The sequence below is a fragment of the Ambystoma mexicanum genome, chromosome 10 (genome assembly GCF_040938575.1).
Source record: "Ambystoma mexicanum isolate Mex_15411 chromosome 10, UKY_AmexF1_1, whole genome shotgun sequence".
Classification (NCBI taxonomy): domain Eukaryota; kingdom Metazoa; phylum Chordata; class Amphibia; order Caudata; family Ambystomatidae; genus Ambystoma; species Ambystoma mexicanum.
Window position 1 is genome coordinate 327638475 of NC_090932.1, and position 72089 is coordinate 327710563.

Sequence of the window (72089 nt, forward strand, 5' to 3'; positions counted from 1 at the left end):
TGCTGGACCCGGAGGGGGTACACAGGTAATTCCAAGATAACCCACACTGTGGCTCCACCCAAAGGGAGGGATACTCCCAGAATAACAGACATAGGCCTAATAATGCAGCAGAGTAGACTGGGGGTGTCAGAATCAACCCCTAACCAGACTCCTAGCAGGAAAATAGGCACATGCCCCAATAAATTGGAGGGGGGTCGTGGCCAAACTGGCCAAACTGAAAACAGACCAAGGAACACCTAGGCGGGAGACCATTGACATGTGTTGCTTGTTGTTCACAAACCTTTTGGGGATAATGAAAGACTGTGTAGGCCCAGGGAAGGGATCGAGCTTGTTCACATGACACAGGGGAACCCCATAGAGGGTGGTCACGGAAAGCCCACAACCAGATTCCTTGAAGATCTAACAGAACATTCCCTTTTCTTTACATTTTTGGTCCAAGTCTTTTCTCTGTATTGTTGCATGAAACACCCCCAATAACCCAAAATAAAGCTGCGTGTGTTTATTAATACACCTTGGTCTTTGTCCTGCTGTCATTTCTAATCAATGTGGCCTCTGCCACAGTGCCCACATCTAAATCATTGGCCAGGGGGCTTTGTCCCATGCCTCCAGGTTTTCCTTCTATGAGTGCATCTACAAATACATTCCTCACGTTCTGGATGTAGTTGCTATTGGTGTGTACTGGTCTCAGGAGGATAGTTCAGGGGCAACACGCTTGCCTTGAAAGCAAGATGATGCAGAGCAACACAGGTTCAATCCCTGGGTCGCTCTTAGAAACCTCTGGGTGTTATAAATAACCAATTACAATTCTGCTCTAGAGGACACAAACAATTTAACACATTGTAATGTATAGTGCCAGGAATGTTCACTGCTCTGATCATCTGCCCACCTAGCCAAAAAGGAACTCAGAGCTCCCATGTGCCCCTTTTCTGGGATCGCCTCCTGTTTTCTACCCCTTGGCACAGTTGTGAACAAAGCTGCTGAAGTGTCCCTATGCAGTCTCTCCTCCCACGCCCCTCCCCTCTTCCCCTCAGTCCCTACCATCTCTTGAAAACGAACAGATCTGCAAGTATTCACAACATCAAACTGAGTCTGCAGCCATGTAACCTTGCGAGCTAGCACCTCGGAGAAGGGGTCTCCATTTTGTTTACTAATGTAGTAGTTACCACATCTATTGATATTAAGAAGTATAATTAATTTCATCAGGTTTGTCAGTTACTGAAAGAGTTATTCACAATATGTTCCTATACTTGACATGGTACTATCCATTCTGTCAATTTTTGCACTCGATAATCCGAGTTCTGCCCGTACAGCTCACCTGCCTGGTCCGTACCAACGACAAGCAATATAGAGATGTTCATATCGGCACAACGGGTACTTGCGACTTGCATCCTTCGACGCCACAAGTTTCTGCATCTGCCTTCTCGCTATCCGACTAACACACCCTTCCCTCCTTTCTTACAGAGTAATGCGCAGCAAGGCCAACATTAGTGGCAGACAGGCACTATATAAGACTACTTAACATTAACGCTCAATGGCCTTTTGGAAGAGAACCATATGTTGTTAACGTTAGCGCACAGAAACTGAGATAGCTTAAACAATACATCACCGCTGCAAGATCTTTTGGTGGTTTTCCAAACAACAAACTGTACTTTTGCATATTTGTCATGTTATGCATTTTTCATAAGAGTAAACACTGTAGACTAAAAGCGACCCTTGACCAGAGAGTGACCTACTGTGCCGCAGACGGCGGCCAACTGTGGGGGTACTAGGCATTGCTAGGGGGGGTAAGCAACTATAGCCCCAGGTCTTTGGGTTGTAGCCCCAGACAGAAGCTCAGGAGCTTCAACCAAAAGGATATAACTAGCCTCAAATCCTGCCAGTCCCAACATTAGCTTAGCCCCTGATCTTTTCCAGACCTAGCAACACCCCTGGCGCCACCGAGGTAGAAAAGGCCAACAGAGAAGAGGAAAGTTCAAAGGGAGAAAAAGTTAAAGAAACTGATTTGTAAAGATCGGAGGCAGTCACGGGCAAGGGGTGGATGTTGTGATCGTTTTCATGCCTGGGAAGTCAGTGTAGACAGATGAAAGCATGACGCTGATTGCAAGTTTCCGATACTTCCTGCTTGTTAGACTGAGTCTGTACCCATGTAGGCAGTTGCTTGAGCTTGTAGTAAAGGACAGCAGTGGCCAGTGAGTAGTAGTGTGGTGGCCTTGAGATGTGCTCAATCGTAGGCTTTAAGCATGGAGGCTTGATTTTCAGGTACGGTATTAATGGGACCGGGCAAACCCCAGTGAAGTACATCTGGGATTGCCCAGATGACTGTCAGATGCCTACAGTGGACTGTGTGCAAAGGTGAGTGAGTAGGCTGCATGGGGGAAGAGAAACAGAGTAGGAGGGCCAGCACTCAGTGTGTGATACCTGCTTTGCCAATACCCTGACACAAGTGCTGCAGGAGAAATTAGCACTATGGTGTGTAATACTATGTCATGACACATGCCGCAGGTTCCATCACTGTCAGCCAGTCAAGAGCCATAGAGTGTCTTGAAAATTGTCCAAGGCCATCACCAAGAGCAATAAGATATGGTAATTCAATATACCATGCACTCAGAGTGTCACACGTGCTTGGCCACTACTAAGACACCCGTGTTGCCAGATAAACTAGTGCTATTGATTGTAATATTATGCCAATACATATGCCACATGTGCCATCACTGTCAGCCGGTCAAGAGCCATTGCGTTTCCTGAATAGTGTAAAGGGCCATCCCCAAGAGCCATATGTTATGTTACGTCAATATGCCATGCCAATCAGCACTGCAGTGGTCCCGCAGAACCAATGGTCATCCAGAAAAGCAGGGCAATTGTGACCTTGCGTGGGGCAGCCAGACCGCTATCTCAATATTCGTCAAAAGAGGACTTGGGTATTGACTACAATAGAATTGAAAGCACTAAATGCCAGATAGAACCTTAGGCTTATGCCATGAATTTCCGATCACCTAGTGGATATATCCCTATTACGAGGCCAGGAAGAAATCACTTGGACAGCAGTAATAGCGCAGGATATGGTCAGCATAAGAACCTTTGTACTAAATAGTGTGGTGTATAGGGCAGTAGATCTTGCATTGTCAACGTTGCGCCCTATGAAGGTAACACCTTTCGATTACAATATGATTTTTGGATAATCAAAGTCTTGAATGCTTCGACACAATATACTGAGGTTGCTTCATTGAGGGCCACTAATACACATCATTATACAATATTGATGCAGCCAAAAAAGATTCTAAATAAGGCACTCAAATTGAGGTGCATTTTTGGGAACAAGGATGATGACTACATTAATAGAGGGAGATTCATGGAATTGATCCATGGGGTGTTTCCCTTGAGGTGCATCCGCAATCAGGATATAAAGATAGTGGACATTAGGGAAGAGGAACGCATAGCTACCTCTTATATACATTTCCATACGGCAGACATCACTACCTATATCCTGCAGTATGACGTTGCCTTATTGAAAATGGGTTATGAGTACACGGCTACTGAAGTAGAATACATAACTACAAATGGGTCTTATAACATAAGCAAAAGAACATGTTGCTTGGGAGGAGGAAAAGCAGCAAGGTGAGGGGCACAACCATTCTGCACCCATAATACCCAAGAGAACAGATTCCACGAATGCATCCAATGAACAAGCATTGTCTGCAAATAGTGATGAGGAGGGTTTGGAGGGCTAATTAAACTATTCAGGCAAAAATTGACTATTCGGCCCTAACCACTTACCATTGTTCCTATCTTGGAACACCAGGCGGCACAAGCACCGTTTGAGCAAGGAGGGCTATAGGAATTTATTGACCTGTTTCATGTCATTGCACTTCAAGAAACATGGTTGGTCGAATCTTTCGTTATAGATGGCCGGACCTTTTTTTCAAAAAAGGCAATGCAAGGTCCTAGAGGAAGACCAAAAGGAGGATTGGTATTGGGGGTTAAGCATCCCCTCCAATACGTATTGGTGGTTACTACTTCTAATTAACTTCTTGTGGGTAGAATTCTAATAAATAAAAGCAATGTGAGCCCACATAGGCAAGAGATAGTGGTCATTACTATATATGATCCTCCGGCTCAAAAAGACCATTGTGAGGCCATGAGAGAGTAAGGCCATGAGAGAGTTGGAGGCCTTTCCCGACCTCCTAACTCATTCATATACCAAAGCTATCCTCATATCTGGTGCTTTTAATGCTAGTATTCCCAGAGACGGAGTGGAAGAAGAAAATGTTATGATCTCTGGTCCTTTAGCAGTCGTTCGGCCAAAATGACCGAATCCTATTTAACTACCCCAGTAAAAGACCTAATATACATAGGACAAAAAGTTCGAACTACCAAAAGTTCGACCATTTTGTGGTATGTATATTAGGTCTTTTGGTGGGGTAGTAAAAAAAAAAAGGCTACGGGGGATGCAGGGGTGTCCCCCGCAAACCACGCTCACTATACTGTACACTATAGTGAGCAGGGGTTTTGGGGGACAACCCTGCAGATGACCCGGAAAAAAAAGAACTGAAAAGGAAAAGACCCTGCGGAGCCGGTTCCCGATCACGGAAGTGAAAGGGAACTGGCGTTGCAGGGACCAGTGAGAATGAGGGAACGGTAAGTAGGGAGTGGGGGCGTGGCCGGGGATGGGGGTGTGGGCAGAGCTGGGGGGGATAGGCTTTCTTTAGATTTGGGGTTGTTTTACCTTGAATGACCGAATGGGAAATGTATGAACAATTTTGCATTACGTACATTTCTTATTCGGTCATTTCCATCGCGGTTATTTCGGCTGCGGTAAAACAACCCCAATTCTTTAACAGTAGCAATAAGCATGGCAACAAGTGTGGTAAACACTGGGCAAACATCTTGTGCTCTACTGGCCTCACGATGGCAAATGGAAAATGTGCCGCAGATTCCCCTCCAAATGGTGTTCTTCTTTTAAACCTAGCTGCATTGACTATGGGCCTCATTACGTCCCCGGCGCTAAACCATGGTGCTATTAGCACCATGGCCCATGCCGGGCTCCGCCATGGTGAATGGCGGAATTACCGCCCCTTTCCAAGGTTGGCAGGGCGCTAATTCCCCATTCACCATGGGCCCTTCCCCATTCCCATTTTTGCCCCATAGGGCTCAATGGGAATGGGGAAGGCGCTAAGTACGGTGCCTCAAATTGCGGCACCGTACTTAGCACCAAGGTCCCTTTGCGGCACCCTACTTTAACGACTGGTAAAACCAGCCGTTAAGGTCGGGTCCCGCAAAGGGACCTCGTAAGCAGGCGTTAAGGGTTTAACGGCGCTGACACCTTTTACGGAGCTTTTGAACCCTTAACGCCAGGGTCGTAATGAGGCCCTATGTATTTTATTCCCAGTTGCCCTCGTTAGTAGCAGACATGGTTGTACTAGTCAGGGAAGAGAGTGATCATATATCTCTACTAAGTGCATCAAACTGGGATATTCCTCAACTTGAATATAAAGAGACTGGTGTGTTGGCTATAAACACGCAAAATAATCACATCATATGGACCCCCAACAATCTAATTGTTGGGGGGGCAAGATAGATACTTAATTGTTTTGCTGCAGCATATCACAACGAATGCACGTTGAAACATCATCTGGATACATTTTTGCAGATTTCTTTTGTGTAAAAATGCAGGGGGAGACCCTCTCACTCGCTCTCCACTCCACTTTAACTATTTCCCTTACCCCACCCAACCCTGTATTTATTTTTAAATGTCCCCAAAATTGGAGAAATGATCGCAAAAAAGCTGCAATAATTTCTTCATTCAATGTTTTCCTTTCGACTTTTTCTGCGGATATCTATGACAACTGCCCGCCGCAGCATCTAACTAAGGAGATGGCCGAGTTAGGTATTGCCACACATCAAAGATGTGTGAAAAGCATTATTACCTGCATACCAGCTAATAGCAAACGATCCACTAAGTTTGGATGGAAGCAGGCCCAGTCTACACATAGAAATGTCTCTGATATTGTTCTTAGAGATAGAAAAAGACTCCTAAGAGATGACTGGAGAAGAATTGGTTGTGACACACTTGATCCTTGGAACCATGTTGTACGAGTTGGCATAAGTCGTGCACACTACAAACGCTGATAAAAACAGCATAAATATATAGTGGAGTGCAACGAGTGGAAGAAACAAGTTCATTGCAGCACTATTAATGATTCCAAATTTTTTTTTTGGAATATCAATTCACACACCTGGTCCTGTCCTGAGATATGCGAGGTGCTGGAAGGAGATTGGGTTAAGCATATTGAAGGCATGTTGGGCATTCCTTCCACTTGCCAGGTAATAGATAATATTGGTATGGATGATTTGAATATGCATGATGTTATGAATATGATTGGCACATGTAAATGCTCTAGAGCGTCTGACCCAGATGGCAGGTGATAAAAAATAACTTGAGGGATTGGGCGGGAGCATTACATCAGTTGTTCCAACTAATCAGCTACTCCCAGCTCATTCCGACTACGTGGTGTGAAGGCATTTTAGTTTGTGTATATAAAAAAGAACAAGGCGTGAACCTGGTAACTATAGGTTCCTTGCCATGCTTGATGCCCCTTCTAAAATGTTTTCCAAAGTCCTTATTAGAGAGCTAAATGATTGAATCTTGGAAAACAGTGTCATCCCTATGAATTAGACTGGCTTCATGAAGGGCGCTGGGACCTTTGATAATGGGTTGTCTCTGGTTGCCATTGTTGAACAGTTGTGGCTGATTAGAAAACTGTCTGTATACGTAGTTTACATTGATTTCAGTGCTGCATTTGACACTGTAGATTGGGGCATATTATGGGAAAAGCTGACTCAATGGAACATACCGCAGGGCTTGCTTAATATAATCATTTCTCTACACAGTAACATCAAAGTAAGAGCAAGGATAAACCAATTGGGAGGAGAGAGCAAATGGATTAGCACCTGCTCCCGACTCCAACAAGGTTGCATCCTGGCGCCAACTCTGTTTAATCTTTATCTAGCAGATTTGGGTGAGGCCATCACAAATAGTATCTCAATTACTCTGGAATTGGGTGACACTAGCATTCAGTGATTGGGTTATAAAGATGGCTTGGTGTTGGTTCATCTTACTCCTAAATGTCTGCAGTCACTACTGGATCACCTGCAAGTATTTGCCCAGCTCAACTCACTTAAGATCAACATTTGTAAAAGTAAAATCCTGGTGTTTTCACCTAAGTGCTGTATTGGGAGGAAACACAATCCACATAACTGATCACTGAGAGCAAATTTGATTGAAATTGTCAACTCTTAGAAATATCCTCGCGTGATTATTGACAACAACTTAGATGGCAAGTGCAGCTACAGAATGTTCAACTCAGTAATGTCCAGTGCTATCAAATCTATGACTCATAAGGTGGGAGGCTATTCAGTTGGTACCATCCTTAAACTACACAACAGTAACATTGTGCCCATTGTTACTTTGGGGTAGAGTTCTGGGGTATGAAGATGGTTTCTGAGTTGGCAAAACAAGAGAGATGCATGTTGTGCAAGCTCACGCATCTAAGAAAAAGCTCGCTGGTTCAGTATATATACCTTGAATATGATATCACTAGCCTTCCTGCCAAGATCAAATTATGTTGCATTAGGTTCTACTGGAAAGCAACAAATGGAAGTGCGTGCACGCTAACATGGATTCTTAAAGATGCTCTGGTCAGTAAATGTGACTACCTGAAGTGTAGATTTATAGGCAGACTGGTTTTGCATGCTCGCTTGTGGACCAGTAGACCCATTTGTGCCAGTCTATCGCTCCCAATTGTGAGATTCAAGAAAGAGATGCGAAAATTAATTGAGGAACTGGATCATGAACAAAAATAAGTTGATCTTGCAGGAAAATCTAGTGTAGACCTATTTGTTGCATATTATCAAAGGCGAGTGGGCATATCCACTTATGCTGCAAACCCTTTGGGGAATATATCAGAATTAAGTTAAATGGTGCTAACACCCTTGAAATCTTGGGAGCACGCTACCGTACTCCAAGGGAATATAGCTACTGTCACATATGTGAAGATAAATGTATAGAAACGGTTAAACATCTAATACTAAGCTGCAATATGTTAGAAGACCTCAGACAGGGGTTCCTGCAAGCTTTGGGTGCATGTGAACCATATGATGAAAATGACACCTGGGACACATTCATGTCTGACAGTAATGAGGGCTGTACCTTTTTATGACAAAATTGTGGATCAAGATTTAATCAATTTTAATGACTTTTGGAACCTTTTCTTTTGTTAGGAATGTGTTTTTAACTAATCTGCCTGAGCTATTACATTGTGGATGTTAAGTGAAGGACAGTATTAAAAGTTGACTGTTTTATTGTCATGCTGCATAATACTCAATACATGTTTTTTTAAAGCATTATAGTTATGTGTTAGTTCAATTTTCTAGTTGGTCTCTAGTAGCTGCCTTTGAGAACAGTGTTACACAAATTCATAATTTTAAAGTTTGTGGTATGTTACCCTTACTACCACTCTTCATCCTCTCCTTTCTTTCCCCTGTCTTCTATTTTCTTCACAACCTTATTAATTACTGGGAAAACTGTATTCATGTTGGCTGCTAATATCAGAATCTAACCAATACATCAGCCTGCCCTTGTCTCAAAACTAGTTAATCATTATTGTGTACATACTTATAAAGGCTAAATGAAAAATCTGAAATAAATAAACATTCTAAGTTGATGCTGAAAGCTGTGCACAGTAGACATGTGATGTCCAGCCTATGTAATGTTGCCTTCTGCTTCATTTTGCTGTACTGATAAATCAAAGGCCCGCCATCTATAGGCAACTGCATACTATCCCCAAGTTACTGCGCAAACGTTTCTGACGATGCTCTGCATGATATGGACATTTGTTCTGTTTGTTCTGTTTACTTGGGTTCTTTGTTTTTGACTGAACATGGGAAGCTCCTCTAGAATAAGACTGACTTCAGGCTGTGCTTCTGCGCTCACTGTTGATGGAGAGATTGGAATTGGAGAGGCACGTGAGTTTCACTGTCCTGGGAGAATGGTGGCAGTGGCAGTGCAGAGGTGGTGGGACTGTTCTTATGGAAGTGGAAGACTAGTGCATTTCTCTCTCCAGTTCATTTTCTGAAAGATTGCAGGTGAATCTTCTCACTCTCATGTGCCACAGTTTCGTCCCAGATCCATGTCTTGTATATTCTCATATCACACTCTAAAAGATACTAAAAGGCACACAATCTAAAATGGGCTCAAATGTGTGGCACAGGTGAACTCCTCACAGCCAGTCATGTCTGCCGATCCTGGCATTTGTTTCCAATCACATTTTCAAAATTCTCTTCTTCCCTAATGTTATCACTGAGGGTAGTGTTATCATCGCTGACAGGCAGTGTAACACATTCAGAAGATGCTATTAGCTGGATGAGCTTTTTCACAAGACCTTGGAGTCAAAGTCATAGATTAACCTGCTTCACCTTTGCTCTGCATCTCATAATCGTTAATAGCTTTGTGTTATTCAAAGAGACGTTGAAGCATATATTACGTAGACGTATGAGTCTGAGCTGAGGAAGGCCCTTTGTGGTTTGAAAGCCTCTCAGGGTCTTCTGAGCTTTGACAGAATGGCTGAAACAGCTTAACATCTTGTGACATATTGCCATTTTCTTTTGCGACCTCTTTATCTTTTTTCAGTGTGTCCTGTTGTACTATTCAATTTAAGAAATGTAATAGACAGCAATAATTGGTAATCCTTCATTGCATGCACAATGTTGCTACAATTGTGCAAAAAAAACGACAGTCGATAATTTTGGCATTACACACAGCAACACCTCGGGGGGATTGAATACTGCCAGGTTGTTTGCTGCTGCATGTGCCTTTTCCATGGCAAACATGGAGAGAGATGCATGCTGGCAAATTCTTTTCAGTATGGCTGACAAGGTAGTGGTGGTTGCCTGGCCAGTCCAGAGTTCCTTAAAATAAGTCCAATTTGCAGTGATGCTGAACGCGTGGGCCCTTTAAAACGAGATGGATGGGGATGCAGACATTACTCAAACATCAATAATCAGACAGACTCAGGAAGTTGGCAAAAACATAACTGTTTTATTTGCAATTGTCTAAAACAGGGAGTACAACGGACATCAACGGACGCTGCACAAGTATTCTCTCTCTCCAGAGTATTTAGGGACTCAGACCTTTTAACACAGCACGTATGTCCAGTCTGTATACAGGCATTCACTTCAGTGCTGAGACTGTATTTGTATTGTGGTAATCTTGTCACTCGTAATATGTACGCACACCACACTGTTTTCTAAGGAGTTACAAGCGTGGATGCAGTTTTGGAATGCAGTGAAAGACAAAAACAAAAGAGAGGTACTTAACAGCTCCAAGCCTACATTCCCGACATTGCTGATCTGCACTCTGTGCTTGGTATATGTACTTGCACACTGCTTTCTAAGGAATTACTTGCGCGGATACAGTTTCAGAACGCGGTCAAAGACAAAAACAAACGAGATATATTTAACAGCGCCAAGCCTACATTCCTGAGACAGCTGATCTGCACTCTGTGTTTGGTATATGTACTGGCACTATTTTATGGAAAGTTACTAGTGTAGGAACAGGCCCCGAGTGCTGGCAACACCAAAAAACAGTTGCATTTAATATGGCCTGCTGTTCTGTGTTGTTATGATTTGGTCCTGGCGTTTGCTACTTTTTTAGGGAAGGAGAGTTTTACTGTTATTATTATTATTCATTATTAGTTAAGATAAGTCGTCTTTTGACAGGGATTGGGCCAGGTTGATTGACTCTCCAGGGTCAAATGGACAGCTCCAGGGGAGTCATAGTAAGCAAGCGCTTCCATACAGCTGGGGAGAAAGAGCACTGATTCCAGACATGCCCTCTGCTCCCTGATGTACGTGTCATTTTATGAAGCCTCACAGGTTATGTGCTATGGACAAATTATGGTGGGAGTGGGGTCAACGGGTTGTTTACTTTAATGCATAGTTATGTTTATTTACTAGAGAAATTCTCATAGTATAAGACGCTTGAAGTTCAAACCAATGGTTGAAGCCTGACATATTGTGCTTACAAGGCATGCAATTCTGATATTTTGTTTAATACTTTGGGCGGCCACGTAAATTTGTTATGTTTTCATTACTGCAGCATGAGCTATGGGTATTATTTGTGGCTGAACCTACACTGGGAAACGTGGGAGAGCAAATGTGGCGGGAGTGGGTGGCTGAAACATTTATGGGATGCATCTCAAATTGAGGGTTGAAATGCCCTGGTACCAAGTAATTTTGAAAGTGGATTTACATATTTTGATTTGATGTGGCTGAGAGTTTCAATTGCAAATGACCAAAGGTTACATGTGCTCTGAAATGTTTTGGGGTGGAAGTGGTTTCAAACTGATAAATTTCATTTCATTTTAACATTTCCCTGGTTATACAAGTGATATGTTATATTGAATGGTTAGGTGTATTATTGGACGGCAAATGCATATTGAAGGGAATATTATTGAGATTTACCCTGGGAGTAATTGCTATTGGAGTGTGATGTTAATTGTGGGAGAAGGTTCTTATATACTATTAATTATTTTTTAGGAAAGGAATAATTAAGAGATCTGAAACGAGTTGCTATATGGGCAAATTTAAAAAATCAAATAAAACATTCAAATATTTAAATTGAGGATGGTCCCTTTAGGTGTGAGTGGAAGTTACGGATAATCAAGGATGCTCCCTTGCCTTTTGTGGAACATAGAGGTCTTGGGAAGTTAAGAATATAATGGAATACGTATCTTCATGATCTTTGTGAATCCACATAAAATTAGAGATGGAATTGATAATAGATGGGGAAAGGTTAATAGATGCAGCAAAATGGATAAGGGAGACTCAAGGTGGGAATATTAACTATACATTATGTTGTGCTGATTGGATGGTAGGAGGTTATAATTAACTGGGTTTGTGAAGGAATTTTGTAACATAGTTTATGAATTATAGGGATGCAGTAGGAGAAGAAATATGGATGAATTCTCTGATAATGGACACCATTAATCGGGAGTCTAAAGTTTAGAACACAGTTTGAAAATTCAGGAGATTACTCTTGGATGGTTCTATCTCATTGGGACGGACATAGGTCAAATTCTTTGTATATTTATTTTCTTTTATTTCATCGTTGTAATGTATTGTCTTTCTTTGTTCTTTGTGTTGGTTGTATGTTGTAAGCATGCATAGTAGAAAATAGTGGATTTTGCATATTACAGAGAAACTATCTCATGAATGAGATGGGTAGACAGAGTTGTTACCTCAATTCATGTTGGTTTGCAAATATATAGGATGTGTGGGATGTAATGGGGGATTTAACATGTGTGTCTTGGAATGTAAGGGTCTAAATTGCTCCAAGAAAAGGAAGAAAGTAATTGCCAGATTACAGAGAACAAAGGCGGATGTAGTGTTCTTACAAGAAGCCCACTTGTTGGATGAAACTAGAAAGTATCTGACCAATAATACATTTCCTCATGAAATATCAAATTGTTATGTTTCAAAGTCAAGGGGAGTTAGTGTCCTCTTTAAGAAGGGACTTATTTTTAAGAGTGAGAAAGTAATTATTGATGGGGAAGGTAACATACTTTTAGCTGACGTATTGCATGGTGGTAAAGTTATTACAGTTGGATGTGTATATGGTCCATGTTCACCAAATAGATTGTTCCTTGAGACCATTACTCAGTTGATACATGATATGCAGGGTGACATGATTATAATTGGTGGAGACTTTAATTGTGTTCTTGATCAGGCTGTTGATCAATCAGCAGTGTGCAGATTCGCGAATTATGGGATCAGTAGAGAGTTTGGTTGTTTCTTGAAATATTTAATTTAGCAGATGCATGGAGGATTACACACCCCTCTAGTAGAGAATACTCCTTCTATTCGCCAATGCACGATTCCTTTTCCCGAATTGACTATATATTGATTTCAGAGTGACTGGTTGATAAATTGTTGAGTGAAAACATTAGGGAACGTGAGATCTCTGATCACGCCTTGGTGGATTTAAGGCTAACAGTAGATGGAGGAAAATAAGACTTCTTAAGATGGCGCATGAAAGCAGGTATTTTAAGAAATGACAATGAAATAAAACACCTCAAAGCATACTTTGAGATGTTTTTCAAGGAAAGCATAGGTTCTACGGATATTCAAATAGTGTGGGACAGTTTTAAGGCTACAATAAGGGGTGAATTAACAGGACCTCATACTCTAGGAAAACCGGGTTACAGGAGATACGTAAGTTGAAGAGGGAGTTAGCTGCCCTTCAGAGGAAATATGCTGAAACAAAAAATGCAGAGGATCATCTAAAGATGTCTCGTAAACAGGAAGAATTGAAACACAAAACAAATTTGATGGCTGAAAAGGGTATCTTTTTTATGAGGCAAAATTACTGGGAGAGTGGGGGTAAGAGTGGCAGATTGCTGGCTAATAGACTGAAAGGGATGATGGAGTCATCATTTGTGCAAATATTGAGAATGCACAGGGTGAAATTGTTATTAATAATTATGATATTGGTCAGTGTTTCCGTTATTAATATAAAACTATTTATACAGAATATACCTTCCATTTTTTTGTGACTTAGACCTTAACAAATTAAGAACTGAAGATGCAGAAGCATTGGATGCAAAATTTGAATTGGGAGACATCTTAAAAGCCATTTGACAACTTAATGTTGGCAAGTCCCCAGGATTGTGTGGTTTCCCCTCAGAGTTTTATAGATCATTTGGGGATATATGTCACAACCTGCAGAACCTCTCCGTTCCCTCACCTAAGTCTTCAATGGTGTATTTGTGGGTCTCAGAATCTTTCTTTTTCCTAATCTTCTTGGTCTATTTGGACTTCTTTTCCTTTTTCAGATGCAAATAATGGTGAGCTCCCTCAGAGGCCACCGTGACCCACAGGGATACAAGATCAGGGGGAACCCCAGGGAGCAAGCTCCCAAAACATCCAGGGAAAAAGCCTTATTTGGCAAAAAAAAACGTTGAGTTTGGCAGAACTGAGCTGTGAAAGCAGTGGCTGTGCTGCTATGCTGCTTGATGAAAAGAGCTATTGAATTGTGTGGTTTATGGCACAGAACCACATGGGTAAGTAATCCTTTCCCCTTGAGTTTAGATGCCTCAATCCTCGAGGGGAAGTCGGGCTGAATTGCAGAAAAGTTCCAGTATACAGCCATAGCCAGGAGTACACAGCCTTAGAAAGTAGCAGAGAAAGGATCTAACAAGGACAGAATGAGAACCGTTGTAAGAGTAGAGTGGTAGGGCAGTCTCAAATGGAATCAGATGGAACAGGAGAAAAGATGAGCAACAGAAGGAAACGTACATACAAAGAGAGAACAGCACCTCAAAGAGAGAGAGGTAAAAAAGAGCCACCAGAAGGAGGAGGTGGAGAAAGAGCAAACGAAAGTAGGAAGCGCCTTAACAAGGTGGCAAAAGAACTGACAAAATAGAACAGAAACCAAAGAAATACAGACTGTGGTGGTGGACGGTGACCGCAATCCGGAGACAAGGGAACACACCGGCAACAGTACCGTGGAAAGCCAAAGAGATAGGGAAGTAAGAAGTAAACAAGGAGAATGCGCTCTAGAAGGAGCACGGAAAAGAGCAGCCAGGAAATGAGAAACCAAAAGTAAAAAGTACTGCAAGAGCGAACCGCACCAACGGACAGAGGAAAAGAAAGAATACTTGCAGAAGCTAGTAGTGAAAGAGCTACAACCAAGAGTGAGAATGAGAAACAACAGAAAAGAAACAGAATGAACTATGGCAAGAAAGCCTAGTACAACGGAGCGGAGTACAAGCAAGCGCAGGTTCAGGAACGGATACAATGCACAGTGTTTCCGGAAATGGCAGCCTAAATAACAGCAGCGGCCATGTTGGGGGTAGACTAGACCGCAGAGAACGGTTCTAGTGAACATAGCCACACAGCCTCCACCGATTCCAGCACTTCCAAGGTCGGAGCATGACAGATACCGCCTTCTGCCTGCATCGCAACCCCCCAACCCCTGGTTTGGTTGGATACAGCCTGTGGAACTGCTGAACCAATCAGGGGGCATGGATATGCCTGGCAGGCTCCCAAGTTCTTTCAGAAGTCGAATAACCCTCCAGATGCACGAGGTATTGCAGGACCCCGCGCCTATAGCATGAGTCAAACAGCCTGGCGACCTCATACTCTTCAGGATCTTGGTTAACCGCTGCACTGGGTAAAGGGAGCCTCCGTTTGTATGGGTCATCCACATAAGGTTTGAGCAAAGAGGTGCAAAACACCTGGTGAACTCTCTTCAAGGAGTGAGGCAGTTTCAATCTGAAGGCAACAGGATTGACCTTGGAGGAGATGGGGAAAGGTCCGAAGTAGCATGGTGAAAACTTTCCACGGTAAACCCATCGAGGCAGGTATTTTATGGAGAGCCACACAAATGTGCCGTCCTTCCAATCCGGGTTGGGTCTTCTGTTGCGATCTGCCAGCCTCTTATAGGACTTCCGACTCTCCTCCAGGGAATCCAAGGCTATTTTGTGTATATGTCTGAGGTTGGTAAGAAGACCATCCACTGTTGGGGAATTAGTGGATGAGAAACCAGATGTTGGGGATCATACTCATAAGTGCAAAAGAAAACACTCATGTTGATGGTCGAGTGTCTGGTATTATTATACGAGAATTCTGCCATGGGGAGTTAATCCGCCCAATCGTCCTGTTCAAAATTACAAAAACAATGGAGATACTGCTCCAGATTAGCATTTAAGCGCTCCGTCTGCCCATTGGTCTGGGGATGGTAACCTGATGAGAGCACCCGGTGTATACCCATCTGTTCACAAATAGAGGTCCAGAATTTGGAAGTGAACCGGGATCCCCGATCGGAGATGATTGTTCGGGGGATACCATGTAATCTCACCACGTCTCTGAGAAAGACCTTGGCGGTATCGGGAGCAGAAGGTACACCAAAGAGTGCAGAGAAATGTGCCAGTTTGATATTATCAAAGGCGAGTGGGCATATCCACTTATGCTGCAAACCCTTTGGGGAATATATCAGAATTAAGTTAAATGGTGCTAACACCCTTGAAATCTTGGGAGCACGCTACCGTATTCCAAGGGAATATAGCTACTGTCACATATGTGAGGATAAATGTATAGAAACGGTTAAACATCTAATACTAAGCTGCAATATGTTAGAAGACCTCAGACAGGGGTTCCTGCAAGCTTTAGGTGCATGTGAACCATATGATGAAAATGACACCTGGGACACATTCATGTCTGACAGTAATGAGGGCTGTATCTTTTTATGGCAAAATTGTGGATCAAGATTTAATCAATTTTAATGACTTTTGGAACCTTTTCTTTTGTTAGGAATGTGTTTTTAACTAATCTGCCTGAGCTATTACATTGTGGATGTTAAGTGAAGGACAGTATTAAAAGTTGACTGTTTTATTGTCATGCTGCATAATACTCAATACATGTTTTTTAAAGCATTATAGTTATGTGTTAGTTCAATTTTCTAGTTGGTCTCTAGTAGCTGCCTTTGAGAACAGTGTTACACAAATTCATAATTTTAAAGTTTGTGGTATGTTACCCTTACTACCACTCTTCATCCTCTCCTTTCTTTCCCCTGTCTTCTATTCTCTTCACAACCTTATTAATTGCTGGGGAAACTGTATTCATGTTGGCTGCTAATATCAGAATCTAACCAATACATCAGCCTGCCCTTGTCTCAAAACTAGTTAATCATTATTGTGTACATACTTATAAAGGCTAAATGAAAAATCTGAAATAAATAAACATTCTAAGTTGATGCTGAAAGCTGTGCACAGTAGACATGTGATGTCCAGCCTATGTAATGTTGCCTTCTGCTTCATTTTGCTGTACTGATAAATCAAAGGCCCGCCATCTATAGGCAACTGCATACTATCCCCAAGTTACTGCGCAAACGTTTCTGACGATGCTCTGCATGATATGGACATTTGTTCTGTTTGTTGTGTTTGCTTGGGTTCTTTGTTTTTGACTGAACATGGGAAGCTCCTCTAGAATAAGACTGACTTCAGGCTGTGCTTCTGCGCTCACTGTTAATTGATGGAGAGATTGGAATTGGAGAGGCACGTGAGTTTCACTGTCCTGGGAGAATGGTGGCAGTGCAGAGGTGGTGGGACTGTTCTTATGGAAGTGGAAGACTAGTGCATTTCTCTCTCCAGTTCATTTTCTGAAAGATTGCAAGGGAATCATCTCACTTCATGTGCCACAGTTTCGTCCCAGATCCATGTCTTGTATATTCTCATATCACACTCTAAAAGATACTAAAAGGCACACAATCTAAAATGGGCTCAAATGTGTGGCACAGGTGAACTCCTCACAGCCAGTCATGTCTGCCGATCCTGGCATTTGTTTCCAATCACATTTTCAAAATTCTCTTCTTCCCTAATGTTATCACTGAGGGTAGTGTTATCATCGCTGACAGGCAGTGTAACACATTCAGAAGATGCTATTAGCTGGATGAGGTTTTCACAAGACTCCATCACCTTGGAGTCAAAGTCATAGATTAACCTGCTTCACCTTTGCTCTGCATCTCATAATCGTTAATAGCTTTGTGTTATTCAAAGAGACGTTGAAGCATATATTACGTAGACGTATGAGTCTGAGCTGAGGAGGCCCTTTGTGGTTTGAAAGCCTCTCAGAGTCTTCTGAGCTTTGACAGGATGGCTGAAACAGCTTAACATCTTGTGACATATTGCCATTTTCTTTTGCAACCTCTTTATCTTTTTTCAGTGTGTCCTGTTGTACTATTCAATTTAAGAAATGTAATAGACAGCAATAATTGGTAATCCTTCATTGCATGCACAATGTTGCTACAATTGTCGATAATTTTGGCATTACACACAGCAACACCTCGGGGGGGGTTGAATACTGCCAGGTTGTTTGCTGCTGCATGTGCCTTTTCCATGGCAAACATTGAGAGAGATGCATGCTGGCAAATTCTTTTCAGTATGGCTGACAAGGTAGTGGTGGTTGCCTGGCCAGTCCAGAGTTCCTTAAAATAAGTCCAATTTGCAGTGATGCTGAACGCGTAGGCCCTTTAAGACGAGGTAACAGTATCCGAGATGGATGGGGATGCAGACATTACTCATACATCAATAATCAGACAGACTCAGGAAGTTGGCAAAAACATAACTGTTTTATTTGCAATTGTCTAAAACAGGGAGTACAACGGACATCAACGGACGCTGCACAAGTATTCTCTCTCCAGAGTATTTAGGGACTCAGACCTTTTAACACAGCACGTATGTCCAGTCTGTATACAGGCATTCACTTCAGTGCTTAGACTGTATTTGTATTGTGGTAATCTTGTCACTCGTAATATGTACGCACACCACACTGTTTTCTAAGGAGTTACAAGCGTGGATGCAGTTTTGAAATGCGGTGAAAGAAAAAAACAAAAGAGAGGTATTTAACAGCTCTAAGCCTACATTCCCGACATTGCTGATCTGCACTCTGTGCTTGGTATATGTACTTGCACACTGCTTTCTAAGGAATTACTTGCGCGGATACAGTTTCGGAACGCGGTCAAAGACAAAAACAAACGAGATATATTTAACAGCGCCAAGCCTACATTCCTGAGACAGCTGATCTGCACTCTCCTGTTTGGTATATGTACTGGCACTATTTTATGGAAAGTTACTAGTGTAGGAACAGGCCCCGAGTGCTGGCAACACCAAAAAACAGTTGTATTTAATATGGACTGCTGTTTTGTTATGATTTGGTCCTGGCGTTTGCTACTTTTTTAGGGAAGGAGAGTTTTACTATTATTTATTATTATTATTCATTATTAGTTAAGATAGGTTGTCTTTTGACAGGGATTGGGCCAGGTTGATTGACTCTCCAGGGTCAAATGGACAGCTCCAGGGGAGTCATAGTAAGCAAGCGCTTCCATACAGCTGGGGAGATAGAGCGCTGATTTCAGACATGCCCTCTGCTCCCTGATGTACATGTCATTTTATGAAGCCTCACAGGTTATGTGCTATGGACAAATTATGGTGGGAGTGGGGTCAACGGGTTGTTTACTTTAATGCATAGTTATGTTTATTTACTAGAGAAATTCTCATAGTATAAGACGCTTGAAGTTCAAACCAATGGTTGAAGCCTGACATATTGTGCTTACAAGGCATGCAATTCTGATATTTTGTTTAATACTTTGGGCGGCCACGTAAATTTGTTATGTTTTCATTACTGCAGCATGAGCTATGGGTATTATTTGTGGCTGAACCTACACTGGGAAACGTGGGAGAGCAAATGTGGCGGGAGTGGGTGGCTGAAACATTTATGGGATACATCACAAATTGAGGGTTGAGATGCCCTGGTACCAAGTAATTTTGAAAGTGGATTTACATATTTTGATTTGATGTGGCTGAGAGTTTCAATTGCAAATGACCAAAGGTTACATGTGCTCTGAAATGTTTTGGGGTGGAAGTGGTTTCAAACTAATACATTTCATTTCATTTTAACATTTCCCTGGTTATACAAGTGATATGTTATATTGAATGGTTAGGTGTATTATTGGATGGCAAATGCATATTGAAGTGAATATTATTGAGATTTACCCTGGGAGTAATTGCTATTGGAGTGTGATGTTAATTGTGGGAGAAGGTTCTTATAAACTATTAATTTTTTTTAGGAAAGGAATAATTAAGAGATCTGAAACGAGTTGCTATATGGGCAAATTTAAAAAATCAAATAAAACATTCAAATATTTTAATTGAGGATGGTCCCTTTAGGTGTGAGTGGAAGTTACGGATAATCAAGGATGCTCCCTTGCCTGTTGTGGAAAAAGAGGTCTTGGGAGGTTAAGAATATAATGGAATACGTATCTTCATAATCTTTGTGAATCCACATAAAATTAGAGATGGAATTGATAATAGGTGGGGAAAGGTTAATAGATGCAGCGAAATGGATAAGGGAGACTCAAGGTGTGAATATTAACTATACGTTATGTCGTGCTGATTGGATGGTAGGAGGTTATAATGGGTTTGTGAAGGAATTTTGTAACATAGTTTAGGAATTATAGGGGTGCAGTAGGAGAAGAAATATGGATGAATTCTCTGATAATGGACACCGTTAATCGGGAGTCTAAGGTTTAGAACACAGTTTGAAAATTCAGGAGATTACTCTTGGATGGTTCTATCTCATTGGGACGGACATAGGTCAAATTCTTTGTATATATATTTTCATTTATTTTATTGTTGTAATGTATTGTCTTTCTTTGTTCTTTGTGTTGGTTGTATGTTGTAAGCATGCATAGTAGAAAATAGTGGATTTCGCATATTACAGAGAAACTATCTCATGAATGAGATGGGTAGACAGAGTTGTTACCTCAATTCATGTTGGTTTGCAAATATATAGGATGTGTGTGATGTAATGGGGGATTTAACATGTGTGTCTTGGAATGTAAGGGTCTAAATTGCTCCAAGAAAAGGAAGAAAGTAATTGACAGATTACGGAGAACAAAGGCGGATGTAGTGTTCTTACAAGAAACCCACTTGTTGGATGAAACTAGAAAGTATCTGCCCAAAAATACATTTCCTCATGAAATATCAAATTGTTATGTTTCAAAGTCAAGGGGAGTTAGTGTCCTCTTTAAGAAGGGACTTATTTTTAAGAGTGAGAAAGTAATTATTGATGGGGAAGGTAACATACTTTTAGCTGATGTATTGCATGGTGGTAAAGTTATTACAATTGGATGTGTATATGATCCATGTTCACCAAATAGATTGTCCTTTGAGACCATTACTCAGTTTCTACATGATATGCAGGGTGACATGATTATAATTGGTGGAGACTTTAATTGTGTTCTTGATCAGGCTGTTGATCAATCAGCAGTGTGCAGATTCGCGAATTATGGGATCAGTAGAGAGTTTGGTTGTTTCTTGAAATATTTAATTTAGCAGATGCATGGAGGATTACACACCCCTCTAGTAGAGAATACTCCTTCTATTCGCCAATGCACGATTCCTTTTCCCGAATTGACTATATATTGATTTCAGAGTGACTGGTTGATAAATTGTTGAGTGAAAACATTAGGGAACGAGATCTCTGATCACGCCTTGGTGGATTTAAGGCTAACAGTAGATGGAGGAAAATCGGACTTCTTAAGATGGCGCATGAAAGCAGGTATTTTAAGAAATGACAATGAAATAAAACACCTCAAAGCATACTTTGAGATGTTTTTCAAGAAAAACATAGGTTCTACGGATATTCAAATAGTGTGGGATAGTTTTAAGGCTACGATAAGGGGTGAATTAACAGGACCTCATACTCTAGGAAAACTGGGTTACAGGAGATACGTAAGTTGAAGAGGGAGTTAGCTGCCCTTCAGAGGAAATATGCTGAAACAAAAAATGCAGAGGATCATCCAAAGATGTCTCGTAAACAGGAAGAATTGAAACACAAAACAAATTTGATGGCTGAAAAGGGTATCTTTTTTATGAGGCAAAATTACTGTGAGAGTGGGGATAAGAGTGGCAGATTGCTGGCTAATAGACTGAAAGGGATGATGGAGTCATCATTTGTGCAAATATTGAGAATGCACACGGTGAAATTGTTATGAATAATTATGATATTTGTCAGTGTTTCCGTTCTTAATATAAAACTATTTATACAGAAGATACCTTCCCATTTTTTTGTGAATTAGACCTTAACAAATTAAGAACTGAAGATGCAGAAGCATTGGATGCAAAATTTGAATTGGGAAAAATCTTAAAAGCCATTTGACAACTTAATGTTGGCAAGTCCCCAGGATTGTGTGGTTTCCCCTCAGAGTTTTATAGATCATTTGGGGATATATGTCGCGACCTGCAGAACCTCCCCGTTCCCTCACCTGAGTCTTCAATGGTGTCTTTGTGGGTCTCAGAATCTTTCTTTTTCCTAATCTTCTTGGTCTCTTTGGACTTCTTTTCATTTTTCAGATGCAAATAAGGGTGAGCTCCCTCAGAGGCCACCGTGACCCACAGGGATACAAGATCAGGGGGAACCCCAGGGAGCAAGCTCCCAAAACATCCAGGGAATTTCCATCCACTCCTTCTACAGGAATGGGCTTCTTCTTTTCCTGAAGTGGGATCTTGTTCGCCTTGGCCCAAGTAATGTCCACAAAGCTTCCAGCCGTGCCACAGTCTAGGATGGCTAGGGTCTTGAGGACCCTAGTAGGAGAAACACTGTACTGTATTGGAAACACCATAAGACGATTATGTTCGTCCTCTTCTATTGTCTGTGTGTTGTTGCAGGGAGCTGAGCGCTCACCCGCGTCACCTCCCCTGCATAGGAACGGGGCTGAGCGTTTCACTGACGTCAGAGTGGGACCTCAGGGCAGGAATGAAGTTGATGTTTAGCAGAGCCACAATAGGCGCATAGACCCTTCTCACGTCTTCTCTTTCTCTCCTCAGGTGACAGGGGTCCTCTAGCGGTACCAATCTGCATTGGTTCGTCTGAAACTCCTTGGTCTCTTGGAGCTTGAGGTAAAGAGGGTAACGGGAGGTAGTAGCGTCCTCTTCTTCTTTCCTGTCATCTTTCATTCAACCTGAATTCAATCTGTAGGGCTGCAGTCGCTAGTTCTTGAAAAATGTTTGGGCAGGGAATCCGTGCCAATTTGTCCTTAATTTCATCATGAAGGGCCCTGCAAAACAGGGTCTGCTGGGCTGAGTCAGGCCATCCTGATTAGGAAGATAGTCTCTGGAATTGTGAGACATACGTCTGAACATCTTGTGAACCTTGACGGATTTCCACCATGACCTCAAAGGAGAGGTACTGTACTTCAGGGCGTTCAAATCGACTCGTCAAGTTCTGTACAAACTGAAGGTAGTTGGTCAGAGATGGGTCAGTGTTAGTGACTGGAGGAGTTGCCCATGCAAGCGCGTTACCTACTAGATTAGCCACTAAAAATCCCACCTTAGACCTATCTGTTTCGTAAGCTCTCATCGAAAGGAAAAATACACTTGACAGGCATCCAGAAATTCCTTGATCAACTTGGGATTGCCATCATATTTTCCGATAGGGAACGGAAGCGGATGGAGATCACCTCGGGTGTCCTCGTGAAGTGCTACCTGTTGGCGCAGAACAGTATTTTCAGCCTTAAGCGTCTGTACCTCCAAACGGAACCCTTCACAAATTCCTGATACTGTTCGAGGACGCCATGGGTTCTGATGGGCGTTGTATACTGTCACGACCTGCAGAATCTCCCCGTTCCCTCACCTCATCTGAGTCATCAATGGTGTCTTTGTGAGTCTCAGAATCTTTCTTTCTCCTAATCTTCTTGGGCTCTTTGGACTTCTTTTCCTTTTTCAGATGCAAATAAGGGCAAGCTTCCTCAAGGCCACCGTGACCCGCAGTGAAACAAGGTCAGTGGGAACCCCAAGGAGCAAACTCCCAAGAAGTCCAGGGAAAAAGCCTTATTGGGCAAAGAAAAACCTGTTGAGTTGTTGTTGGCAGAACTGGGCTGTGAAAGCAGTGGCTGTGCTGCTATGCTGCTTGAGGAAAAGAGTTCTTGAATTGGGTAGTTTATGGCACAGAACCACGTGGGTAAGTAATCCTTTCCCCTTGAGTTTAGATGCCTCATTCCTCGAGGGGAAGTCGGGCAGAATTGCAGAAAAGTTTCAGGATAGAGCCGTAGCCAGGAGTACACAGCCTTAGAAAGTAACAGAGAAAGGATCTAACAAGGACGGAACGAGAACCGCCGTAAGAGTAGAGAGGTAGGGCAGTCTCAAATGGAATCGGAATGGAACAGGAGAAAAGATGAGCAACAGAAGGAAATGTACATACAAAGGGAGAACAGCGCCCCAAAGAGAGAGAGGCAAAAAAGAGCTGCCAGAAGGAGGAGGTGGAGAAAGAGCAAATGAAAGTAGGAAGCGCCTCCCAAGGTGGCAAAAGAATTGGCAAAATAGAATGGAAACCAAAGAAATACAGACTGTGCCAGTGAACGGTGACCGCAATCCGAAGACAAGGGAAAAACACTGGCAACAGTACCGTGGAAAGCCAAAGAGACAGGGAAGTAAGAAGCAAACAAGGAGAATGCGCTCTAGAAGGAGCATGGAAAAGAGCAGCTGGGAAATGAGAAACCGAAAGTAAAAAGTACTGCAAGAGCAGACCTCACCAAGGGACAGAGGTACGTGCAGAAGCTAGTAGCGAAAGAGCTACAACCAAGAGTGAGAATGAGAAACAACAGAAACGAAACAGAATGAAGAATGGCAAAAAAGCGCTAGTACAACGGAGAGAAGTACAAGCAAGCGCAGGTCCAGGAACGGATACAATGCACTGTGTATCCAGAAATGGCAGCCTAAACAACAGTGGCGGCCATGTTGGGGGTAGACTATACCTCAGAGAATGGTTCTAGTGAACATAGCCACACAGCCTCCACTGATTCCAGCACTTCCAAGGTTGGAGCATGACAATATATTAGCTTGCATTATGTGTGATCCATTTTAATAATTTCATTTTCAGAGGGACCATTAGCCCATTGATGCGGGAAGCCCTTATTACACTGATTCCGAAGCCAGGAAAAGATTATAAAAAGTGTGGTAATTACTAGGGGTGTAAAAAGTGTGGTAATTACTAGGGGTGTACTCAACTTTCTGCTGAACTTAGGTTGAAATACAGCTATCTGGCTTCAGCAGAATAGTGTCTGTGCAGTGACTCGAAGCCGAAGTCCACTTTCTATGATTAGCTCCCTATTTGGGAGATGACAGCCAATCATAGAAAGTATTACAGTGTTCAGGCTGTAGAAGCCAAATAAGCTGTTTGCCTCACCGCAATAACATGAGGCCTCTGCGGCACTTTGCCCACCCTAGTGACCTCAAAATTTAATGAGGCCCCCCGCCCCTTCAGCACAGTGAGGCTGCTGGGGTGCCATGCACTCCTGCGGCCTCACTGCAATAACATTGATGTTGGTCAAGCCACCAGTGCAAAGCCAGTGGCCCGACATCCTTGCATGCAATTGGGGGCCACTCCACTGTGCAGGAGCAGCCCCCAGACTCACGAGGCCGCTGTGGCACTTTGTCCACCCCGGCAGCCTCAAAATTTAATGAGGCCCCCCCCTGCCCCTTCAGCACGGTGAGGCCGCTGGGGTGACCTGCACCCCCGCGGCATCACTGCAATAACATTGATGTTGGTCAGGCCACCTGTTCAAAGCCGGTGGCCCGACATCCTTGCATGCAATGGGGGGCTGCTCCACTGTGCAGGAGCGGACCCCAGACTCATGATGCCACCGGGGCACTTTGTCCACCCCGGGCGGCCTCTAAATTTGCTGATGCTCCCCACCCGCACGCCCACCTTCAGCACCCTTGAACCATGATCATTTGTGTCTTGTAGCCAGTGCCACCATACATACCCTAGCCCCTCTCCCACTCTCCCTACCGCACCACCCCCATTCACCCACCAGGGCTAGGGAGGGTAGCGGTACTAGGGATGTTGGAGGTAGGGTCAGTGGTCGAAGTGTACATTAGGAAGTAGTGGAGGGGGCGTGGCCAGCACGCATGCCGTGAAGACAGGTTTCTTCGGAGCTCCGTCCCGCAATCCTTGAAAATCAAATAACTATTGCTAAAAATCACTCTGCGGAATAAAATAAATGCATATTTTTGAAGGGGATCCGATTGCCGGAGCCCGACGGCGTTGCTGAGGCGAATCAGAAAATAGAAGACCTGAAACGGGGAGTCTGAACTCCCGCCCCCCGGTCCCACAAGATGGCGGTGCCCGCGAAGGAGAGAAGCTAATTGAAGCTGCAGACCCAGGACGCCCGCAGACCGCTACGACAAAGTGCTTTCTCTGGCACTGACATCGAGGGGCCGCCCACCGGCTCCCTTGACCGCATCCCAGCTCCAACTGGGGAGACACAGAGACGGAGGGATCGATGCAGGAGCCTTGCGGCACCAATGGCATCAGCACGCAGTAGAGGCCCCTTTGGGCTGAAGAGGAGTGGACTGGGGCTTGCCCGCCGAGACGGGTGAACAAAGAAGCTAGGGATTAAGCTTGCAGCGCTGATGACGCCCGCACACCGGTGAGATAGGTTGTCGTTGCGCTCAAGCGGACTTGCCTGTATAACGTGAGCGAAGGGCATCAACATAAAACAGCACCGGAGACCCGAAGCGGGAAGCCGGAATCCGCGCTCCCTGAACCCGCAAGATGGCGACGCCTGCGGAGGACCGGAGCTAATGTGAGGCTACATTCCCGAGAAACCTTGTGGACTGCTGCGGCGGCGGGCTTTCCCTTAGCCGCATCTTGGCTCCTGCGAGCAAGAGACAAAATCAGAGGGATTGAGGCTGGTGCCCTGCGGCTCCAGCGACGACAACACGCAGTGGAGGACCAGGCGTGCTGAAGCGGGGCGGACCTGGGCCTGTCCGCCGAGTCAAGTGGATGTGGAGACGAGGTTCCGGGCTTGAGGAGCTGACGCTGCCCACACACAGGTGAGTCTGATTGGAACCACGCTTGAGCGGGCTTGCCGGAGCTGTGGAGGTGCTGGGCCGCGGCATAACGCAGCGCAAGGAGTGGGGCACCCCTTCTATCGCCCCCCTATCGGTGGCCCCCGACCCCAATCTGCACGGCTGCCTGGCAAGCGGGGGGCCGGGGAGGTGCCTACAACTTGGCCCCTGGAACAGTTGCAGAGCCCCAACGTTACGGGGGGCCCACGAACTTTACGGCTCCTCCGAGGGGGTGAGTGCAGCCCATTTGATCGGCCACGGCGGCGCCGTTGAGGCTGCTGAGAAGAAACCATAGCGACCTGTGAGTCTCCGAATAACTAAGGTGAAGGTGGCTAAGTTCGCTGGCTCACCTGGAGCCGGGTGCTCACCTAGCCATACTTTGGTACCAACTGGCAGGCGAAGGTCCTCCTGGAGCTACGCAGGCAGCATAACAAGCACAGTGGAAACACTACTAATTGACGGTTAACCCAGAGGCCCCCTGCTGCTGGAGCTTGCATCGGGAACAATAAAAAGCACTCGCGGCTGAGACACCACGGAAGGATGAACCCACCTGAAATAGCCAGGAGCCGGTCTGTACGGTACCTCCTCCGCATGCATCTGTGGGCGGGGAAATTGAACTTGCAAGGTTCGCACTATAACTGTAGCTATTGGACATTGGCCAGATAGGGGGCTCTGCCTGGGAAACCTCAGTGGGTAACTCCAGTTCTGAGACACTGACTAAGGGCCGTAAGTGAGACCCTCATATATTGTAAAGCAGGACCTGGTCCAGAAGCTGAAGGACCTAGGGAGGGTGATGTCTCCCCCCCAAAAGCAAGCCGAAGTTGGTCACAATGGATTCCTTCACGACGGTCAGGCCCCAAAGGCTACCACAACAGGCCCAGGAAACCTTAGAAGAGCCCCCTCAGCAGGTCCTGCAGGCGATAGCGGCCCTCCACACGTCAGTGGAGGGGAAGATAGAGGAGATGAGATCGGATATGCAGCTCATGCGACAGGATGCCCGCAACCTCACGGAAAGGGTACCGGAAGCAGAAAACACCCTACAAGAGAATGTGGAAGGCACCCAGGGGCTGAAATCAAGAGTCCAGGACCTGGAACAAAAGGTGGCAAGGCTGGAGACGCGCTCGGAGGACGCCGAGGGCCGAGCCCGCCGAAATAATATTCGCCTGCTGGGGGTTCCCGAGGACTTGGAAGGCTCAGACCCGACTGAATTTGTCGAAACACTCCTACTACAGGAAATTGGCCCAGGGAACCTCTCACAGGGGTTCTCTGTGGAAAGAGCCCACAGATCCCTCCAGAAACGTCCACCTCCAGGCTCACACCCACGCCCAATTATAGCCAAAATTCTGAATTTTCGCGACCGGGAAATAATACTGCAATACTCCAGAGAGGGACGCGAGATCAAACGGAAGGACTCGACAATAGTCATATACCCAGATTACACCCCCACTGTGCAACGAGCAAGGAACTCCTTCATTCCAATACAAGCGCAATTAAGAAAGCTCAACTTAAAATACATGCTGCTTTATCCATCACGCCTCAAGATTCTCTACAAAGGATGAGCTATATTTCTGGAGACCCCAGCCGCAGCAAATTTGTGGCTAGAACATAACAACCTGGCCGACGACAAGGAAGACCCCTCGAGGTCGGAAATGGGATGACCACCTCCACACTGAATTAAGAGGTACACCGAGATCTCTACCCGCGAGCTTATACAAGCAGACATTTATACTATACCAGAATCCTACTGAGACGAACGCTAGATCGTGCAAGAACTCCAAGAACCACACAAGCACCTGCAGAATGACCCACCCCTCCGGAAACTGTGTGGGTAATCTACCTACACGCCTCCCAATCCGGAAGACCAGGAGTGGCCTGGAAGGCTCGGGACCCCTGAGCGTTGCAAGTTCGAAGCAACTGCTGGGGGCAGTTCAAGGTTTTACTGTTTTGTTCAGTTTGTTTTGTTCATCTTCCCCATTCAAGGCAATGGGAGTTACTCAAGTTACAGAATCTCCCACGAGCGAAACAAATGCTGCTGGAAAGGGTGGACGGGTGGGGGGATGGTTGGGATTAGGAGAATTTTCAGAAGGCATCGATGGGTGCCGGACTGATTCGGTGACAATTTGAGTGGTCCGGCATGGCATCCAACTCAAAAATAAAGATAATGACATGGAATGTGAGTGGATTGGGAACCTACTTATGCCGAAATAGAATCAAGTCATACTTGAACAGGAAAAAAGTGCAAATAGCACTGTTGTAGGAGACACACTGCACGGTGGACTCCCTGGCCAGGCTGGGGGAACACTGGGGAGGACAGGGAGTGGGCACTACCTACTCTAAATATGCAAGGGGTGTGTACACCTGGATCCACCCCCAACTCCCATTTCATCTAATCAGGTCAGATATAGACCCTGAGGGTAGGTTTGTCATACTCTGGGGCCGACTGGAACACGAAGAAGTATGCATAATAAACTCTTACCTCCCCAATACTAACATCCCATCACATTTTAACGCCATATATGCTAAAATCGCACCCTACAGGCATGGCATTTTTCTCTGGGGGGGAGACTTTAATTGTGTCCATGATGTGAACCTAGACAGATCCCTGCCCCACCCGAAAGGCCCCTCACCGGCAACCACAGCTCTGTCCCTATTAACAAATAGATTGAACATAGCCGACATTTGGAGGGAACGTCATCCGGACTCCCGGGGGTACTCATACTTCTCCTCCCCGCATGATCTTCACACGAGGATAGATTACATCTTCTTAGGCAAAGAACACCTGTCACAAATAGAGGAAGCACAGCATTTAGGCAGAACCATCTCTGACCACTCCCCGCTTTTAATAGAATGGAATCAAACTGGCCCCAGACCCCCCATCCCTATGTGGAGGATGCTGATAGATGCTCTCAGTGACCCTGCATTCAGGGAAGAACTACATGAATTTATAGATAACTTTGTTGAAAGAAATAAGGGGAGCGTTGACCACCTGAGTATGATGTGGGACGCTCTTAAGGTAGTGACGAGGGGTGAAATTATCACAAAAGCAGGGGGCATTAGGAAACAATTAAGGGGAGAATTGGTTCAGTGGGAACGCCAGGTTGAGCAGTTTGAAGCCACCCCGGTGAGCACTCACCAAAGGGAAGACAACCTTAAGGAACTCAGAACTAAATGTGCCCTCGCATGGGAAAGACTAGCTAAATTTGATTATGCTACCAAAACAAACAGAACGCACAGAGAAGCTGATAGACCTAGCAGAATGCTAGCCTGGCTATGTAGGAAAGAGCACCCTAAACACACCATTACCAAGTTACAGACTGAAGAAGGTAAGGTAGTACAGACCGAGCAAGATATAAATGACACTTTTAAGGGCTTTTACAAACTCCTATATTCTCATAGTGACCAGGTTCCCCGAGAACAAATCATAGACACCCTGGAGGAAATAGGACTCCCCAAAATCTCCCCGGAACAGGCTGCAGTTCTTGACGCAGTTATCACAGCAGAGGATATAACTGAGGCAGTCAAGTCTCTAGCCACTGGTAAGACCCCTGGGAGCGACGGCCTGCCCACTGAGTCCTACAAGGCATATGAGACCTCCCTAACGCCCTTGCTACATGAGGTTTTCCAAGAAGCACATGAGAGAGGGATACTTCCTGATAGTATGAGGGAGACCCTGTTGATTCCAATCATCAAGCCCAATAAGCCTGCTGATAAATGTGACTCCTACCGCCCGATAGCCATACTTAATTATGATGTGAAGATATTGACCACGGTATTAGCAAATAGACTGGCCAAAATTATAGGGGAGGTAGTGCATGAGGATCAATGTGGCTTCATACTGGGTCGGAACACGACCATGAACCTACGTAGAGTGCAACAGATTATTGCTCAGACAGAGGCTAGCACGGAGACATATGCACTGCTGTCCCTTGATGCCATTAAGGCGTTCGATTCAATATTTTGGGAGTGGCTAGTGGCGGTTCTTGTTGGCTTCAGCTTCGGCCCGGGGTTCATTAGTTGGATCAAGATACTCTATACCAAACCTAAAGCCAGAGTAAAAACAGGAAAATACATATCAGCGGCCTGGGATATATGTAGGGGCACCAGGCAGGGATGCCCGCTCTCCCCCATGCTTTACGTACTAGGGCTGGAACCCATTGCTATTTACTTCCGTAGACAATTTTTTGACGCTGGGTTACGGCTGGGGGGAGTTGACTATATTATCTCCCTTTATGCTGACGACGTACTGCTATACGTCAGGGACCCACTAAACAACGTGCCCACGATGTTAGACGTCTTAGACAACTTTGCAAAGTTCTCTGGTATTCAGTTCAGTAGGGCGAAATCCTGCCTATTCCCCCTGGTAGGCCTCAAGGGGAAAGACATAACAGATCTCCCGGTGGTAGAAATACAATGGGAACTGGCCTCATTCAAGTATTTAGGGATAGACATAATGCACACTCCTATTCTAATGCATGAGCACAACACGAAGATTGCGATTCCTGCCCTGAGAAAATCCATGCAATTCTGGGCGAAACTTCCCCTATCCAAAATGGGCAGAGCGGCAATAATTAAAATGATTGCCCTTCCCAGATTTTTATATGGGTTTCAGAATATGAATTTTTACATCAATGTGCCTTTCTTCCGCCTGTTTGAGAGGATAGTTCGGGACTTTTTGTGGGGGTCAGGAAGACGCAAAATAGCACTCTCCACCCTGATGCCGCCATACACCCAGGGGGGAATCCAACTCCCAAACTTCGAAAAGTATTATCTGGCGGTACAGCTTAGTTTCGTCACCAAATGGCTAGCAGACGAAGTCACATCTGAGACCCCCCTGCTACAGACCCTAGTATCCCCGTTGCACATGAGAGAACTCATCTGGGCCCCTTCCCACCTAATGCGGAATGCCCCTTTCATGGCCGCCCTGGGACAAAACATTTGGCGCAGGACAGAAACCCTTACTTGCACCAAGCACCAATACACCCCGGACATACCACTAATCACGGACCTATGTGGATCCGTCACAGATCTGCAGCACCTCAGACACTGGGAAAGAAAGGGGATATACTCATGGGTTACCTGTTTATGGACAGGGTTTTTAAATATTTTGAAACACTCCAGGAAGAAGATGGAGTCCACACAGGCCAGTTCCTGTGGTACCAGAAGTTGAGAACCGCAGCACGTACCAAGTGGACGTCATGGCCAGAGGAACCAGAACCAAACCCCTTAATTACGCTTCTTTACGCTCTGGGAGAAGGATGGAAACCGGTGTCCCAGATATACGCCCAACTAAGCAACATCCCCAACCCACGGAGTGCCAATTTGAGAGGTAAATGGGAATCTGACATAAGCCGGGAAATGTCTGATGAAGAATGGGAGAGGGCCTTGTCATTCCCTAAATCTGTCTCTAGAAACCACAGATTCAGACAAATACAACTTAACCTGCTACATAGAACATACTTGACGCCATCCAGGCTGACAAAACTCAATAACAAGTTGCCCTCCAATTGCACATGGTGTGGACAGAGTAATGCAGACTTGATTCATGTGTTCTGGTGGTCCACTAAGACGCAATCCTTGTGGACCGCCGTACAGCAAACAAGCAATAATATGGGGGCGACCGGATACAAATGGACCCCAGAGGAATGCCCATTGGACACGTATACTAGGCCGGCTAAACTAAAGCATTTCACCAGACTAATGGACATTATGTGCATACTGGCAAAAAGGACTATGGCAATGTCCTGGAAGAAAGCAGCTGGGCCCCAACAGAAAAGCTGGTACTCTGAGCTGAAACGCTGGATACGAGCAGAAACTTCGGCTTGGGAGGACAGTGTAACCAGATCCACAGATGACTCTAGTATGGCCCTGGAAGCTTGGAAGGAACTCACAGACTCCCTGTTATACACCTCAGATGACAAGCCCCCATGAACTGGTATGTGTCCACCGTAAAACAGACCTGTGACTAGAGCTCGCAAGCCCTCATGCTGCTTCCCCCCTTTTTTAATTCCACCCCTCTCCAAACCACCTAGAACCCCCCCCCACCCCGGCCCACTGGGCAGCATCAGTTCAACACGCAAATCATTGGGAGAAAGTTAATGTTGTACCGTTCGTTTGTTATTGTTTTTCACAGTAATGCTCATTATCCTTGAACCTTGGACATATATGCTGTCCTGCAAATGTGTTAAATAATAAATACCAATAAACAAATTTGAAAATAAATAGTAAGTAGTGGAACTGTGTTCCCTGCTGGCCTGCACCGACTCCCCACAAACCCCATCACCACGACCCCTCCAATGCACAATACAAACCGCAAAACACAGGCACAACTGCTTCCTACACTTTTATTTTAAAACGAAACCATTCGGGAACGGTTTCTTTTTAAAATAAAAGTATAGGAACGGTAACACTTAATTAAAAGAAGTAGAGGAGCACCGCTCCCAACCGCTCCCGCCCACTTCGACCACTGGGTAGGGTGGGTGGGATATGTATGTGATGGTGGAGAGTGTGGGAGTACAGTGGGTGGGGTAGGTGGGTGCAGGTATATAGTGTGGGAGTAGGCTGGGTGGGGGTAGATGGGTGCGGTTATAGAGTGTGGGAGTAGGGTGGGTGGGGGTAGGTGAGTGCGGGTATAGAATGTGGGGGTAGGTGTGTGGGGTGTAGAGTGTGGGGCTTCTTACATTTTTGGTTCAGGAATTTGCTCCATTGCCCACTCCCCAAAAGTGCCCCACTGATGTTGCAAATGGCTATTCATTCACTTTCTGACACTGTTTGGCTAGTACTACCCAAGGGGTTTTTGTGTGACAAAATGTGATGAGTAGAAAGATTGTGCATTTTATTAATTCCGCAACACTTGTCAAACTGATTAGCCTTTTAATCCTTTTCTTTACTTTAGTCATACCACAGTCCAGAAAAGACATAGCACCAACCAAGGAAGCTCATCGCCGAGACCGACCATTCCACCACCTTGATGCAGATCACTGCCTAGTGCCTATAATCCTGGTGAGTACTATGGGGGTTTTACTATTCAGGGGAAGCTTGAGGTGGGAGGTTACCACTCGGTGCATATGCCTGATTAAATGAAAGACTGCTATATTATGCTTGCCGCAGTCAGTGGATGTACATAATGGCTCCTTCAACTTCTGGCAATTTCAAGCGTGGTTTTTGTCATTGTTCATATTTCCTTTTTTTACATAGTTATTTTTGACATGCCTTTTTTAAAAATAATTTGAAGGAAACCCGAATACCGCTTCAGAGCCATCATCCGGTACTGCCCTGCCAAAACGTACTCTTAAGTTTGACTTTTAAGCTTGACTTTTGCTTTACATTTCTTTTGTCACCAGTACGAGCTTCTGATTTACGTAAAGGGCCACAAGCAACAGCTAGGAGACGTGCCCACCAGAAACCCTATCCCTCGCCCATAGCAGCAGAACCCCCTCATTGTCGGCATGAGTAGCACCAAGGAGAAAATCAGCACTGTGTGGGATTACTTTACCATTAAAATGGATGATACCTCCAGGCGGTGTGTTCTGTGTGCCTTGCAGGTTTGTCTCGTGGTTCTGCAAACTCGAGACAGTGCAGCACATCAGCACTGATCAACCATCTGCGGTCCAAACATCACAATGACTGTGTTCAATATGAAAGGAAAAAAGAGGCAGTTGTTGGGAGAATCAACAGCAATGTGACTCCGACAAAGAGCAAGAGGGCATTGTCACAGCTGTCCATTCAAGATTGTCTGGACAAAAAACAAGTGTGGCCTCTGGACAGTCCTTCCGCACATGCTGTGCATCGCAGTATTGGCAAAATGATAGCGTTAGACTTGCAACCATTTTCTGTTGTTGAGGATGTAGGTTTTGTGCCTTTACTCCATAAGTTGGAGCCTAGGTACAAAGTACCATCACGTAAATATTTTTCAACACGCATCATCCCTGGCCTGTAAGAGAAAGTGAGCCAGTTTATTTCTTCAGAGGTTCAGAGGGCTGAGAAAATTGTGTTTAATGTAGACCTTTGGACCTCTGATAACACTGAAATCCTTTATGAGCTTTACAGGAGCTTTACATTGGCTGGCCAGCAACATGAAAAGGCATTGAGGTTTGTTGCAGTGCGAGGCTTTTGGCGGAAGCCATACTGGTGCCAAAATAGGATTAGCATTTCAAGAAATGCTAGAAAGGTGGCAAATTAGCCATTCCAAAGTGAACGTGATGATGCAGCTAAGATATGGAAGGCCTTCCAAGAAGCAGATTTAATTAGTGTGGGGTGTTCTGCACACACCCTACAGCTTTGCATCCATGATGGCCTTTTTGTGCAAAGATCTGTGTCGGGCATGATGGCACATGTAAGAAAACTTGTAGGCCACTTCAAACATTCTAGTTCCGCCACGTCCCGCCTGCACACACTGCAAAAAGATCTTGGGTTCCCTGAATTGCAGTTGATTCAAGACGCGTCAACACAGTGCAACTCGTCCTTTTTGATGCTGGGGTGACTGGTAGGGCAGAGGCGGCCAGTAAGTTTGTACTGTGCGGAGGACGATAAAGTGTCTAATCCTTCTGCCTGCCAGAGGCTTTTGGCAGAAAATGTTTTATATTTGTTGGCACCCTTTGCAGAGCTTACAAAGGAGATTTGCTCCCATGCATCAAACATCTCCTTGGTGGTTCCTGCTGTGAAAGCTTTGAGATCCTACCTGGGCTCTGGTGAGGGTAGGGATACTGGTGTGAAGCTAGTGAAAGCAGAGTTATTGAAATCTGTAGAGGCAAGATTTAAAGACATTGAGGCTATACCCATATACTGTGTGGCTATCCGCGATTCAAATAAAAAGATTTCAGTACTGATGTTGTGGCCAACAATGTGAAATGTTCAATGCACTCTACTGCCTTAGCTCTCTGTGAGCAGACCTCCCCTCCTGAGGGGCAACCTGCAGACCCTGACCCGCAAGAGGACGAGCCACCACCCAAGAAGAGTGTTCCACCGCTTGGCATATGGGCATTCTGGGACAGTGTTGTTCAGCAGTCCACGGCTGGTATGAGTCAGTCAATAAGTTCCTTGGACACTAAGCTCACTGTCTTTTTGAGAGAGCCGTTGCTCCCTAAAACGGCAGACCCGCTGGAGTGTTGGGACATGAACAGTGTTTGGTTTCCAGGGTTGGCAAAAGTTGCACGTGTATAATTGTCACCTCCTCCTACCAGTGTGGACAGCAAAAGAGTGTTCAGTACAGCTGTAGATATTTATTCTGAACACAGAAGTAGCCTCTTAGCTGAAAATGTCGAACGGCTTGTTTTCCTAAAATATAACCTTCCCTTTACAGGTTACTCTTACTAGGAGTGAGGATTTTTCCCAGAACTGTTTTGTATTTTTTTTTGTTTTTGCCATAAGATTACAAAGATGTGTCCAATTAATAAATATGAATACCCATGCAATAGAATGCCTCCTTAGTTTATTAATTGAAATGCTATTTATTATGCCCTAGAACATGTTTGCCTAAAAAAACAACTATTCGGCTCACTTTTCGGCTCCGACCAACTATTCGGTATTCGGCCGAATAGTAAATTAACTATTCGGTACACTCCTAGTAATTACAGACCTATCTCTTTAATTAATGTGGATATTAACATTTTCTCTGAAGTGTTAGCTAATAGGCTGGATAAATATATTGTGGGACTAATACACAAATCACAAGTGGGATTTATGAGAAATAGGTTCGGTATGATAATATCAGGACCATTATTGATATAATGGGATTACCAAGGGATACACTTCAGGAAACAGTGCTTGTATTGATTGATGCGGAAAAAGCCTTTGACAGGGTGTGAATTGGGCATTTCTGGAGTTCACGGTGCAAAAGTTAGGATTTGGGTTGCATTTTTTGCAGGCCATTAGATGTCTTCATGGTGATGCGACATCTAGAATTTGGGTGAACAATGAGGCTTCCACACTGTTTAAATTGGAGAGGGGTACAAGGCAGGGATACCTGCTGTCACTGCTCTTGTTTTATCTAGCATTAGAATCCTTTCTTGCATATATACGTAGGGACAATGGTATCAAGGGACTAACGTTTGTGGACATAGAAATCAAAATATTGTCATATGCTGATGACATGGGCCCTCATTACGACCCTGGCGGAGTGGGTTTACGCCAGCGTTATTCGCGGCGGACCCGTCCGCCCTACTACGAGTTCCCGTAGCGCCATGGAACGTTTTCCGCCTGGTTTTTCCGGGCGGAGAAATCCATGGCGCTACGGGACCTTGATGTTAATTACGCCACCGTATTTTGCGGTGGCGCAATTAACGCCTTCCCCACTCTCATTATACCCTATGGGGCGAAAATGGGAATGGGGAAGGGTAAAATGGGGAATGGGGATTTACCGCCCCGCCAAGGTCGGCATGGGGCGGAAAATCCGCCAACCTCCATGGCGCTATCGGCAGCTTTCCGCCGTGCTCCGCGGTGCATTTAGCACCGCGATTTCCGCCAGGGTCGTAATGAGGGCCATGGTGTTTATATAGTCAAACTCAAGGGAGGTGAGTAGTGCCCTGAAGAGAGATTTTGAAAGAGTGGGTAAACTTTCTGGTCATGAAGTAAATTGGCAAAGGTCTGAGGTTTTTCCACTTTCAGAGAGATGTGTGAGGGGTGATTTTGAGGATCTGAACTGTAAATGGTCAGATTTGAAAGTTAAGTATTTAGGGTTATACCTTACCAGGGACTTGAAAGGAATTGCTGGGTTAAATGTTAAAACTCAACGCCATCGAAATGACTCTATTGCTAAAAGTGTTATATTTCATCCAATCACTTCCCTTGTCTTTTACTAAAAACAATTAAAAAGGATTGATAATACCTTTCAGAGATTTTTATGGGGTGAGAATGGGAAAGCGAAAATTCCTAAATATATTATTTTGCATAGAGTACAGGTGGGTGGATTCAGTTACCCGGACCTTGTTAAGTACCATAGAGGATTTATCTTAAAAAAGGCTGTTTATTATATGACATCCACAGATAGCTATGAGCCAATTTGGCTTACGATTGGGAGGAAGGTGTTTTGCCCGTTGGATTTGGATAATATTTATTCGATGGGAAGAATTTCATCAAGATGAGTTACATTGCAAACTATAAATACAACACGTATGATGTTAATTTCTTGATTGACAGAAAATTATCAGAATATTTATTTGCATTCCAAAGCTTCAATTTCGGGAAATCCTAGTCTTCAGTTGGCAAACAAAACTCTATATTGGAGTAGTTGGATTGTTAAAGGCATTTTAAAGATAGAGGACATTATGCAGGATGGACGGATCGTTCCCTTTTTGGAGTTACAGAGGAAGTTTGGTCTGGAGAAGAGGGAATTAGTTAAATATAACGAGGTTAAGACACTTCTCTGTCAAAGGCTAGGAATGCTGTCAGGTTCACTGGGAACTGAACAGGTCTTATGTGCAGTGCTAGAATTGTTTCCACATGCAGTGTCTACTTACATCAACCTAATGCCTCCAGAAGATACTACAGTTAAGTCAGGGGATAGATTGATGGAAAAGTGGGAAAATGAGTTGCAATGCTCAATTTCGGAAGATGAATGGGGGAAAATACTACAGACAGGTCATGGAAGTAAATTGGATTTTAATTTACGCCTAGTTCATCAGAAAATACTTGGCGGCCTTTATTGAACACCTGTGCGTATGTGTGGATTTGGTCTTCTAGAAAATTAGATATGTTGGGGGTGTGGGAGAGAAAGAGGGATTATGGTTCACATGATGTTATATTGTTTAAGGTCAGTGAGTTTCTGGGGGGATTTGGTCAGATGGGGGAAGCGAAGATGTTTGTCTGCAACAAGGTATAGCTGTTGGATTAATAAAGCTTTAGTTGTGGCATTGAAATACATTTAACGATTGTGGAAAACTAGGAAAAAGCCGCAGGTGGAAGATTGGATTAATGATATGAGGTTGTTATCAGATTTTGAAAAATATATGTATTGCAGGAGAAATCAGGAAGGGGTTTATTTGGATATCTGGTTGCCTTTTAATTAATTGTATGGTGCATAGAAGCGAGTTTGGTGAATGTTATCTGTTATTTACCTGTAGATGCGAGTTATGATGAATACGAGGCAAGCTGAGTGTGGGGCCTGTTTGTCCTTATACCAACTTGCTAGTAATGTATAGAGGGATGACAACAATAGGGTGTTCATATTTTGTTAGTCTGCTCTTTGGATAATTATATTCTTTTAGGAATTACTTGTTTAACTCATTGATGCTTCTGTAAATCTTGTGAATATTGATGTTAGGACTTTTGAAAATTATTACCTATTGTTGAGCCTATTATATGTTTTATTGAAAAATATAAATGAAGTTCTCAAAACATTTCATAAAAAAAGCATGTTATACTAAAGATTCTTCATCACTGATGTCATACTATGTGGCAAAATAAGAAAACCTATGGGGTTTATGATAGGTTTAAAGGGAACATCTAAGTATACTTTCTATGGGGTATGGGATTGTGATTGAATCTCTAAGGTCAGGTGGACAGCTATGTTCAACCCTAGTGCAAGTCATCTTCCGTGTCATACTAATACACAACATTCTATTGGCTTCTAAAAGTATAGGGATCCTTGCTACGTGGCCCTCTATAATTGGTTGGCACTCTTGTACCCTTCTGGAATATTCCACTCGCTAGCAGCACACAAGCTGGTACCCCATGTGCTGGAGGGGTTGTCTTGGTCATGCCTCCCCACCCAATTAGCCCAACATCTATCATCACTCCTGCGGTCTGCCATTCAATTAGTGCTTTGAGCTCAGCCTTGCAAAGGATCACTGTGCCTGAGAATTAAAGGGAGTGAGAGCATGGCCTTATCTTCTGGTCTCGGTGTAGCTTTCCCCAAAGTCTATTTCAAACTTGACCATGTGACAGGAGACCGTGTTTTGAGCTCCTTCATTGCATATAATACTATTAGATTAATAAAACCTGGCACTTCTTGTGTTTTTCCATTACAAAGAGGAGCTTGGCTAGCTTCTCATGTTCATTGTATCTCCTCGAGTAGATAACGAGGCTCTTGGCAGTGCCGAATCTTGACACTGGGCGAGGCAAGCCTTCTTGAATCTTCCTTCGCCGTCAGCTGTTTTATTTTACTGCGCCACACTTACAACCCTTCTATTCACGGGGTCCAAGTTTTCTAAAATGCGTCATGGGACATCCAGATTCTATACACACATATATATTTATATATGGGCAGCACTACCTGCAGTCTATTCACTGCGTATAGCCAGCCTTATGGTTATTTGGTCTACTTGCGTTACAGCATCTGAACAATTATAAAATGGCTTTGCATTTTCTTCAGTGCTTCTCTGCATGTGCAATCTTAATTTTGCTCCCAAAATGTTGCTCGATTCTTTACTTCGCCATCAGATTCTATCAGGTCTATGTACTCTCTTCATTGCCATCTCTTCTGGGTGCGTCATTTCTGCTTCATGTGACATCTCCAGTCTTCTCTTCTACTCATCTTCATACTTCTTCCAAAACTTCCTTCAGAAGACTATTATTTCTTCGCACATACATCATTTTGGGTTTTCTCAATGGATACCTTGTTTCAAGGACTTTTCGCGGTATATGTATTATTACTGGTGTTGCGCATGTCACAATTTCCGGTTGCCAACATATAGGCAAAATGGGGGCGGAACTTCCGGTAGACGCACTTGGCTCCTCCTCTACACTGCCCATGTATAATTTTACCTGTCCACTGGTCCACGCGCCCGTTGTCACATGAAGGGTGTACATGGTGGACACCAGCAGTGCTTTTGTGACTGTTGCTACAAGTGTTCTGTGAAGATAAGGTACTGCAACTGTGGACAAATATGTGTGGCTGGCTACCTAGTAGTCTGCTTTGATACATATTCATAATCCTTTGGTGTGTAACAAAGAGTAGGTCAGGAATTGAACTGTCAAAATGGTTGCCAGTTTACCATTGTAAAAACACAAACAGGGGATGGTTTCTGTGGTACTTTATACACTTGGTGAAATAGTCTTGACACTGGCTTGTTGATAAGACTGGAATTGTGAATGCGTGCTAGTTGTAGGGCTGCCTGCCTCACTAAGAAATGATGGCCATGAATGAATAGGGCAGACAGCTGTGTTATACCTGAGGTTACCACAGAGCACATGAGAGTCGATCCTGCAAAATGAATCTAGTTGTGTTACAAGAGCATCTGTATCATCGTCACCTTCTTGGTCTAAGTGCTGTTCCTTCATAAGAAGTTCCAGCATCATACCCACATTTACTCGTAGTCCTTTACTGATGAGCAGGCAATTCCACATCAATGATTTTATTTGAAGTTACTCTACATTAGTACCCAGCGAAGGGGGGTGACGGCCTCCCAGCCAATGGGGAGGCTCAGAACACAGGCATTACTAGACGCTCTCTTTTTCGCCGGGGAATGAGGTAAGTCTTCTAACCGGCCCCTCTTCCCTCCCCATTCCCCACATTACTCCCCCACACTTACCTGCTTTTTGGGAGCAAACGCACTGGAAACACTTCTGTCTCCCATGTGTCCGCTCCCGATCTGCGACAGGCCACCATGGAAAGGAAGAAGGGACTACACGTAGTCCCTTCTGTCCTTTCCATGGCAGCCATTTTTTTGTTTCCTTTTCTAATTTTTTTGAATGGCCACTATGGAAGTGAGAAGGGGCTACTTGTAGTCCCTTCTCCCTTTCCATGGTGGCCATTTTCTTTGTTTACTTTTTTTATTGTTTTCAATGGCTGCCATGGAAAGGAAAAACTGACTTTGTTTTTCCTTCCCCGGCTGGCATTTTTTTCCTGTTCCGAAATGCAGGAGAATTTCGGAACAGAAAAACAATGCTTTTAGTACCTGGTTTTATGGGCCTGGGTACTGATAGCAATAAGCCCTCAGCAGGGTGGCATTTCCACTTCAGGTAATTCCATGGGGCCTTGGTTAAGGGCCTCACTTCACTCTGGCCTGTAACTATGGGCCCTGGCACATTACATGAAGTGGTAATACTCCCCCTGCTCAGGGCCTATTGCTTAAGTATCTCAGTGCCTTAATGCATGCCTGGCTTTTAAGGATGCACAGCCTATTGCGCAGACTGCGCCAATTGCAATGTGCCCATTGTTATTATAACTTCAAGGACAGTCTTGTGGATTCTTTCACTCTGGCAAACTCAGGGTACAGATCTTTCTGTTCTACTGGCGTTGCCAGCAGATACACTAGTGGACATTGAAGTGTCCTGGGCCCCTAGAGCTGTTACAGTAGTGTGTTGCTACCATTGTCCATCCAGTTATACTTGGACTAATTCCACAGGACTCAAGGTAACATTAGTGCCTTTAGCTACCATCTTCAAACATCTTTGGGTATCCTTTGTTTTAAACACATCCAAAACCTGGCCCTATGGTTTTAGTTGCAAAGTCTTCCATTTACTCTTATTTAATCTTTTATATTCATGTTCAGTCTTTCTTTCTACCCGTTACATATGTCTTTACAATTAAGGAGCGTATATAATTCAAACTTGTCACTTCGACATTTGCTGTTGAATAAAGCTTCATGTTTTTTTTTTATGGGCCAATTGGGTTCAATATTTTTATTGGTGAAGGCCTTGAGGTCACAAAATGTAGTAAATTATTCTAGCAAATATACTCCTAAAATATCACCTTCACTTTGTGCAATTTAATTTGTCATAGTCTCAAATCTAATTAGAGGTTTATTAACAGAATGCACACAAAGAAGATACACACAAGCTACCCAGCCTTTACAAATACACGGGGGTCACAACCAATATCTAGGTCACAGTCCTACTGTTTGTTACTCAGCAGGTACAACATGTCGGGATATCTTTAAAAACACAATTTATTCAAAGCAGCATCTTAAATCACAGGGAGACATAAAATTCAGAAAAATGCAAGAAATACAAAAGAATATACAAAAAACAAAGCTCCAATGCTTCATGCAATCACAGATGGTGCATAGACACATTTATGGTGATTTAAGTAGCACAGTGAAAGAGTGATTTGTGATATATATCGAATAGCAATTCACTATTGGTGTCAACACATAATGTGTTTCTGGCTAAATAGGGTGAACAGTGTTCATAGCGGTTGTAGGTCATTTGGTTGAAAACCAAATGATCGAATGCCATTTGATCGAGAGTCAAATGGTCGAAAAAATTGTCGATTTATTTTTTTTTTATTTTTTTTTATGGGGGGGGTTCCTCCCCAACCCCCCTTTTTCTATATTAATTTTTTTTACCAAACAAAACTACAAAAAATATAAATAAATAAATAAAAAAATTCGACCATTTTTTTTTCCGACCGTTTGACTTTCGATCAAATGGTCATTCGATCTTTTATTTTCGACCATTTGACCGGACACCGTTCATAGCACCTGTTCATTGAATATTTGAAATCTTTAAGCCGTCTCCAGGACACAAAAGTGTAAGTGATGTATGAAAGCCTAATATCTCATCATGGGGACTCATCTCCCGTCGAGTACTGTGAATCAAATATATGAAAAGGATATTAAAAAATATATTTAAAAATCTGACCATTATACCAATCAAATCATCTGATTGGTATTAGGACCACACTGTTGTTTACCCACCTATCATGTCTTTTCTATGTGTAAGGATGGTTGATAATCGACACATCAATTCCTCTTTTAATTTTTCATTCAAAATTGCTGGAAAAAATATATAGAGAGAGATATTTTTGTCCTCTATATATCCAAAATGTATGCATTCAATTAAACAGTTCTTATAGTACATACATTAATTTGCCATGTTTACCTTGGTTGATCTGTCAGTCATCCTACAACCGGATCTGAGCGAGGTGTTATGGTGTCTTCGAATGCAACCAAAATGTATTGCTAGTGCCAATGTTCATCTGTTCAAAGTGAGATGGTCAACCTGTGTAGGTAAAGACAGACAACACGGCAATATAATGTCTATTGCGTTCAGGCACAACTGTGTGTGTACATATCCACAACAGTCTCATATATGTAAAATGACCAGAGGCCTTTCACTTAGTTAATATGATTTTGTCTGTGGCTTGTGTGATAGCCCCGTTTTATCCAGCATCCCGGTTTAGTCGCAACGGCAAAATGGATCACGTGTACAACACGGGTGACAAAGAATAAATATCATACCTCTTTCTGGCCGCGTCTTCCTCACCCACGGTTTCACAAATCTGATTCCATACACTGTGTTTTTCCACAGTTAGTCCATGCCCTGGGCTTACCATGATATTGTCAAGTCGCGCATGCGCGTTCATCGGGTAGCATGCTGCCGCCATCTTAAGAGGGGATCCAACTGACCAAACAAACATGGCCATCACTTACTATTGGGCGATATGCCGCTCACGGCTTCAAAAAGCCTTTCAGCTAAACAATCCTGCTATAGTCCCCTCCTAAAGGATGCACTAATATAATGTGTAGACTACTTATGTTATTCAACATTGAGATCTATTGAGAAGGAACACCAAGCAAAGATATGGGTAATTCAGGTAAAAGGTATATAATATGGTGTGACTGAGGAAAAGGCCAGGAAAAAACAGATAAATTGAAAAAAATTGGAAAAATGGAGAAACACAAAGTGAATTATTCTCAGTGTATAAATAGATTCCATTCAAACGCAACATTGAGGCCTTTATTCACTGTGTCTAATCTAAAAATCAATTTCTGTTCTGCCTTCCTTAGTAGAAGAGCTCTATCCCCACCTCTTGGGGGGCATTTAACTGTCTGAAAAATTAACCACATTAGATTGGTGTGTTTATGTTTGTTTTGCTGGAAGTGAGCTACTAGTGGTTTATCCGCAATTTGATTTTTGATTCATGAACGATGCTCCCTTACCCATTGCCGAATTTCTCTTTTTGTTTTTCCTATATATAAGAGGCCACATGGGCATTTAATCCCATAAATTGCCCATTTTGTAAGGCAGTTGGTAAAGCCATTCAATTTCCATGTAAGGCAGTAAAGGCCCACTACCTTCATGTCTTTAGTGAGTTGGCATACAGAACATTTCCCGCATCTTAAATGGCCAGTCACTGGAGGCAGGGCCCGTAGCATTGACTGAGTGAGTTTTGTTGTTTGTGGTTCCTCATATGTATGCACCAATTTATCTTTCAGATTATGTGCTCATTAGAACGTGAACCGGAGTTTGTTGATATTAAAGTCATCAGTAAATATAATGCTCCAGTTTTGGAGGATGGTTCTTCGCAAGTAATGACTTATTGGTGAGAATGAAGTGACACATTGGATTTTATCTGCCTTCTGTGTATCTTGTCTAGTCAGGCAAGTTTTCCTATCGATGTTTCGTGCCCTTTTAAAAGGCTCTTGGGATAACCACAGGGGGCTACCCACGTTGTTTAATTCTAGAGCTCAACTGCTTACTGTTGATGTCAAAGTCCGGCAAACAGCAGGACTGTGACCTAGATACTGGTTGTGACCTCTGTGTATGTGTAAAGGCGGGGTAGCTTGTGTGTATCTTCTTTGTGTGCATTTTTTGGTCTCCCTCAACTCACAAGCCCCCCGGTAACAAAAAAGAGGGCCTTTTTTGCTCATTGTATATCACTTAGACGAAGTTTATTAACATCAACAACCTTCCCATTCTCATTTTTAGAGTTTTTCGGAATGCAACTCTAATGTGCATTCTTTGTCAAATTTGAACTTTTCATCAAATGTTTAGATTTAATATGTAAAATGTAGAAACAGGAAATTGTGATCTCTTTCTAATTGATTAATAACTTTAAAACCAGTACAATTATAAAATTTAAAAACATCAATTAATATATTGTGGTAAAGTGTCAACCACATACAAAAGTAGGAGGAGGGGGGTTGTCCTCTAAAAAATGACAATTTAGGTTGCAAAGAAAGCACCTTATTGTAAAGCTATCCAAGACTGTACCCTTCCTATCCCTTTTAGAATTTAAAAAAGAAAGACCCTTAATATCATCAGAAATTTGAGCTTCCTCAATTCGAGAGCCTAAAATTCCTCTGGAATTATCATTAAACTTGATTACTGTTACCATCACTTATAATCCACCTGATTACAAATGACAGAACAATTGTGTTAATCCTCATTATTGGAGTCCATAGGACTCCAAGGGGATTTTGGAGGATTTACTGTCAGTGGATCTATAGCCCATGGTAATTTCTCCATTTTGAGGGGGTAAAGTAGAAGAGATGCCTCTAGTTACATTGTAAGCTCACTCCTCCTTCTTACCTACAAAGTTGGAATTTGGTGGCGTGGTAACAAGTAGTGGTAAATTCATTCCCACCAGATAAAATTTCGGTGATGAATTTACTGCCAATTATTTACCCCATTGTCGAACTCATAATAGGGCCAATATCTTTGTAATTTTCTAATTCTCTTGCCTCCCTGTGAGCTCACCATTTTATGAAACTGGTTTTGCTGATGAAATCAGAATGATAGACTCCTCTTCTCCCGACACTGTTAATCAGCTACTGCAGGCGACAGACAGACATTTCTGCAGGTGTGATGCCATCTTCAAAATTAGGCCCACAGAATGACCACTGCAGGAGAGACACTGAAAGCTTTAAAAACAGGGTCACTAAACTCAAAATATCCCAAATACAGGTTCAAAAGAAGAGCAACATCTCAAAAAAGGACTGCAAAACAAGATTGCTCTTGTCTAGTCAGACAAATATTTACTTTTATCTAGGGCCTCATTCTGAGGCTGGTAGTAATTTAGGGGTAACTCTGCAGAAATACTGCCAACCTCAAATGCTGTTACCACTACTCAATCCCATGGATTTAGCACAAGATAGTGAGTGGTATCAAGGCAGTGTAAATCCGTAATCTTGAAGTGCATAGGACTCCTTGGAGATTTTTTTCGGATTTACTGCAAGGGGTAATACCACACATTTAATCTACAGAGTTTTGGAGTTTCACATTACCGCACTACCATACTATGGGTTTGGAGGTAAAGTGGAGGATCAAAATGTTGGAGGTAGCGCCTCCACTTTTTCTACAATTTTTCTATTAAAGTTCTGAGGTGTCATTTGGGGATGATATCCGCTATCATTGGATGACGCTTTCTGTAGCCATGTTCTCTTGGTGGACTCCCATGGCCTGTCGGTTCTTAACTGTATGCGAGTGGAGGCCTTGTCTGATGACTTGATGACTGCCTCTGGAATTTCCCAACCAAGCTCTGGTCCATCTCTTTGTTCGGGTAGATTTAGAAGCAGTTTCTGCACCTGCAACAGGGGAGTTCAGCATTCAGACTCTGTCGGCATGGTGCACGACTCTGCAGGACATTGCAGGACTGCCACTACTTGATTCTCTTCAATGGGCAGCAGGATCTGTGGTTATATTGTGAGGAACCCCTGTCCTTGATGTGTGACCTTTTGAGGAGGTAGCAGGCGATCTTCCCAATGCTGCCCATAGGTCCAGAAACACATGGCTTGTTGTAGTACAATATCCCCTTTGCAACTACACCATCCTCCAATGCACTCAGCCACGGGACTTAATCATGTCCCTTGCCTTTCCTTTAAGCTCTCCCCTGAAGGGATTGTCAGTGTGCTCTGGGCCCCACTCCCCAAGATATCCCTAACTGTAGTGTGGTTTGCTATCCACAGAGAGTCTAGTGAACTTCCCCCTCCTCTCAGCCTCCCTGTAGCAACTATTGCCTTGCTAATTTTCTCTTCCTTCTATTGTTCCTCTCTCCGGCCTGCTTCACATGAGTGCTTCTTCCTAACACTACTACCTACCTACTGAGCCCTGGAGTTTTTATAGTGTGTTTGCACCTCCTTCCAGCCTCTCTCGTGTGTAAGGTGACTCAGGTGTGGTAAATGGGATGGGGATTAGCTCTCAGGCTTCGTCCCAGGGATGGATAACAATCCTAGTGTGTAATTTGGGATTGGCTTGTCCCTTTCAGCATTACTCCTTCTGCCTGCAAAACCCAACTCTGGCCTTCTGGCCTCTCTTTGTGTTAGTGTAACTCAGGTGTGCAGGCTTGCTATAGGGAACTTGGGAGTTGCGGTTCTGATCATGGGTGAGTCTTTCATGTCAGCTGGACTGCTGCTTCAAGAATGGCATCTGCCATCTTGCAGGTCTCAACTCCCTCTTCCTTTTTTGGTTGTTGGCTTGTAGTTTGGTGGTGGGACTTTGGGCTGGCTACTCTCTCCTGTTGGGCAGTCCTCACTCTAGTGGCCACACTCTGGCCCTGCTCTGGGGCGGTGTCCTTTGGTTGATCTGTTCTTAACTGTATGAGTGTGGGGGCCTTTTATATGGCCTGGCTTACTGTCTCTTGGATTCTCTAACATACCTTGTACCCTCTCTTTCTCTGAGTTGATTTAAGAGCCGTCTTGGCACCCGTGCAAGGGTACCCAGGCGTGCATGCACTGCTGGCTCTGCAGGACTGCAGCTCCTAAATAATCTTAAAGAGCAGGATGCTCTGTGGTTACATTGTGGCAATGTCCTGCCCTCCAAGCATGGCATTATGGGGTAGGCAGTGGAACCTCTTCATGCTGTACACAAGCATGGCATCCCATCGATTGTAACATTCGGCCCCCTTGGTAACCCCACCATTCACCAACGCAATCTGGCAGGGGACTTCCTGTTTGTGTGGATTTGCATTCCATCTTCTGCTGACTAGTGAGAGCTAAACTAAAACTGTGTTCACTAAATATGGTAAATGATTATAATTGTAACAAAATAGAGGCAATATATATAGAACAAATGATGCAAGCAATCATGATTTATTCCTAAAAGAGGAGTGAGCAAAAGATAAAAGAAAAAAGAGAGACCTATTTGTGTTGCCTGTCAGGATTTTACTTCTATGTTGCTCTCCACTGGTGACTTGGTTAAGCGTCTTAGGGTGTGCCCCACTGTATTTCTGCTCCCCATTTTTATTTAATCCTAGGGTGTGCCACGTTGTGTTTCCACCCCTGGGTTGTACATGACTGCTCTTCTGCTCCCCATTGTAATTGTACTCCTACTTGTGCCCCATTCTATTTCAGGTCTGCATGGAGGTGTTACTGGTTGGTTTGTGTCCCTCTGTACTTTACTTCTGAGTCATGCCCCACAGCAGTTCATTTTCCCAATTTGATTTTAATAATAGGTTGTGCCAATTGTGCTTTATCGCTAGGTTTTGCCCAGCTGCTCTTTTGCCCCTTGTTGAGATTGGACTCTGATGTTATGCCTGTCTTTGATTTTATTCCTAGGTTGCCCCCAATGCATTTATTCTCCCAATTGTAATGTTTCTTTTATATTGTGCCCTAATTTTACCTGATTCCTAGGTTGAGCCCCACTGTTTTTTGTGCCCCTCAATTAGATTTTGTTCCAAGGTTGTGGCCATTTGAGAATAAGATGAGCAAGATGGGCTCGCTATCTTCTCTGTTTTCACACTCCATGCTTATATACCATGTATAACATATCGTTTGTAGTTACGTCCTGATACCATGTTCATTGCTGTTCATGTTAAGTGCCCCGGAGGAGCAGGACTTGCTCCCTCGGGAATTGAAGGAGCCTCTTCCCTCTTTATTTTCTTAACATACTACAAACATTAAAATGATGACTTTGAGTAGCACTGTTCTCAAAAGCAGGGGCCAACTACAAAATTGAACTAACACATAACCATAACGCTTTTTATCCAAAAATCATATTACAATCGGTAGGTGTTACCATCATAAGGCGCAACGTTGACAATGCAAGATCTACTGCCCTTTACACCACACTTTTTAGTACAAAGGCTCCTATGCTGGCCATATCCTGCGATATTACTGCTGGCCGCGTGATTTCTTCATGGCCTCGTAATAGGGATAAAGCCATTAAATGACCAGAAATTCATGGCATAAGCCTAAGGTTCTATCTGGCATTTGGTGGTTTCAATTCTATTGTAGTCAATACCCAAGTCCTGTCTTTGACAAAGAGTGGTGCGAACGGATTATAGAGGAAGAGAAATTAAGAGCTGATAAAATAACAGAGGAAAACCATAAATGGGGACTCCAACAAGAGACCAGTAACCTTCTGGGTTCATCTAAATGATTCAAAGACTCAAATTAGAAACTGGCGTCTTTAACACCAAATCTGTGTCTGGCTGCTTATTGTTAACATGTACACTTCTTCACACCTTCTGCTTTAAAGTTAATTATTGTATTCTTTTCATCTGGTCACAATCACCTTATGTCTGCTGCCTCAACCTCTCTAAACAGAACCAGGAACAGTTTAGACATACTTACAAATAAATATCATATCAACATAAAATTCAATTACAATACAACATTCAATATTTTACAAAAACATTAATTGTTCTACAGCCATTGATCATTTCAGCCCCTTTTTCATTACTGGGAGACGGTTTCCTCTACACGTTTCAACACAATAGCTGCTAAAAGGCCTTCGTTAGGGGTCCATTTTTCTTCCAAGTTGATGTCTGGTTTGCTGTGAAGGAAAAATACAAATGTGCATGAGTGATTCTTCAATAAGGAGCAACCTTTTATTTACTTAACTCAGCTTCACTTTATCTGAGTAAAGTGTTACCTTCTTTGGTTGCGAAGACATCCATGACTCTAATCTGTAAATTAGTTGTCATCTGATCCATTCCTTGTTTTAATCAATACTGATCTGTGAGTGATAAAACAACAGATATTTACTGAATGGTCTAGGTATAAATGATTGTGTAGGAGGGGTCACATCCTCATGTGTATAACTTTTACGTGTGCGTGTGCGCGCGCGCGTCTATTAGTGTTCCAGTTCTGGGATCTTCAGTACTGGCTGCTGGAAGACTCTCAATCTGTTTGAATCAGAATTAGGTTTACACACATGACTTGTTCTGTGGTTGATGAACATCACAGTGACTAGCATCCGTGAGATTCATGCATGTTCATGTTTCTGCGCGAAGATACAATCCACGTGACGAGCTTAACTGTGGTATGCATGCAGCTTTTTCTGAGCAAAGGGAAAATACCAATGACTAGCTAGATTGAGATTCATGGATGTCTCCTTTTCTGAAGGAACAGAATATCTCTGTGGTATTCTTTTGTGTGAATCACACACATCTTTTAGAGGAAGTATAAAATAAGGGTGACACGTTTCATTGGGATGAAACCACATGATTTTATGTGAGGGAGCATAACATCCCAATGACTAGCCTGAGTGCAGTGCACACAGATGACCTTTCCTCATGGAGTAGAAAACCACAGTGACTACAGTGAGTGCTCAACAGTATACACAGCTACATTTTTATTAGATTGAAGAAAATTACAGTGATTAGAAACTATGTGAAACATGCATCTGTATTTTTTGGGGGAGGATGAAATTCCAGTGGCCGTCTTGAATGTGAAGAACATGTTTTTTTTTCCCGAGAGAAGAGAAAATCCCAGTGACTAGCATGAGTGCGATACATGACCATCCCTTTTTCTGAGTGAACAGAAAATGCTAGCCATTAGCTTGAGTGTGACACACATACACATGCCATTTTCCAGGGTTGAAAGAATGCCCAATGACCAGCTTGACGGTGATACTCATATATGACTTTTTGGGAAAGAGCAGAAAATCATTTTGACTAGCATGAGTGTAATACACACATGTGACTTTTTCTGAGGACGCCGAAACATGTGCAGACTAGTATGAGAATCATGCGCACTACTTTTTCTGAGCCAGGAGAAAATAATATTGACTAGAATTAGTCTGATAGCTTAATGTGACTTTTTCTGAGGGATGAGAACATCTAAGTGATAAGCTTAAATGTGTGTTTGTTTAGTTAAAATTTCCAATTCTATCACAGTGATGCTAGAGGGGCCGGAACGCCATAGGAGACCAGCTGAAGAGGGTGCAGGCCACAGCATGTTTAAAGATCCCAAACCATGGCAGGGCTAGATGGACACAGAGAGCTATTGATATGATATGGCATTTATAACGCGCCTATACACAATTGTTTCAAGGCGCGGCGAGGCAAGGGAGGGGGAACAGAGACAATGATCCTACTAGGCCAGGTAACATTGAGATTGTGCAAGTGCAGGGGAGACGGGGGAGGGAAAAGTGTGGGGGCAACGGGGAGGGGGCAGTGCAGTACATAGGATACAGTAAAATAAATAAAGACAATAAATATAAGTGCGGCCAGATGGTGGCAGGTGCAAGGGTAAGTGCAGACATCAGGTGTCAAGTGCTAGTAGGGGCTGTAGGGATATAGAAACAGTCCCCGAGTGCAAGGATTTCCAGAAGGGCAGTGCAGGTGTGCAACTGGCGGGGAGGGGGCCTGGGCCCGAGATCAGAGGGCAGCCAGGTAACCAGTGCAGTATCAGATTCAGCCAGGAGATCAGCAGGGGAGAGGAGGAGAAAAAGCAGAAGCAAAGAGGAAGGTCTTGAGGTATTGGAGGTTTTACACAAGCCACAGCAGCTTCTAAATGCATGGAACATGTTTTCCCTAACTTTTCCTGATTTCCAATAGCTTTTAAACTTTCATCAGTATTCTCCAGCATGTACACTTCCCTATCAGTTGACCTGCCTCTGGGCCTCTATTTGCACCCCTGTTTCAAATGCACAAACAGGCCTCAATGCAGACTCTTGATTTTTTTGGAGAGATCAGCCACTTCTGGGAGTCTGCCCAGCGTCATTGTCTTCCATATTTTTCAGCAATGTAGAGTCCGAGTAGCAAGAGGGCTCCTCCCATTGACTGCTTGCCCCATTTTGTCCCTCTAGGTAGGGGACGAAAGGAAGGTTACAGCTCAAAGTGCAGTGAGTGCCCGTCCCTGATGCGCTGTTTCCTTGATCTCGGCACTGCACGTGCAAGACTCTCCTTTTTGGTTTTAAAATGAGTTCGGGAAACATTGTGCAAGCAGGAAATACCTGCACATTCACTCCACTGTTTTGCTCTAAGACTTGTTAGATAGGAATGTCTCAGGCTCTCTCCTCCCTACGCCTTCCTTCGCATCCACGTCAGTATGCGTTTCCTGATCCTGTAATGATCAAATTGAACACAGATTTTCCTACAAAATCCGGTGCTGACGAAATATCCTGGTTGTGTAACTTTTTGGCCGAAGCGTATCGCACCAGTGTGATGAGCAGGAAGAAGTAGGCGAAATATTTAAAACACGAAGTTGCAGTGTGTCTGAAAAACACATGTGCCACCGGAATTCACAAATGGGGGAGTGGGGGGGCAACATATTCTGATAATATATGTACAGAGAAGGGACAGAAGTTTGGGGAAACAGCATTGCAAACAGTTTTTCAAAAATCATTTCTTTGTGTAAATTTACAGATCTCATGAGCTTTTCCTAACTGTTTAAATATGTATTCTCCATGCTAACTAAATGGGCACTCTCTTGACTGGTTAACAGGGTAATTCATGGAAAGTGGTGCAGGCGGCTTGCGCACAGTGTTCCCGTGCGATAGACTGCGCCAGACGCGTGCGATAAAATCCATTTCAGCGCACAGCGTATTCATGGATTTTAGCCTCCAAAACCAGCCTTGGCGCAGAGTGGCGCAGCGACCCTGCAGCAGCGCCAGTTACGCCCCCAAGAACGCCCTCACGCAAGGAAAAGGCATCAAAATCCCCAATCCAGCGCAAAGGTCTGCGACAACCCAAAACCAGTTTACTGGACTGCCAAACAGCAAACGCCAAGCGGGGAACGTGTATTACAGGTTTCGCGGTAACTTCCACACGCGAAAGGGCCTGTGCGAGCGGGTACGTGTATAACTGGGGTTCGCATGAAGTTTCACACGCGATTGGCCTGGGTACGTGTATTTCAGGGCTGCGCTGGAAGATTTACACGCGATTGGGCTGGGTACGTGTATTTCAGGGGTGCGCTGGAAGTTTTACACACGATCGGGCCTGGGGGAGCGGTGTACGTGTAATCCAGGGGTGCGCGGGAAGTTCTACACGCGATTGGCCTGGGTACGTGTATTACAGGGGTGCGTGTGTGTTTTCACACGCGACTGGCCTGGGTACGTGTATTTCAGGGGTGCGTGGGTGTATTCACACGCGATTGGCCTGGGTATGTGTATTTCAGGGGTGCGCGGGAAGTTTTACACGCGATCGGGCCTGGGGGAGCGGTGTACGTGTATTCCAGGGGTGCGTGGGAAGTTTTACACGCGATTGGGCTGGGTACGTGTATTTCAGGGGTGCGCGGGAAGTTTTACACGCGATCGGGCCTGGGGGAGCGGTGTACGTGTATTCCAGGGGTGCGCGGGAAGTTCTACACGCGATTGGCCTGGGTACGTGTATTTCAGGGGTGCGCGGGAAGTTTTACACGAGATCGGGCCTGGGGGAGCGGTGTACGTGTATTCCAGGGGTGCGCAGGAAGTTCTACACGCAATTTGCCTGGGTACGTGTATTTCAGGGGTGCGCGTGTGTTTTCACACGCGACTGGCCTGGGTATGTGTATTACTGGGGTGCGCGGGAAGTTTCACAAGCGATTTCAGCAGGGTACGTGTATTTCGGGGGTGCCGGGGAGTCCTACATGTGATTTGGCAGTGTGGGTCCTCCCAGGTGTTCCCTGTACACCCTCCACGGCCCCTGCAGGCAGCCCACACCACAGGGGACTACCCTGCATCCCTGGTCATGTCCCGCAGGCAGCCCACCCAACATGGGCATGCCCCCCAGCAAAGGCACATGTCTCCTTGCACTACTGATCACCAACTCATGTCCCCTTGTACCCCCACGCCCCAGCATTGTGGGGCACCTGCCAGCAGGCCCTCACTCATGTCCCACTCATGTCCCCCTGCACCCCCACCCCCCAGCATTGCGGGGCACCTGCCAGCAAGCCCCCACTCATGTCCCACTCATGTCCCCCTGCACCCCCACCCTCCAGCATTGCGGAGCACCTGCCAGCAGGCCCTGACACATGTCCCCCAGCCATCACGTCATCACAATCTAGATCCCTGGCCCTTATGGGCAGCCTCCACATGCCAAACACCCACCCAAGTATTGCATCCACCCATTTAGAAATGCCAATTACATGATACAACCCCAATGGCAAGTATGTAAATGAACACATGTCCCTCACATACACACAATGGGTGTAAGTGAATGTCAAAACCCATATCATGATATGCATGAAACCAATGAGATGATACTACACATTGAAGTTTGATGAAAAAAATGTATTAAAAGCAACATAAATGGAATTCAAAATAAACAAACGACAATGGGAATTAAAAACCAAAAGCAGCATGTCTGTAAAATAATGAAAAACCACAAATCATAATCCAAAGGAAAGGTGTCCAAAGTCACAGTTCAAAAAAGTAAATCCAAGGGAAAAACAAAACCCGAAAACCATTGTTCCATGGGTAAATCCCAAAAAAAAACTAAAATCCAACAGTCAACTATATACAGATAAACAATCCAGGGTCCATGATACCAACTGAAGAAATGAAACCTATCTAAAAATACTACCAAATAAAAAAACTATATACAAAAATGTGGTCCATTGTCCAAAAGGTCCAAAATAAATAAAAAAGCAAAGGAAACCTAACACTAACTACATAACTATTTACAAGGGTAGCGGGCTAGTCCAACGGCTCACTGGTTGTTGTCATGGGCCAGGGCATCATCAAACTCCTGTTCAATGGCTTGGAGGCGGGCATGTTCCCTGGCCCCGAGGTCTTGCAAGGATAATGCAGTGTCCAGCTCCAACTCCCTGCGAATACCCTCGAGGCACTCAGCCCGCCTCAGCGCCCTCCGCATGGAGTTCTCCACCCTGACCATTGTGAGCCATTCCTCCTCTGCCCGCTGCCGCTCCGCACCTATCTGCTGGCCCAACCGCTTCCACACGGAAGACACTCCCATTCCAGGGTTCTCCTGCCCTCCGGCCGATGCCTGCCACCCTGATGTTGATGGCCGCGAGCCATGATGCCTTCCACATCGAGCCTGCCGCTGCCTCCGACGCAACTGCCTGTGCCAGCACAACGGCATCCAGGCTGATGGAATCCACTGACGCCGTCATGCACGTGCCCTGCCCGATGAAGCCATCACATCCTGCACCTGCTGGGGTCCAGTTGCTGGTGTGTCCACCCCTGCTCGACCTCCGACTCCCGACTGTGGCAGGGATGGGATCCCCACCGAGTTGGCTGCATTGGTCAGGGCAGGTCCACAGGGGGCCCTGGTGGCATCTGGGCCGGAAGACGGCATGGAGAACGACTGGCGCATAGCCTCCACAGAGGAGGAGAGGGTCGCCAGAGTGCCCGACACATGTACGAAACCCCCGACCACGGCCGCTCCCAACTGAGCCATGTTTGCACGGTGCTCTTCGTGATGACGTGCGTGCTCCCTCTGGGAAGCACGCACCTGATCACGAATGACACCCGTGCACAACGCGACACCAATCAGGACCTTCTCCATACGGCCAGGGGTCCCCTCGTCCGCAGGTGGAGGGGAGTCAGATGACATAGACATCCCCCCTACCTGCGGACGGGCCTGGGATGGGGCATCCCTGCTGGTGCATGGTGGTGCAGTCACAGTGTCAGGGACAGTGACATGCACAGGCACCTCCACGGCGACCTGTGCTGCCTCCTGCCCCTGCCCCTGGACTGCACCACTTGCACCAGCAGGGATGCCCCCACCAGGCCCCATGTGCGGCTCAGTAGCGGCCTCCTCCTCCTCTGTGGAAACCACCAACCTGGATGGCTCCACCCCGTCTTCCGCCGTTGCAAGCCCCTTTGGGGGTTCACCCACCCCTTCCGCTGCAGCCGTGGGGGCATCCCCGCCGCTTTGCTCCACAGCGCCATCTCCGCCCTCTTCTTCACTTTGCGCTGTGTAGAGGGAGACATAGAAAACAAGCATCAGGGTACTGTACAATGGTCCCCTAGACAGGAAGCAATAGCAGATGAGTGGCACTGTCAAAGATCACTTCCATCATGTCCCTCCACAACACATGGGTCTTTGCATGCAAAACACATGCAGTAACAGGCATGGCGCATGCTATGGACATTAGCAAACATGTCCAAGGGACTCTTGAAACATACAATGTTGTTTTTGAACTCACATGCATCATGGGTCATGCCTATCACATGCACACATTTCACCGTACTTTCATCCATCTGGACTTGTACACCCCAGACACAGTGGATGCAAGGATAACTAGGCTGCATCAGTGATTCTAAACATTGTCACAGACATGTGTCACGCATCCATGGCATTCACAAGTCACAGACACGCAGGTCAGACACACAGACATGGACACCATACATGTACATGGCATCAGCACCCATCCCTCACCCCCACCCATGTCCAGGAACAGAGACTGGCATGCTTTCATGTGTCCATTCCGCATAGGGCTCCCCATGTTGCATTTAAACACATACACCAACCGTGTGCTTCACACATTACTGGTCTCACATGCATGACCATGATGTCCCTGCACACAAACACGCGTACATGGCCTATGTCACACATACAGGCAAGTATCAGACAACCAGCACACTGCAACATGCCCTGTCTCACACAGCAATGCTTGGCCACTTACCGCTCGACTCCAGACGGGTCTGTCTCTCAAGGATCTGGGCATGCAGTGCTGGGCGTACGCGTTCCAGGACCCTCAGCTGGATGGTACTCATGCTGCCCCGGCCCCCCTTCACGAGGCGCCGGGCCTTTATGAGGGTCCTGGACCTCAAGTCCTCCCAGCGCTTCTTGACTTGCTTGATGTTGCGGGTTGCCACCCCCTCCACGTTGATGGCAACCACAAAGTCGTCCCAGATCCTGTCCCGTCCTTCCTTGTCGGCGCGTGATGATCCGAAGAGGGCATCATAATGCCCCAGGACAAGCTCCACCAGGACACCAACTTCCTTCTGACTGAAGCTGGTGGCCCTCTGCCCCTCTGGCTGGGGGTCGCCAGTGGTCTCGGATGGTGTTTGCCCCGACATGGCGACCCCCGAGGCAGGCGTGGGTGGGCAACTGGGTCCTGGGGCTGGGATGTGGAGCGATGGTATCCCAGTCGTGAGTCTTCTGTTCCAGCAGGGGTGGACACAGCAACTGGACCCCTGCAGATGGCTGATGTGCAGGCACCAAATGGCAGGGCACGGTGGCAGCAGGCAGGCAGGCAAGCAGGCAGGCAGCAGCAGATGGCTCGTGGGAGGCTGCTCGGGGCTCTGGGGGGCAGTAATTCGGCCTTTTGAGCAGGAGCGTGGTCTTCCGTGTGCTTACGCGTGGCCAGCTTGATACGGAGTGATTTGGCACGTGAAAATTCTGCACGTCAGCGTGTAATTCGAGGAAAGGCCCTTAGCACGTAAGCGCGTCAGCACGCATACGCGATTCCATTGGACCAAAGGGCCATAGCGCGTAAGCGCGTCTGTGACGTATCGCGCACAGGCGTTGCCCTGGCAGGGCTTGAAGATCCCACGTGGATTTCCATTGCTCTGTACGTGCTTTTCGTGGGGTGCGGTGCGTGTGTTTTGCAGGCGTTGGGGTTCACACGCTATTACTTCACAGCGGGTGAGTGTTGGCTACGCGTTCTTCTAGATGCAAGGCAGACGGTGAGTGGTACCCTGCTCCCCCAGGCCCGATCGCGTGTAAAACCACCCGCGAGCCCCTGAAATACACGTACCCCGCTCCCCCAGGCCCGATTGCATGTGAAAACACCTGCGCAGCCCTGAAATACACGTAGCCCGCTCCCCCAGGCCCGATCACGTGTGAAAACACCTGCGCACCCCTGAAATACATGTACCCGCTCCCCCAGGCCAATCGTGTGTAAAACTTCTTGCGCACCCCTGAAATACACATACCCAGGCCAATCGCATGTAAAACTTCTCGCGCACACCTGAAATACACGTACCCAGGCCAATCGCGTTTAAACCTTCTCGCGCACCCCTGAAATACACATACCCAGGACAATCGCATGTAATACTTCTCGCGCACCCCTGAAATACACATACCCAGGCCAATTGCGTGTAAAACTTCTCGCGCACCCCTGAAATACATGTACCCAGGCCAATCACGTGTAAAACTTCTCACGCACCCCTGAAATACACGTACCCAGGCCAATCGCGTGTAAAACTTCTCGCGCACCGCTGAAATACACGTACCCAGGCCAATCGCATGTAAAACTTCTCGGGCACCACTGAAATACACGTACCCAAGAGAATTGCGTGTAAAACTTCTCGCGCACCCCTGAAATATATGTACCACGCTCCCCCAGGCCTGATCACGTGTTAAACTTCCCGCGAGCCCCTGAAATACACGTACCCCGCTCCCCCAGGCCCGATCGCGTGTTAAACTTCCCGCGAGCCCCTGAAATACACGTACCCCGCTCCCCCAGGCCCGATCGCGTGTTAAACTTCCCGCAAGCCCCTGAAATACACATACCCCGTTCCCCCAGGCCCGATTGCGTGTAAAACTTCCCACGCACCCACGAAATACACACACACGCTATTATTCACACAGCGGGTGTCCGTGTTTGTCATGTACCCCTTTGCACGTCATTTGTCCTAGGGGGACACAGTATGGAACTTTCATCAGAGCTGTGTATACGTGCTTTTTGTTAGCCCACATTTTGGCGCACATTTTTTTCATGCGCAGGGACGCTACCGCCTGCTTTCGTGTGGCGGACGTGTATAGGCCTGTGCGCATCTTTGCCCGTGCGCTGGTTTGCCCTATTCGATTCCATGAATACGTGTTGTAGACGAGCGTGTGGGCGTTCCGCGCTCTTGCCTCCTGTACTTACCCCGTGATGCCCATATTTTCACAAGTTGTTCCCCATTCCGCGTGTCACGCCCCGTGTTCCGCCTACTTATGTTATGTGCGCGGCGCTATGTGCGATTTCGCTGTGGCCGTGGCGCACGGCGTTAGATGACCTGTGCGCCGGCATGCGCCGCGCACTTTTTCAGCACACATCCAATATTTTTCTCGCGCACGGACTTCCATGAATCGATGTGCGCTGGTTTCCCTGCGATTTTCGCACTTTCACTGTGAATCGCACATTTTCGCACGCTTGCGCCGGAATTTTCGGCGCACATTAATTCCATGAATTGGCCTGCTTATATACACACTTCTGACCAGTTAAATATACTCTCCCTGAAAGATTCAGCATAAACACTATTGGCTTGTTCAATAAACACTCTTCTTAATGGTTAAATATACATCCCTCCCAATTGGATACATATAAAATCTCTTGACATGTGAATATACACTTGCAAGCCTGACTGGCTAAACACCAATTAGGAGACTTCCTGTATAAGTAACCACAGCCAGGACTTTTTAACATTGAAGGGGATCATCTGGTCTGTCAGTTAACCATGTTATCCCAGAGGGCTACAAAAGTCTCTTAATACAAACGACAATAAATCCTAACATCCTGGTAAGCATTTTAACAATGTATAGCCAGCCTAAGGGGATGTCTTTATTTGAGGAACAACTCATCGACCTCCTGAGCAATATTACTAAGCCTTTTATTGTCCTTGTGGACTTTAATTATTGGACTGAAGACAATCATGATGAATTAGCGATATCAGTTTTAGCAGCTCTGGACACCATTGGCTATGTCCAATGGGTTAAAAAAAACACCTGTAGCGGTGGACATACCCTTGATTGGGTTCTCACACAGCAATGTGTAAACCATCAGGCCCCAACGTACCTTGCCTCACAATTTACACAACATATCCCATCGCAAGTACTCAGATCTGCACTATCCCAAGGCCTTGCGATCCCTAGATTCAAGCTCCAATCTGTGGGGGGCGCCAGCTTCCCTGTCCTGGCAGCCAAGCTCTGGAACACCGTACCTCTCTCTATCAGAACCCTACCCGGATTCAACCTTTTCAAACACAAAGCCAAGCTCTGGCTAGCCACATCTCACTAACAACAGTTCTTTTGATCATGGGTGGACCACTGTGTCCCTGTTATGCTTTGCTCCTCCACTACTGATCTGTTGTTGCTTGGAACTGTAACATCAATTGTATATTTCTGCTTGTTGCTCTGAATCGTAACGTCAATTGTATATTTCTGCTCGTTGCTCTGAATGGTAACGTCAATTGTATATTTTGTTCACAATTTATTGTAACCACTGTAACTATGTCCTGTAACGCTCTTCTAAGATGTGTGCCTGGTTGCCCTTGGGCCTGGTCTGCGCTATATGAAAAATAAAAAATACAAATACAAATGCAATTGCATATTAGGAATTCCCTCATATCTATATGTCCTTGGTCTAACCATTTACTGGTACATTTCACAGTCTGTCTCCCTGGGGCACCAGCTCGTTTAGACAAACCACCTAGAATTCTTAAAAAGAGCCAGAACTTTGGGAACATTAGGCCACCCAAGTTTTCAGCATCTTTGAAATCTCAGCTACTGCCTCTTGGTTCTTTAGAGAATGTCACAGATTTGGCATCTCATCTGTTGTCCGTCATATCCTCTGCCATAGAGGCTTTGGCACTGGAAAAAATTAAAACAATAAAACTTGAGGACTTAAAGAATGCCTGGTTCAATGGCAACATTTTCCAGACAAGATTAAAGAAGAGAGCACTGGAAAGGGCATGGATCAAAAATCCTTCAATGCTTACTCCGACCAATTATAAAGATTCTGCGAAAAGAATTTAAAATGCCATCACGGAATCCAAGTCCAAACATTATAACACCAGAAGCCATATCTAGTTCCAGTGAGTTGTTTAAAATTCTCAAGGGATTCGAGGGTAAAGACACGTAATCACATTATGGTTTGAGACTCAGCCTGGTGTCAGGAAATACAGCAGGAGTACACTGATAAAATCCGTAGGCACCAAAAAGCTATAATTGTGGGGCAACTTAATCTCAATGCTATGATTATTGATCCCCACACGACTATGTCAACTGTTGCTAATTCTTCTATTAATCCGCAGATACCCAAATTCAATTTTAGACATTGTTCTGAAACTGACATTTTAAAATAGTTATGGGCAGTGGTCGAAGTGAGCAGGAGCGGTCGGGAGCGGTGCTCCTATACTTTTTAAATTACCTTGTACAGCTCCTATACTTTTATTTTTAAAAGAAACCATTCCGGAATGGTTTTGTTTTAAAATAAAAGTGTATGAAGACGTTAAAACCTCCCATTTCAGTGCACTGCACTGAACGTTCCCTTAAACAGCAGATGCAAGTGTTTGGGGGGTGTATTGTGTGTGGGAGGGGTTGTGGCAATGGGGTTTGTGGGGAGCAGGGGCAGGCCAGCAGGGACCATAGTTCCACTACTTCTTTTCGTACACCTCGACCACTGGTTACGGGCCTGAAACTGATATCTTTGTAAGGGAGACATTTGTCCACCTAACATTCTTAAAGGGTCCCTTGATGTTCTAATCCTGCGGATTACCAGAATGGTCAATTTGTCATTTAGTGAGGGCACAGTACCACCATCACTTTATGAGGCTCAGGGCGTGGCCTGGAGCTCATGCTGAAAGGCTGCGTTTGAGCTGAGCACTGGCACTGATCTGGCAAAAGATCCTAGAACACAGCATTTACACTGTTCCTTTTTCCTGCTTGTTTTATATTCGTCATCAGCAGCCTTTACACACAAGATCTTGGTTGCGTTTGGTTCGCTTGCCTAGATTGAAACCTGATAGAAGCGACGTAGATCTGGACTTCCATACCACGCAAGCGAAAGAAAATGGAGGATAGTACTGGCTACCCGACTCGAGGGATAACACTGCAGAGCAGGATTACCATATGGACGACTAGGTGGCGAAAACTAGAGGAATCAGAGAGCAGAGTGATTACCTCACATACGGTATGAACATGAGGGGTCGTGCGTACTTGAGCCCCCTGCGAATGTGAACGCATGCCCGGGATGGCGGTGGGGTCCTGAATGCCGCGGGGGGCTGCACGGCTAAAAGAACACCCGCCAACATGAACAGTACTGTCAGCAAACACATAGTGAGTAGTGAACCAGCGGAACACCCGGTACCAAAGCGTCGGCCATTGGGGACCTGCACAAACAGCTGGTGGCTGAAAGCTGTGGATAAACGGACGCCAATGAGCCACAGTCAGCAAGTGCTGCATCGGAGTGGGAGGTGAATACGCCCAGTATTTCGGAGGTGTCCCGCTGTAGTTGCTGGACAGTGCGGTGAAGCAGGAGCACTGCAGATTAGTAGATGTCGGACTGACAAGGGTGTGGGAGTCGCTGGAGGGTGATTGTCTCCCCCAGCTGCAAAGACACAAATCTACATGTCCGGACCCCGAGCTGGTTCCCTACACGCCCCCCTCTTGCTGAGTGAGCAGCCGTAGCGCCCAGGGTAGCAGAGGCCCAATATTGAACGGGGTAGTATGTGAAGGGAGCGGGTGTGATTGGAGTAAATGCCCTGAGGCTGCCACGGTGAGGAGCAGGCTAGCAGTCGGGCCCGCGGAAAGTAGACTTCTCCTGTTTCCTCCACACAGTGACTGGACCCCTCATTGTGGCGCATGGTCTGGCTTTCCTCCATCACTGTAACCCTGCACGCCTTGAGGCGATCACAGATTGCCATGAGACAGCGAGCAAAAGGACTACCCAGGGTCGGTTATAGGTCAAAGTATTGAATCAAAAGGATCGAATGACAAAAGGCTCGAGTCAAAAGGACCAAAAACAAAAGGCTCGAAACAATTTTTATTTTTTTTTACATTTATTTTTGGGGGGTTCCCCCCCAATCCCTGTTTTTGTGGTAAAACACACTTTTTTTACCTAAACGGAAACCCACAAAAAATATATAATAGAAAAAAATTCGAACCTTTTGTTTTCGATCCTATTGACTCTCACCTTTTGCATTCAAACCTTTTGTATTCGATCCTTTGACTGGACACCCCCAGGGTCCGGTAAATGACTACACCTGCATCCCTAGTGGATCCACGTCTGGAGGCACACCTTTATTGCAGCGGTGATTATGAGGAGACAGGACACAAAGGTCTGTACACAGGTGGGCAACTGTGTCCGGCAACAGCAGCATGGCAAGTTCAAGCAGCAATAGAGTTACAGTGGCACAGCAGCAGCCTGCGGAAGGAAGACCTAAGTCTAAACAAGACTTAGCAGATACGACTGGGGCGCACTCTGACGACACTGTACGTCGGCACCACCGGAGCAGTCGTTATGCCTTCAACAAAAACAAACAGAAGGCCACTATCATGGACTCCTTTGCGGTCTTGCGAAGATACAGGCACTGGCCACGGCAGGGAGCTGGGTAGGGGTAGTGGAGAAAGCATCCCAGGCAGTTCCACATGAGGACAAAGTACTGGCAGCAATTGCATCATTAAGAACGTCAATCGATCACAAGATCAATGAGGTTAAAATTGATGTGCAACTCTTACACCAAGGGGTGAGGTCATTAGCAGAGCGAGTCACGAATACTGAGGAACTTCTGAAAGACACTGCTGCCACCACCACAGACCCCGCCAACAGACTGAAAACCCTTGAGTCCAAAAATCGCTTCCTGGAGCAGATAGCTGAGCATGCAGAGGGCCGCCCCTGCAGAAACAACGTCAGGGTTCTTGGCATACCGAAAGATACAGAGGGCAGAGAACCAACAACCTATATAGAGAATCTGTTCCTGCAGGAGGTTAGCCTGGGCAAGCTATCACAGGGATTCGCTGTTGAAAGGGCTCATCGATCTCTACAGAAGTTCAAGTAACTAAGTAAACTTTCTGTAACAACGCCACGATGCGTAAGGGCCATTGTGCGCTTTATACATTTAAATAAATACAAAATAAAAATAAATACATAATTTTAAAATTCTGTAAACATATGTGTTCCTTCTCACTATCCTTGTTAGGGATGCTCACAGCACTCCCCCAGTGTGTGCAGTGCTTTTTCTCAAGGTGTCAGTAGTTCCTTTTCACACCATTTTCCAGAATCCACACGTTCTTATTCTCAGATACCGGTAGTTGCTTTGCACTACAATTTCAAGAATGTACACTTTCCTTTTCTCAGTTTCTCTGAAGTAATTTTTTACTACAATTTCCAGAATGCACATTTTTTAATTTTCAAAATCTGTGTCAGTATTTTCACCACTTAGTGGACAACATGACATTTAAACTTGCAAAGGTTTACCTATGTCTTATCTCCCTACTGTTCTGGCAGAATGCTTTTCGAACTTTGAAGTGTTTCCTGTTGTCTTTCTCTACTTAATATTCTACAGCGGTTTAACACATGATGTTTAAACTTGTAACAGTTTTCGTTTGTGTTTCTTGCCAAGATATCCACTAACAATATTATGACTGCATATTTGGCAACATGGTATTCTTTTTGTCATTTAAACTTTAGTAAGACATATTTGACATTGTAGCAAAAGCGATGACCATACATAACCAATTTGACATAAAAAGGACCCTGAGTCAGATTATTACAAAGAATGCAGAAAGTATCATAAAATTGCCACTGGTACAATACAATTTATTGAGTGTGGAACTGTTAGTCAATTTTAACATTATCAAATAGAAACAAAAATAAAAAAAATAATAACAGTACATATCCAAAGCCAGCCATACTGGACAGAAAAACAAGTGACGAACACAGCGAGCAGTGCGTACGTAGGTACTGAGTAGAAACTTCAACCTCCGATCACAATAATGAAAAAGATGACATTTCTTGTGTCTTATGGTGGATGCTGGGATTATCATGGTCATTCACAAAGGTTATCAACAGGCTCCAATCTGATACAAATTGTGTAATTTCCCCTTCGCAGTGCCCCATCAATTTTGGACATGCCGGCCACATACCACACATGTGCCAATCACTCTTTCAGATCAGGCACATCCCGGGCTTTCCAGTGTTTTGCAATCACAAGACGCGCCGCCAACAAAAAATGAGTAATCAATCTAGAGCTTCGGGAATTCAGTTTGTAATGACCTTCGGAGTCTTCATTACCAAAGAGCAAAACCAAGGGGTCAATTTCCAATTCAATCCCGCAAATTCCCCTAACCTGATCGATCACCTCTCGCCAGAATACCTTAATTTGGGGACACTCCCGCCACATGTAGAAATATGAGCCAAGTGCTGCTCCACATCGCCAACGTTGGGGGGAGATCGCGAGGGACATCTTGTGCAGCCGGACTGGAGGGAGACATCAACGGCATAACAGCTTGAAGCTATTTTCCCTCAGTTGCACAGCTTGCAATGTCCTGTTTGCCCTTGTCCAAATATTTTACCAGGCCAGATCGTCTATCCGCACTCCTATGTCCTCCTACCACATAGCCATGTAACTGGGAAGTGATTTAAACCTGGTCTCATTCAGCACTTTGTAAAGTGATGTCAGTCTGTCTCCCTGAGGCTCCCCTATAAAAGATCCACAAAGCGGGTCATATCCTGTCTCCCCTGAGATGCCACTTTGATTTGCGAGACCCGATGCCAGAGCTGCAAGTACTCAAACCCATCCCTCTTCTCAACCATATAAATCTGCGTACATTCCTCAAACATGAGAGGCTGATTATCCCTGTACAATTGGCCCAGTCTGTACAAACCTCCCTCCTGCCAGCAGACGAATCATCCCTTGTCCATCCCTGGGGGAAATTCAATATTATCCGAGAGACCTGTCATAGGTGAGGGGAACATAGTTGTGGCATACCTACGTGCCGTCCTGCCTCAGTACTCAAGCATAACTCTAGATGCTGGAAGTCCTCACTCCTCCCGCTTTCCGGGACCCCGGGAACTGCCAACACCTACTATGTAGGGGAGCTCCTATTTTTTTCCTGCTCGATATCCACCCAGCGTTTAGGATTCTGCTCACTCACCTGACTTTCCAAAATCGGAGCCAGTTGAGCTGCATATAGGTAACTTTCAATATCCGGTACTGCTAATCCCCCAGCCCCTTTGGCTACCATAAGTGTGTATCTGGCTACTCTCAGGAACTTTCTAAACCATATAAAGTAGAACACCTGCAACGGCAAATCTTTTATCACCGCCCTTAGGATCTAGACTGGCAAGGCCTGGAATAGGCAACGTGGTATTCTAACTTGCAACAGTTTCCCTTTATGTCCTTGTTCGCTCTCTCCTGTCCACTGGGTTATTTTCCACTTGACATATCACCATGGTCTTCTCATTAGATGTTATGTTATGTTATGTTATGTTATGTTATGTTATGTTATGTTATGTTGATTTATACTGTGCACTGCTACCATTTGCACGGTCTCAAGGTGCTCACGTGGCTCTGTAAGAGAGTGGGAGGGATAGGTTAGTGAGGGACGAGGGATAGGATAGAGGTTGTGCTCTTCAGTTTGTGCTTGCAGAACCAGAAGAAACTGGTGTCTGTGTGTGTCGGTTTTCTGAGTGTCTTTGATTGTGTGCATTGTAGTTATAGTGTCCAGAGAGGCAATGTTCAGTGTCTGGGTTGTTTGTTATTTGCTGCAGTTTGTTCTTCTGGCGGATGAGTGGCTTGTGTGTTTTGCGTGTAGTAAGGCTAGCCAATATGGATGTGTATGGTTAGTGGGAGATATGTGAGAGAGGAACGAGGTGCAAGGAGCACGGGGGGGTTAGTTGTGTATCATTGTTTGTTGGTCCCATGATTGCCTTGGGACTGAGGAATGCGTTGTGGGAAGTGCCAATTTTATGCTTGTCTGTGTGAACTGAATAGTAAAGTTTTCAGACATTTTCTGAAAATGATAGTGCTCCCCAGTTCCCTTCGAACTCTTCTTTTCATGTTTCCTGCTCCTGGCATCTCTGCACCGATTCCTCATAGTACATATTCAATGCCTATGCTCCGGCTTCATGATTTCTCCGGACTTCTGGATGTCTCTCTGGTATGCAGTCGTATCCTGGAATTTAAGGCCCTCACATTCTTCAACACCCTTTTTTTCTTGAGTCCACACTCAACTCCTCAGCCTTAGTGCACATTCGCCCTTGACTGCCTCGTCACTTGACTCCGCTCCAGCTCCAGTCTATTCTACTGTTTCTCTCCTCCCTGGTATATCTGTTGCTACAGAGTGCATGCATGCCTTTCCCTCTCATTCTCCTCAACTATAGGGGCTAGAGTCCAGCCTCGTGCTGTAGGCTTACACCTGTTCCTCCTTCTCTACTTCACTTCTCACCAGCTCTTCAGTTTTGGATATAAGCTGTCATGTTTTGTGCAGTGTCTCCCGGCCCAGCTTCCTCATGGATTCACTAGATCAGGTTAGCAGTATGCTCAGGACTGCATTCAGACCATTTGTTTCCACCTACTTTCCTCTTTTTCAGACCCAGCAGGATTGGGGCATGAATCAACAGATGAGTAAAACGAAAGTTGGACTTCTCAGGTCCCGTATTCCTGAGACTTCATCACACAGCTTCCGCCCTAATCTTATTATTGGTCTATTGACCTCCGACCGCGATGCCTGCCCACTATGGGTTATATTTAAAGGGCAGTAATTAATGCAGGGAGTTTGTTCCCCCAAATCAAATGCACCAGACCAATTTACCAGTTTATCTAATTCAATCTAGTCCTGTCTATGAACATTATCATACTAAGTAGATCCCTCACCCTTTAGCAATAGATAAACCAGGAATAAGGCTGGTGTGTAGAAGGAATATATATATATATATATATATATATATATATATATATATATATATATATATCAATAAAATAGGAACATTCATATTTACACAAAATCACAAGACATGCCACCTCACTCCTTGGTCGAAATGCTTTTCTTTCCTAACAATTCACTTTGCACACCAATTGAAAACACCAGTTGGTTTGGGATAACACAGATCACAGACTTTTTGACCCCACAACATGTACAGTTTTCCTTCTTTGCTTATTTCCACCCTGGTTACATAGAAACACAGGTCTACAGAATATTTCAGATACTTTGGTCACTTCAGCAAGTACTCTTACATACAGAATTGTGCAGCACCCTAGTCATAATGAAACAATTTAACTTCACAATATACTTTGCATAGGGTTTATCTCAAATAACATGCAACACATTTCTGTTGGTAAATATAAATTTGACATATGCATCGCTCTTTATTTTAATATCCCTGTGCACTTGGCAATACTAGCAGTCTTGTAGCACAACAGACTTTTAAAAACAAAACAATTGTATATATCGAACCCTTCCTCCTCCACCACTTTGCAATGAAGAATCTCTCTACTAGCAAGAGTCACTTTCTCACTTTCTGTAGAGAGTATGCCTTTAATCAGGGACTTCACTCTATTTAATTTGGTAGGAGATCTGCTGCTGCAGCACAAACCCATATAATAGGTTTACTATGGAAACCCCTCTGCTTTATGGCAGGGTCTGGGGAATGGGAAGTAGTTTCAAATTTTGTTTTTAGGCACCCACCCTTTTGGGGTTGCCAAAATGAAATAGGAGTGTCCAATTACTTTGAAAGACTATATTTTTATCCACACTGGAAGCAATGTTGTTGATTTAGAATTTCAACAAAATCACCTCATGTCAGTTGGCTATAGTGGAACTAATGACATTTTTCTTGGTAGGAAAATGCTAGGAAAATGCTAGGGATCTACTTTCTCTGCCCACCCAGTCAATAATGGGAAGATATTAAATCCAACAGATCCCCAAAAGACTTGCTATGTTTGGACAGGTTACTTACATAGAATATCTCTGGGTTTTGAGCTCAGGAAAGTCATCAGGGCTCCTGAATCATCTCATGGGCTGCATAGTGACTTGATTAGATGGCCTCCACAGATTCAGTCATGGATACCTCTAGAATCCCACCCTTTATTTGCCTCTCCAAGTTCCCTCCAGATTTTAGTCTTCCTCCTGGTCTAATCCACCTCCCAAGCAATGGGCCTCATTACGACTCAGGCGGTAAGGGGTTTACGGCGGCGTAAACAGCGCCGACCCTTACCGCCTGATTCCGAGGTCCCTTAGCGCCATGGAGGTTTTAACACCTGCTTTTAGCAGGTGTTAAAATCCATTGCGCTAAGGGACCTTGATGTTAATTACGCCACCGTAATTTACGGTGGCGTAATTAACGCCTTCCCCACTCCCATTATGCCCTATGGGGCAAAAATGGGAATGGGGAAGGGTAAATGGGGATTGGGGACTTACCGCCCCGCCAACCTCGGAATGGGGCGGTAAGTCCGCCAACCACCATGGCGTAAACGTAGTTTACGCCATGGTGGTAAAGGTACGACCCAGGCGGTAACTTACCGCCTGGGTCGTAATGAGGCCCAATGTTGGTTCTCCAGCAATTTAAAGTAGTCCCACTCAGATCATATCAGACAGCTCTCTCCTGTTGCCATTGTGTGTCTCCTTATAAATCTTTAACCACACCCCAAATTATCTAAATTAGGATGTGCCAGCTGATTCGCTAGCTATTCTGGTTGAACATTGTTTTCCACCCCCATTGCAGTTATTGGTTTCTTTAGTTACTAGGCATCATCCCTTGAGAGTTATGACTCCACCCTTTGAAATTGCATTTTGGACACTTTATTTATGACCTTTAAAACTACAACATGGGAATAAAAATAATTTACAAATACGAATCACAAACTATTTGTTTCTGAAACGGTCTAATCATCCTGGACTTAATGACATGTGTCTCATTTCCACATGATGTTGCAGGTGCGAACGACAGATTTCTGTGATTTATTAAAACAGGGAAAAAGTCAATTTCATAAGATTTTATATACCGGTATCTAATTCACTAAGCTATCATCTCCCTGAATCCCTGCTCAGTGACATTTTCTGGGAAGCTATCCTCATATTTCAGTGTATAGCCTTAATTACCAACATCACATTTCAATAAAACAGATAGGTCTTCTCAAAAGCTTTTTAACAATATTTAAACCATTATTGTGTGAATTATAGTTCCTGCGATAATCAACACTCATGATTTCTCCATAGCACCTATGGAAAAATAATGCCATGCATATTTGTTCCCTTAAATTTACTGCCATATTTTTTCCCCAAGATCTGTATGTAGGCCTGGCCTTTGGCCTTTGTTGACCCAAGCCTGCCATAAAATAACTTAACATTTCTTTTTCCCGGGGCTAATGCCCATCTGTCCTTATCTTACTTGAATAGAGGGAATAACTCAGCCCCCCTCACTCATATGCAAATCTTCTGTGACTTGTCTTGTGTCATTAGCTCAGTCATAGAGACCACGAATTAAGTTTTGAATTCTCCAAAGTGTAACCCATTAAGGGCTGCCACACTGTTTACACAGTTGTTAGCACCTAACCCCAATATATTCCTTCCCCGGCACTGCTGCATCTTCAAAGACATTTCCAGATAATAGGGGAAGGTCACAGTTTGGGTATTATTATACTTAGGAGCCATGGTAAACACAGAAATTGCTTTCTGGGGCAGTAGCTTAAGAATGTATAATGGACAAGGATCCATTGGGGATGGTGATTTAGGCTGGCCCTGGCTGTTGACACAATAGTGTCATCTATAAGCTGAAATTAGAATGGCCCCAGTTGAATTGGCGTGACCTGCCTGGTAAATGGCCCTGTCATCTGGTCAGCCTCAGTGAGAGTCCACGGCTCTTCAGTGTTTCTTTTCTTCGGGAGTAATTCCTACCCTGTTGAAGCATGATCCTCAAGTCCTTCTTGAGTCCTCTCCTCAAGAAGTCTCACCTTGATCCTTCCATAGCTGTAAATTACTGGCCTATATATTTGTTGCTGATTTTAATTAAGCTTATAGAGGCAGTAGTCACCCCAATTTTTTCCTGGGTTTTGGAAAATAACAATTGCTTACACCCATATCAATCAGGGTTCATGTCTCTGATGGGAACAGAGTCTGTCATGGTCTCCCTTCTGGATGATTTAACCATGCTTTAGGACTGCAGAGGGGTCGGAGTGCTGATTCTCCTTGACCTCTCTGTGGCATTTGATACTGTGGGTCATGGCATTCTCTTGGGCCGGATGCGGCTGATCTTGTCAGAGAAGAAGGTGCTAATAGCAGCACATGCCGTCTGAGAACTGGATGTGTTGTCATTCACCAGAGGAAGCAAGGAGAGCTGTTTAGTAACTTTAAAGAGTTCCTGCGAAGAACAAGCTGCCTCAGTAATGCGATTAGTATAGAACCTAGATTTTTCCTCGCTAATCATCCTGTGATAGTGAGTTGCAGCTTGTCTGTAAATTGTTAAGGCTTCTAGGTTGTAGTTAGTGTGCCACCTGTGCTCATGGTGATGTCACACTTCTTTACATGTTTGCAAATTGGTGGTAAACCAAGGTGCCGATGGTTTAGACCGCCTGAGAGTTTCCACTGGTACGAGAAAGTCAGCAACTTTAGCAAATGAACCAGCATTTTCATGGTTTTGCAGTTGAAATGAATTGCTGGCCTTTTCTCTGCCAGCATATAATAGAAGACGGAGCTAGTGGAACAGGGGCTAGAGTCTTAACCTCTAAAAGAAGGAGGGGGAGGACCAGACACTTCTAAAAAATTAGCATCAATTTGAATAATAAATCATCACGGTTAAAAAACATGATTAAATTCACAGGTCCACAATACATTACTTAACAACAGAAATCAAAACATAGGATTAGGTAATAGGCAAAAAATGCTAGCTAAAACAAATTCAAGAAAAAACAGGGTACATCTAGGACATCTTGCTGTGTACCAAACTCCATTTGGGTTAGTATATCATATTTTCATGTCTCTGTTTTTAATCCAGAAAGCTGTCTCGACATGTTTCTGTTCATAAACACAAATAGCGAACATTCATCAGGAGAGAGTAGATACAGCGAAAAACCTAGTTCCTATAGAATCACAGACTTGATCTGGGTCAGTCTCATAGCGCCTGTAGAGTTAAAACATATAAAAACTAAGGATCAGCTGGTGAATAGCTTCAATACTTCGAAGAGTTCTAAATTACTGAACTGGAGGGC